Raw genomic sequence first — 72,089 nt, 5'->3', positions numbered from 1 at the left:
ACTGGTGGTCACTGTGTCAGCAAACTGCAAAACTAAAATGCACCACAGGTATAGAATGTAGATGGATAGTATACTTAATGACGACACAGAGGTAGGTACAGCAGTGGCCTTCCGTACTGCTATTATATATAGTATACTGGTGGTCACTGTGTCAGCAAACTGCAAAACTAAAATGCACCACAGGTATAGAATGTAGATGGATAGTATACTTAATGACGACACAGAGGTAGGTACAGCAGTGGCCTTCCGTACTGCTTATATATATAGTATACTGGTGGTCACTGTGTCAGCAAACTGCAAAACTAAAATGCACCTCAGGTATAGAATGTAGATGGATAGTATACTTAATGACGACACAGAGGTAGGTACAGCAGTGGCCTTCCGTACTGCTATTATATATAGTATACTGGTGGTCACTGTGTCAGCAAACTGCAAAACTAAAATGCACCACAGGTATAGAATGTAGATGGATAGTATACTTAATGACGACACAGAGGTAGGTACAGCAGTGGCCTTCCGTACTGCTATATATAGTATACTGGTGGTCACTGTGTCAGCAAACTGCAAAACTAAAATGCACCACAGGTATAGAATGTAGAAGGATAGTATTCTTAATGACGACACAGAGGTAGGTACAGCAGTGGCCTTCTGTACTGCTATTATATATAGTATACTGGTGGTCACTGTGTCAGCAAACTGCAAAACTAAAATGCACCACAGGTATAGAATGTAGATGGATAGTATACTTAATGACGACACAGAGGTAGGTACAGCAGTGGCCTTCCGTACTGCTATTATATATAGTATACTGGTGGTCACTGTGTCAGCAAACTGCAAAACTAAAATGCACCACAGGTATAGAATGTAGATGGATAGTATACTTAATGACGACACAGAGGTAGGTACAGCAGTGGCCTACTGTACCGTAATGCTATATATTATATACTGGTGGTCACTGGTCAGCAAAACTCTGCACTGTACTCCTCCTATATAATATTATACTGGTGGTCCCCAGTCCCCACAATAAAGCAGCACACTGAGCACAGATATGGAGTGTTTTTCAGGCAGACAACGTATACTGGTGGTCACTGTCAGCAAAACTCTGCACTGTACTCCTGCTATATAATACAGCTGCTCCCCAGTCCCCACAATTAAGCAGTGTGAGCACAGATATATGCAGCACACAGCACAGATATGGAGCATTTTTTTCAGGCAGAGAACGGATAACTGGTGGTCACTGATCAGCAAAACTCTGCACTGTACTCCTCCTATATACAGCTGCTCCCCAGTCCTCCCCACAATTAAGCAATAGTGCACAGCACAATCAAGTTCAACAATAACGGAGAGGACGCCAGCCACGTCCTCTCCCTAACATTTCCAATGCACGAGTGAAAATGGTGGCGACGCGCGGCTGCTTATATAGAATCCGAATCTCGCGAGAATCCGACAGCGGGATGATGACGTTCGGGCGCGCTCGGGTTACCCGAGCCATACGGGAGAATCCGAGTATGGCTCGGACCCGTGTAAAAAGGGTGAAGTTCGGGGGGGGGTTGGTTTCCGAGAAACCGAACCTGCTCATCACTAGGACCAAGTATGGTCACCAAAATACAGTGATCTGATTTCAAGAGATTCAAGACCCTTGGATCCTGGCAAAGCAAATGAAGGGCTTGATCTACAAGTTCAACATGCTTAGCAGAATTGCTTTGTTTCAGTTTCTCCAGCTGCTTTTCGTAGTCTAATAAGGGGAATTACTTGACTCAAGCTTGCAGTGTATGACCTAACTTCACGTGGCAACTACAAAGGGTTTGAGAACCCCGCACAATACAGAATGTATTCTCCACTGTGCTTGAGTAAGGTATATTTCCCCTTTTTCCATATGTTATAGATCATTAAGTAGCCTTTGATTGCCTTTTGCTGCTCCTCCTTCTGCTGAAGCATATACAGGGTTGAATTCGACCCGGTTATTACCTCTTGTTTCAGCTTATGGCAGGGCAAATTCCGCAGTACTTGCAGGTGCTGCAATCTTGACATGCACTTGCTGAATGTCAAAAATGTCCCAACATTTGTTAGGCCATAGAGAGCATCTCCTGCATGCCCCTGTCATTTTTTTTTAAGATTTTGCACAATCAAGTAAATTGTGGGAGCAAAAGAGGGGACATGTTGCAATTCGCCCAGCTATATTGCTCTCACAATATTTGTGGCATTGTTAGAAATCACAAATCTCATGGAGAGACCAAGCAGGGTAAGCTATTTTGTATTGTTTTCCCTGAGTTTTTCTAAGATGCTGTCAGCGATATACCTCTTAGTGAAACCGGTGATACACGGAGTAGCCTGCCTCTGAATGAGCTGGCATTTGTTAGCTGCTACTGTTGGTGCTGCCGAAGGAAATACACATACCCAGTGGGCTGTCATAGTAATGTAGTCTTTAGTCTGCTGCCCTGTTCCGCTTCTCCACATATCTGTGGTTAAGTGGACAGTGGACAATGGTATTTCAAAGGACACTAATTACTTTTTTTTCAATGTCTTTGAACATACTAGGAATTGCTATTCTAGTGAAGTGGAGTCTAGATGGGATTTGGTAGCGGGGACACAGGACCTCATAACTGTTTAAAACCCACTGCATTAATGGTGGATACTGAATGCACATCAAATCCAGGCACAGCTGTTATGGCATCAATAATCCGCTGTCACCCAGACTGCTGTCATACTTGCTCCCCTTTGAATAGGATTAACATTCAATTATTTTGTTAAATTACTACAAGAAGTCTTCCTTGTCCCCTTCTGGGATGAAGATCCACTCACAGCATTAGAAGGCGTAGCGCTGAAGTATCCTCCTGAGGATTCCCGTTTAGAAGAGGAGTCAGTCACACTTATGAAATTGGATGCAGGACTACTTCTGATAATGATTGAGGATGTTGACAATAAAGGTGTTGGTGGTGGAGATTGTAGGTTCTCAGATCTAACAGAGAGAAGGGAGCTAGTTGATGCTGGACTGGTTGTTGCCATGTTTTTAGCCAAAGTATCTGAATTGGCCAAAAACTTTTGATGAATGCACTGCAAGTGACGTAACAGGGAGGAGGTTCCTAGATGGATAAGGTCCCTACCTGTATTTAGTATGACTTTACAAAGGGTATAGCTGGCTTCTCAGTTGTTGTCCAGATTTCGGTAGAAATAATTCCACACATAAGAGGTGTATATTTTCAGTCTTTTGTCTAGGCATTACAATGGAATTTTTCATATCATGGGCAACAACTGTTTCAACTGGTGCCTAATTTACACAAACAGCATCCTCATCAACATCTTCTCATTATCAACATCCTTATAAGTGCCAGCTACACACATATACAGTACTTCTCATCCTGGTGCATTTCCACAGAAGCATCCTCAATTTTTATGTCAGCATGTTGACTTGTGCTGCTTATTCCCACATTTGCAAAGGGCGCACAAATGATGGAAGGAGCCTCCTCTTTGAATACAGTATTGGAAAGGTCAGGCTCACACATGGCACCCACGGACACACTTAGACACTTCTCAGGGACTTGTGTCTCTGAGCTCACAGTTGGTTCCTGCGCCTTAATGAGTTTAATATTTTTGACACTTCTACAGTGAGAAGGGCTTACATCAGCATAAAAGTTAGAACCACCAGCTATAAATAAAGGCCAAGGCCTTAGCCTTCCCTTGCCACTTCATGTGGTGAATGGCATATTGGCAATTTTATGTTTTTCTGAAGCTAGCTGTATTTTGATGATTTTTTTCTTTACTACAGTAAAATTATATTGCTTTTTTGATTTTACATGCCCTGACTTAAGACCTCTATACCCTTGGGCATCAGCCTTAGAAGATAATGTTGACAGACTTATATCATCATGATTGGTGGAAGCATGTGCTTCCTGCTCTCCTCTCAATTATTCATCCTCCATATCTACCAACAAATATGAATGAAGTGGGGTACAGCATATACGACAATTTGTACAAAAATGTATCACCTATAGTGTCACAATACGTGTATGAGTCAGAAATAATATTACACGTGGTTCACTTCCACCTACAGTGTCACACAACACGTAATACGTGTATGAGTCAGAAAGAATATAACACTTTGGTTTCACCTACAGTGTCACACAATAGATCTATGAGTCAGAATATATATTACACTGCAGTTACTTCCCCCTACAGTGTTACAAAATATTTGTAGGAGTCAGAAATAATAATATTACACTGCGGTTCACTTTTACCTACAGTGTCACACAATGTGTGTATGAGAGATAATATTACACTGCAGTCTGACTTATGAAAATAAATAAATATTGTATAGTACACTGGGGTACCCCTGGATGGACACAGCAGCCCCTTGGTAGACAACACAGCACCCCCTTATTTACAACAAATCACCCTTGGGGACGGACACAACACCTCTGGGGATGGGCTACATACAGTTGGGGTACCACCTACAGTGTCACATTTTGTGTATGATTCACTGCAGTCTGACTGGCAGTGTCACAGAAAAATAATAGTATAGTACACTGGGTATAGCACAATTGCTTATTTTTTTTTATTTTTTTAGCTTTTATTTTTTTTACACTGTGGCAGAGCACCCCTAGATTGTTGTGTCCCTGGATAGACAAAACAGCCCATTGTTGGATACAGCAGCCTCTTGATGGACTGAAAGAGCACCCCTGGACAAACACAGCAGCACCTTGTTGGACATACAGTTGCAGCCCATTTATGGGTGGACAGAAGAGCTCTGGAAGACAAATCAGCCCCTTTATGGATGAACAGAGAAACCCTTGAGGACACAGCAGCCCCTTAATGGACAGAAAGAGCACCCCTGGATGGACATAGCACCCCATTGTCAGAAACAGCAGCCCCTTGATGGACGGACAGTGCCCCTAAAGGACATGGCAACCTCCTTATGAATGGATAGAGCACCCCTGGATGGAAGCAGCAGCCCCTTGATTGGCAACACAGCACAACACTCCTGGATGTACAACACAGAACCCTTGATGTACATTGCATGGACATATCTGCTCAATACAAGCTGCACAGCCAGTTTAGTGAAGATGGCGTGATCACAGGTGACCTTCATAGAATACAAAACCTGCGAGAATCAGATAGTGGGAGGATGATGTTTTGCCTCATTTTGGGATACAAGTCATGTGGGAAAAATCTAGCTGGACTTGGATCCCAGCTCAGAATATTATTTTCGGGTGAGTCTGGTTCCTGGAGAACTGGATCCACTCATCTCTAATAATTATTATAGTTATTAATCTAGAAAAAGAACACATCTGAAACAGCAGGTTTGCTTTTCTTGCAGTTTTGTGCAGCTTTTCTGGTCATTTTGTAACCTGACAATTTACTAAACACCAAAACTCCTCAAAACTGTAGCGAAACAGCACTCTACAATAGAACAGAAAACAGAGCTGGTTCTAGACCTTGTGGCGCCCAGGACAAAAGTTTCCTTTGCCCCCCCTCCCCCCGAGGCGGCGAAATAGGGTTAGTGCGTGCCTAAGGCGTGGCTTCATAGGAAAGGGGCATGGTCAGTTTTGCTCCCTGTAGTTTTGCCCCCTGTAGCGTTGTGCACCCTGTACAGCTTTGCCCACAGTAGCTGTTGTGCCCCCTGCAGCTGTGCCCCCAGTAGCTGTTATGCCCCTTGCAGCTGTTGTGCCCCCAGTAGCTGTTATGCCCCCTGCAGCTGTGCCCCTAGTAGCTGTTATGCCCTCTGCAGCTGTGCCCCCATTAGTTGTGGCCCCAGTAGTTGTGCCTCCCTTAGTGTGACCCCTGCAGCTGTGCCCCCATTAGTTGTGGCCCCTGCAGCTGTGCCCCCATTAGTTGTGCCCCCTGCAGCTGTGCCCCCATTAGTTGTGGCCCCAGTAGTTGTGCCCCCCTTAGTGTGCCCTCTGCAGCTGTGCCCCCATTAGTTGCGCCCCCTGCAGCTGTGCCCCCATTAGTTGTGCCCCCTGCAGCTGTGCCCCCATTAGTTGTGGCCCAGTAGTTGTGCCCCCCTTAGTGTGCCCTCTGCAGCTGTGCCCCTATTAGTTGTGGCCCCTGCAGCTGTGCCCCCTGCAGCTGTGCCCACAAGTAGCTGTGCACCTAGTAAAAAGAAATAAAAAATACTTACCAGCCCCGTTCCTGTTCCCAACCACTGCACTCTGTCTCCGGCGCCGGCGCCGCTCCTCTGATCTATGGGAGAGACGTTATGACGTCTCTCCCATAGCGCTGCACAGAAAGGTCCTCTCCGCGAAGGGAAACTAGACGCTACCATCACTGTGCGTCTAGTTTCCCTTCGCGGAGAGGACCTTTTCAAAACCACCGCCGCCAGCCTAGTTAGTAGCGGCTCTTGCCACGGCGGCAGCGTCCCCGGGACAGCGGCGCCCCGGGCAAAAGTCCTGCTTGCCCGTGGCAAGAGCTGCTACTGACAGAAATATCAATACACGATCAATGTTTTGGGATATGCAAGGAATAGAATATAATAAAATTCCCTGATTTATTGAGAAATGCTTTTAGAAACTACCATAAAAGGGCCAGCAGAACCCACCCCAAAAAATTGACTATGCTCATAAAGATGCGACTACAGAAACACCAGGCAAATTAATTGATTTTGACAGGCAAGATTGATTGACATGAATATCAACCAATTTGGTTATGGAGGATTATGATTTCTCTCACCAGACATGATTGGACTTTAACAAATATACTGTACACAAACAGAGAAAAATATAAAACACTAAAAAATAAAACAAAACAAAACACAATCACACCACAGTCACACAAAAAGCAAACACTGGATGTACTGTATTAAAAAATACAGCAAAACAGATTTTATGGACAATACACATCAAATATACAATATAAAGACTAAGAAACAAGAAAACTAACAAAATACACCACAGTCAGAAACCACTTTAACTTTATTCTACTACTTTACCATACCTCTTAAACTCCTCAGAAACCCACAAAGTGAAAGAGAGTGTAAACAGCTGTCTATTGGGGAATAGATACCATATTCTGGCTGTTGGGATGCAGGCGGTCATAAGACCAACCATGGCATCCTGTCATTGAAGAGCCCGACATTGGAGGGGGGTAAGAATTTTTACCCTGTCCCCCATTCCCCTGCCCTAACCCTCCTGGAGTGGCGACTAGGACTTATCCTCTGGGGTGTCAACTATGGCTAACACTCAGGGGGTGGCGGCTAGGGCAACCTCCCCTAGTGCCTAACCCTAACCCCCCAACACAGGCCCCAAACCCCTCCCTGATACTCACCTTTGAGATTTTGGCTGTCGGCGATCCGGTGCCAGTCATCTGAGTGGTGTTCTGATTACGGCATTGGTCACTAAACACATCCTGTCTAATCGTTTGAAAGTCAAGTCAATTCAATATAGATTTCATTAACAAATAAAAAAAACACCATTAAATGAATATGGATTGACTATCTTCTACAAACTCCCCATGGCTGATGACATCCTTCATCAACCCTTTCCACAAGCAGCAGCAGCAGCTTACATATCACAATAACTTATCTAAAAATAATCAGACCAGATATGTATTGGTGGGGCATAAAGGTTACAATTTAAATTTAAATGTATGGTAGTGAAGAAAGAACAGTCAATTAAAAACCTCACCTGCCTGGGTATTTAACCAAAATTTGAGATGATAATAGGAGCCTTCTAGCAGCCCATCAGCTCAAATTGTGAGCCTCCTGCCAGTCCATTGGCCTCCTGTCAGCCCATTTTGACCTCAAATCTAGCTATCCATATTCCATTCTATTGATCATCATTAGAGCCACATCCATACAGGGTTCTGGGATAAATGGTCGTCCACTGTTGATCGATATTAACATAGTAGACACAGGAAAATGATCGACGTGAACATGGTCGACATGGGACAGGTCAACATATGAAAAGGTTAACATGGGTTTTTAACTGTTTTTGGTGTGGTTTTCTTGCGTGTCATGACCAGGAAGCCCAATTAGTGTACTGCCCCCCCTTGCAAGGTGCCTCTCTCTACTACCACTGCGCTCAGCACAGGTTACTATTGCCAATTGTAGTCCACATGGATGGTAAAGTATAAAAAAGTTAAGAATCTATTTTTAATTTAAAAAAAGCCATGTCGACTTTTCGCGCGTCGACATGTCTGATGGCGACCATGTTAATGTGTCGACAATTTTACTATGTTGGCCATGTCTGTGTCAACCAATAGTGGTCGACCTATTGACTGCTGCCTAAGTAGTGTCGACTTACCATCCAGATACCCCGTACATATGGTGCAGCTGATCCCAGTAGGGTTCAAATCAGCTTAAACATAAAACCAGAATGGACAGCCCTCTAGATCTAATAGAGCCATATTACTAAGCACTGTTCTTTCTTGTCCCTATGCTGACATGGAATGACAGGGAGCGAGGGAGTGATTTCCAGAAGAAAGAGGCTGATTGATACTGTACCTTCTGTTGTTGTCAAGGGTAACCAAAGCCCACCCCCTTATAGGGGGTTTAATTGTTTTTCAGGCATGTGAAATACCTCCTGACATAAATCCAAGCAGATTGAATAGAAACACTGGGTTTTCTAGTCCTATTGGGATCGATGGCATATTATATTTAGACGTCAAAACTGACGTCATTCCGCCATCAACAGTAAATGGTAGACAAATAGACATGTATAAAATAGAAATGCTAGACAAATAGCAAATAACCATAGTCAATCCACAATGGTTTCTGGCAGTTTCTACCCCATACACAACCTGTAGCCTAGTAAATTTAGTAAGAATGTTTGGTAAAGGAATATGTGAGTGTGTTATATTTACATGTAACATTTATGGGGAAAGGGATGGAATGAAAAGTAGATAGGGATCGTTGAGGATCAAGGTTGTCTTAAGGAACCTGGCAGTCCATGGTCAAACTCTAATTGCAAGTAATGAACTGCCAATGATAGGTATCTAATTTTAGTTAATTGATTAATATAAAAAGATTTTAAAAGTGGGTTTGAAAATCTGAAGGCATATTTTGTAAAGTTATTATAATGTTATAAACTCCAGACCTATGTAAGTGGAACTTTTCTCCATTGTCAAGTCTCAAATTTTGTTGTGAACTTGATTTAATGAAGGAGGGTTTTTATTTACAGTGATCATTTATTAAACATCAAGCCACATTGAATCAGATATGAAATAAATGTTGAGAAGAATGACTGCTACAACATGCAGATCTGTGGAGGTGGTGGGGGGGGGGAATGATTTTTTTAATTTATATTTTATGGTTCACTTCCTTTCCTGAATTAGTAAACGTTGAGCTACCGTACATATAATAGTTTTAAACATTTATAGCTCCATTTAACATCAATACTGGTGTCAAATTACAAATAGTAACACTGCATCTCACTGATATTTAACATGACCTGCCCAATGAGGTTCAATGGTGTCCCACTGTGTTGGGGACAGCCTAGTACTGCCAGCAATGTGCTACTGAAAATGCATATGTCCATGGCTATCTGCATATACTGCATCAAGCCAGAAGGGATTCAACAAATAAAAAGGAAAGATGATTGAATATAAATGCAAATATTTCTTAAAATATAAATAAATCAAACAAAATTAAGTCTGAACATCAAACTATAATAATGGCAATTTTTTGTATATAAAAAAATAATATACGTTGTAGAGATTACTGTATGGGTATATTAGAACATATTGCGAGTTATGTTTTCTTTGGATGTTAAGATATGTCTACCCCATACAGATCAATAGAATGTTAATGCCACTTAAGATAATAGGTTTGGTGTAGTCAATGAAAATATATATCTCTAAGAACATCCTGTGACCAGGAAATCAAATTAAATGAAAAGGGATTCATAGACAAGTCCTATTGTTTGTGGCTACATGTTGATTACTTGGACAGTATGAATCTGTCATTGGAAACATCAGGGGTATGCAGGAATAAACAGCAGTCTACCAAAAGTTGCCTTCAAACTGCAGAGTGTCATAATTATGATTTTGACATAAAATTATTATTTCCAAAATAGCTATGAGCTTCCAAAATCATAGAAAAATATATTACGTTTTTACGCAGTTTAGGTGTATTTTGGAAACCACTAGGATTTTTAGCTTCAGAGAAATGGGGTATCTAACCAATCCCACATTACACTGCAGTCATTTTTGAACTCATATTATAGCTTAAATAAAGGATAGGAGTTTGTAGGTCAATACCTTCGACCTTCAAAGATTGACCTTGGGCTGTATTGATCGTCATTGCAAATGAGAGCTGGATTGAAAATTGCAGTCTCTTGAAATCAAATGGCATGTTTGCTGGTATGAGAAGGATGCAGGGAATGAAGACATTCTCGCTCCTTTACCACATACTGTCAAGGTAGTGCCATCAATTGGCTTTGAGAGTTTTTATGCAAAGTCTTATACCATTGCAAGGCTTTGGAGCATCCAGGTCTCTAAGCAACGTGTTTGGCGCACCAACTTTCAAATCAATTTGTGCAGTCATCCCTGTTGATACCTGGCAGTTCAGAAACTCAGTTAGAAAATGCATAACTTTGGTCTATGTCAGTAACAGTGTCAATTGATCTATAATTGACCATGCAGTTTTTGCAATATTGTGTCATTGATTTTGTTTACTAGTTCATCCTTTGGTACAAGAACTGCATGCTCATATATCTTATCACTGCATGCATGCAATGCCTGGACGTGTTCCTAATATTTACCTTAGGATGAATCTCATACTAGATATTTTCATAATAGTGAAATGCAGCATGTTTAAAGACTTGCTATGGTTTTAATATGAGCACTACTGTTCTTGCAACAATGGCAGATTTTCAAATTTGTGTTGCTGCTGGAGATTCCATGGCTCATGAGGCTGCATTTTGTACAGCATGGCTTACTGTCATGTTTGTCTTAACTGGGGACTCCATGGCCCTGGATGTAGCAGTTTGTGCAGCCTTGATTGACTGATATGTTTGTCTTGCAGCTCCTGACTCCATGTCCCTTAAGGGTGCATATCTAGCAGCATCAGCTGACTGACATGCTTGTCTTGCCCTGGATGCTGCATGCCTCGCAGCATCAACAGATTGGCAAGCTAGCCTTGCATTGAGTGGCTGCTTGTCTCTCTAGTTGAGCTGCCAAGCATACTTGTGCTTAGTGGTGCAAGTGAAAAATATTCTTAGTGGTACTGTTTGTTCGCCACGTGCCATAAGGGGCATGGCCATGGAAAATGGGGGTGTGGTAACATCTACAGTAGTGCCCGTTATTCACATTACACCGCACAGCAGAGCCCCTTATACACATTACGCCTGACAGCAGAGCCCCTTATACACTTTACGCCAGACAGCAGAGACCCTTATACACTTTATGCCAGTCAGTAGAGTCCCTTATACTCTTTATGCCAGATATCAGAGCCCATTATACACATTATATCAGACAGTAGAGCCCCTTATACATGTTATGCCAGACATCAGAGCTCTTTAAATGCGTTACGCCAGACAAAAAAGACCCTTATTCACGTTACGCCAGACAACAGAGCCCCTTATACATGTTACACCAGACAGCAGAGCCCCTTAAACATGTTATGCCAGATAACAGAGCCCCTTATAGTAACATCGCAACCAAATCAGTCACTTGACTGATACCCAGAGCAACGTGAGAGCCTGGACCTGGAAGCTGCTGTGTTACCAGGGCACCGGCCAATAGACAATGCTGCAGGAGTCCATGGCAAACAACAGCCTCCAGGGAGCTTGAGGTACCGCAAGTGAGCCATGCAACCATGAAAAACATGCCTTAATCCAATCTTTATCACAGTTCTTGTCAATAAAGTAACCTTTCCAGGGCCAAACATAAAATATACAATAATCTAAAAATAAATTGCATCTTGTATCATTCCTAAATATAGATTACATTAATAAGTCCACTTACCATGAAAATATGTGAGATTTTATTTTTAATTAATGAATCCCTTTAGCTGGTTTGCATATGTGAGAGCTACAATGCTCAGGGATGTTAAAGATATAAATATAAACAAAGAACTGTTAGTGTGGATACTCCACGAAAACCTGAACACCAGCTGGCAAGATCTGGACAAGAATCGATCAGTCAAAGTCTCCAGGTCACAGCACAAGACAGGCAGGATCTCCAATGAGCTGACAGGTTCACACAGAAGTAAGAATTATCACCAGCATCTTTGGAGTGACCAGGAAGAGAATATAAATGGTGCTGCACCAATCACAGAAGAAACTCCTTAATTGCAAATATCGTGCAACTGTCCTGCTGCACATCCTTGTACACAGTTGGGTACTTAGTTACCCAGCAACGAGGAACGCCGTCTGCTTCCGACGTCCCTGTTGCTAGGGATCTGGCAGCTCACAGCGCCCGGCATCTGCCTGTTCCTAGGTGCCGGGCAGGGAACTGGAGACTTTGTGCCCAGCATCTGCCTGTTGGTAGGCGCTGGGCGGGGATCAGAAAACCTTGAGCCCGGCGTCCGCCTGTTGCTAGGCGCCAGGCGGGGGTCAGCGGAAGGTGCGGTGTCCCGGCTCCGTGGCAATGGCCGGGACACACACCTCCCGGCGCTAACAGTCTAATGCTGATGTCGGCCATTGTGTTTTATTCCTCTTTTTTAAATAACTATAGTGCGTTACTACGCACCATAACCCTGAATATCATTATCCATTAAGAATTTATCTAACCCATTCTTAAAGGTGTTGACTGAGTCCGCCATTACTACTCTCTCAGGCAGGGAATTCCAAACATGTATTGTCCTTACTGTGAAAAAACCTTTTTGCCGCTTTGTGTGGAATCTCCTCTCCCCTAGCCTAAGTGAGTGTCCACGTGTCCTTTGTGCTGATCTTACCAAAAACAGGTCCCGCGCAAGCTCTGTGTATTGTTTCCTTATATATTTGTAAATGTTGATCATGTCCCCTCTTAGTCTACTCTTTTCCAGTGTAAACATGCCTAGCCTTGCAAGCCTTTCCTCGTATTCCAGCGTCTCCATGCCCTTAATTAGTATGGTCACCCGCCTCTGAACCTTTTCTAGTTCCAAGATATCCTTTTTGTAGTATGGTGCCCAAAATTGTGCACAGTATTCAAGATGTGGCCTCATTAGTGATTTATATAATTAATAATAACACTCTTATCCCTTGCATCAATTTCCCATGTTATGCATGCTAATATCTTATTAGCCTTCTTTGCTGCAATCCTACTTTGGGTACTACTGCATAGTTTGCTATCTATTTGAACACCTAAGTCTTTTTCTAGTACAGAATCCCCTAATATTACCCGATTTAGTGTGTAGGTGTTATTTTTGGTCTTGCTTCCACAGGGCATTACCTTACACTTGTCTGTATTGAAGCTCATTCTCCAATTTGCTGCCCGTGCTTTTAGTTTGACTAAGTCATTCTGAAGAGACTCAGCATCCCCCTCCGTATTTATAACCTTGCACAATTTGGTATCGTCAGCAAAAATTGACACCATGCTCTGTAGACCTACTGTTAGGTCATTAATGAAAATGTTGAACAATAGCGGTCCAAGTACAGACCCTTGTGGCACACCACTTAGCACTTCAGTCCAATTTGAAAAGGTTCCATTAACCACAATGCACTGCTCCCTATTAGCTAACCAATTTCTGACCCAAGTGCATATTGTGCTCCCTAGCCCTATTTCTTGAAGCTTATAGATAAGTTGCATGTGTGGTACTTTGTCAAAAGCTTTGGCAAAGTCTAAAAAGATTACATCCACCTCCTTACCCTGATCAAGGTTCGCACTGTTTCATAAAAGCCAAATAAGTTTGTTTGACTTGATCTGTCCTTCATAAATCCATGTTGATTCCTATTAATGACCTTATTGGCTACAAGGAACTTCTGAATACTATCCCTTAGAATATCTTCCAATACTTTCCCCACTATAGATGTAAGACTAACTGGTCTATAATTACCTGGTTCAGTTTTACTTCCCTTTTTGAATATCGGTACTACTTCCGCTATACGCCAGTCTTTGGGTACCATACCTGATATAACTGAATCATTGAAGATCAAAAATAGCGGTCTTGTTAGTTCAGAGTGAAGATCCATGAGAACCCTTGGGTGAATTCCATCGGGACCAGGTGACTTATTAATCTTTAAATTTTTGAATCGATCACAGACTACCTCTCACTTAAATAAGCACTTAGCAGTGGGACATTATCTTTGTTGAGATTGTGTGTTAGTCCCTGCATTTGGTTCTCTCTTGTAAATACCGTTGAAAAAAACTCATTTAGTTTGTCGGCTATGTCATTATCATTTTTGATTAAGACTCCCAACTTGTCTTTTAAAGGGCCTATACTCTCCTTCTTTAATCTCTTGCTGTTGATGTATTTAAAAAAAAATTGGGATTTGCTTTGCTTTCCTTTGCTACTTTGTTTTCAGTTTCTACTTTAGCCGCTCTTATTTCTTTTTTGCTTATTTTGTTACAATCCTTATAGTTCTGAAATGACTCTGGCCCTCATTCCGAGTTGATCGGTCGCAAGGCGAATTTAGCAGAGTTACACACGCTAAGCCGCCGCCTACTGGGAGTGAATCTTAGCTTCTTAAAATTGCGACCGATGTATTCGCAATATTGCGATTACTAACTACTTAGCAGTTTCAGAGTAGCTCCAGACTTACTCTGCCTGTGCGATCAGTTCAGTGCTTGTCGTTCCTGGTTGACGTCACAAACACACCCAGCGTTCGCCCAGGCACTCCCACCGTTTCTCCGGCCACTCCTGCGTTTTTTCCGGAAACGGTAGCGTTTTCAGCCACACGCCCCTGAAACGCCGTGTTTCCGCCCAGTAACACCCATTTCCTGTCAATCACATTACGATCGCCGGAGCGAAGAAAAAGCCGTGAGTAAAAATACTTTCTTCATAGTAAAGTTACTTGGCGCAGTCGCAGTGCGAACATTGCGCATGCGTACTAAGCGGATTTTCACTGCGATGCGATGAAAAATACCGAGCGAACAACTCGGAATGAGGGCCTCTGTATTCCCCTCAGAACTGTATTTTTTGAATGCTTGCCTTTTTTTTTTGTCCATTAGTTCCTTTATCTTTTTGGTAAGCCACATTGGTATGGGATTTGTATTCCTTTTTTTGCTGCTCGTGGGAATAAATTTGTGAGTATTGTTAACTAGCAGTGATTTTAATACATCCCATTTCTCTGTAGTATTTTGTTCTTGAAACAAAATTTCCCATTCAGTGACCCTTAAGGCTTCCCTCATCATGTCATAGTTGGCTTTGGTAAAGTTTAGAGTCCTAGTTGAGCCAGTATAGGACTGCTTATGAAAACTGATATTGAATGTGACCATATTGTGGTTGCTGTTTCCCATGGGCTCCCCTACTATAATATTTGATATCAGTTCCCCATTGTTAGTTAATACCAGGTCTAAGATTGTATTGTACCTAGTTGGTTCCCCGATTAGTTGAACTAATTATTTATCATTTAGTGTGTTTAGAAACATATTACCCCTAGTAGTATCACAGGAATAGTTTTTCCAATTTATCTCTGGATAGTTAAAATCTCCCATCACTACTATGTCTCCTAATCCTGCTGCTTTTTCAATTTGCGTCAGTAACAATTCCTCATCAGACACATTAATACCAAGTGGCCTGTAGCATAATCCCAATACTATCTTTTTTATTCCCATACCCCTGCATGCAATTTCTACCCGTAACGTATCAACAGTATTTACAGTCCCCTCTTGAATATCTTCCCGTATATCAGGTTTTAAAAACGACTTTACGTAAAGACACACCCCTCCACCTCGTTTATTTAATCTGTCTCTCCCGAATAGCTTATAACCCTCTAGATTGATTGTCCAATCATGAGATTCATCCCACGAAGTTTCAGTAATGCCTATAATATCATACTGTTTGCTTGCTGCAAGGATTTCTAGTTCCCCCTTTTTACCGGTAAGGATTCTAGCATTTACATACATACAATTAAGATAAGTTTTTCCCCTTAACTTACTCTTGCCCTGTGTCATGGCTGGTGCATGCTCTGCAATGTACTGTATGACTCCTCAGACAGCTGCATTAGCAAGTCAGCTCAACAAAAGAGATTGTACCCAGACTGTGACGTCAAGAACAGGTAACGGCTAGTGATGCATTCTGCTCTATGTGCCTGACTCATAGTTGTGTGGAATGCCGATATTTACGGAGTTGAGCTATTATCAGTAAACTGCTCATGCATCTAAGGGGTCTAATTACTACCCCTTGGATGGAGATAAAGTCACAGGAGATAAAATACGAGCCAATCGGCTCCTAACTGTAATTTTTCAAACACAGCCTGCGGCATAGTAGTTAGGAGCCGATTGGCTGGTACTTTATCTTCAGCCAAGGCTTAGTAAATAGACCCCCAAGTCACAATGCACATGCGCCAAGGTACCTTAGCAATGTTGCTTGCAGTGAGAATTTATTTGCAAAGTGGTTGACAGTGATAAAGCGTTTGTGGAGTTAATGGGAAGTAATGGCAAAAATGCAGGTTTGTGAAGACCATTTTAGGGGCGTGTCTCAGTCTACATATGTGATCCTGTATGCAGTAACAGAGGCTCTGGTGTCTCATTCCTGTGGCCATGCTGCACATCTATGGGGGTACTCAGATGATCAAGTATCAATTATCGAAGCATCTGAAGTGATTCTGTTGCACACTTCTGTCAAGTTAGGGCCTGATTCAGAGTTGCAGCAAATTCTGTCTGCATATGGCATGCGTCAAGTTCTGCATAAGCAACTTAAAGCAATTATAGGTGATACAGATGGGGGAATTTTACTAAGGGCGATTTCTGGTAAAAAAAATATTTTGATGATTTTCCGTTTTTGCAAATTGGAGATTTGTTAAAGTCTAAACCGATGGAGAAAAACAACTTTAGAATAAGTTAGAGGATCAGACCAACAATCAATACATTTTCATAGATGACTGTTAACCAGAGATTTGCTAATTATCGGTTTGTAAATCAACCAAAAACCGAACAGCACAACCAAATAATACATATGCCTGAGGCGAATTTAGGGGAAGCACTGCACAGATCACTAAAACAAAGAAATCAAATAATAAAAAATAAACATAAAAAGTGTGTAGTATGACCCCCCCCCCCCCCACCCACCCCCACCCCGACTTCTTCAAAATCAGTAACCAACCACAGACTTTAATGGGCTAAGAGGCCCAGGGCTAGTTGCTGATTTGGAAGGGAGGCTCCACACATTTTTTTTGTTTATTTTTGACTATTTCATCACTTTTAGACAATCACTTATTAGCAACTTCTCATATAAGTAGACTTTTTAAATGATGCACCAAAAGTACAGACCTACATTTAAAACAGCGTACAAAATAACTAGAGATCAGCGGGTTCGGTTTTACTCAGTTTTGCTCAGATTTACTCGGTTCTCAAAACAGCTTCTTATTGGTTCACGGATATCACATGTTTTGGATAACCAATAGAAAAAATCTGTATAAAACCGAACTGGTGTTAATTCTGGCGTTACATCTTAACCTCTAAAAATAACATGTACTCAGTGACTAAACAGTGAAGTTGTCACATGTAGAAGTTACATATTTATATAGTATTACATGCTTAGATTTTTTACAAAAACTCACCAGGCTGAGGATGAGGCTATGGTTATGGGGACTCATGGCCTATATGTCACAGTGCAGTGTCACAGCACATTCCACCCACAGACAAGTTCTTCTACCAAAATTCGGTGGATAGGTTCTTCATATTTAAGAAAATTCACATGAAGGGGGGTACCACTGCCATTGTGTAGTGAGTCCCTCTGTTTTTAAACCATTTTAACCTTGACTTTTGGTTTAACCATTTCCAGTACTGCCTTCTGTTCTTTTGATTGGCCTGTAGAATTTACTGTCAAAACTGCATCACCCCACACTTGTTGTTTTTGTCTAGAGGAGGTGCATGCAGCTAGGTGTCCAAATGTTCATAGCTAGAACGGACATTCCATCCTGTTTGGTCTTCCCTGTCTACACCAACACTTGACTACTCACAAACATTCTCCAGGCACACACACAGAAAGACTGACAAGAAAAAAAAAGACAACCGATGAAGAAGGTAACAAACTTGTTTTTAACACTAGACTACACAAAAACTCACAATTCCACTTTTAACAATCACAAAAACTAACCTAAATCACTAAACCCCTCTCTCCTGCTACAAACTACAGTATGGTTTGGTGTGTACCGGTGTTTCTTTACAGGCTTGGGGATGTTTTACATAGCATGTGGTCTGTTTAGGCCAAAATAAAATCAGTAGGAAGTGGAGTCGATTTTTTTTTGCCCAGTTTTTGGTTGGCTTGAGATTGGATTTAGGTAAAAGCCGATGAGGTTTAGAACATCAAAATCAATCAACAATAACGTCTGTTTACACATGACGTTCAGAGCCAATGGATAATAAATACGCGATTTTGGCACACAAATCAACTTTGGTTTTCAAATCAACCAAAAACTGAACTTTAATAAATTTACCCAGAGTCTTACTGATCCCTGTCATATATTCAACTACAGCTGAGGCGGTGTAACTGGGTTGCAACTGGGCATTCCCATATAGGTTAAGTTTTCCCTTGGCATGCCATGTATCTGTAGACGCAATTGCATGCTATTCAGAATTGAGTGTATGCCGAGATCTGTCCAACTTTTGATGGATTTCTTGCACCAAGGTTCATCCAACCTGTAGAGTGAAATGGTTGTGTTACTTCATTCAAGTTGAGTTTTGCAATGTAACAGACCAGGGAATATATTTACTAAAGGTCGATTTTGTTTGTTTTGTTCGATGTTAGATCGATGTTAAATTGATTCTAGTCGATGTTGGGCTTCCAGGGTTAAAACACACATTTACTAACATTTAAAAATGAATATAAAAAATTATGTGCTAGTAAATGTGTGTTTTAACCCTGGAAGCCCAACATCATTTAAAATCAATTTAAAATCAATTTAACATTGAACAAAAATGAACAAAATCGACCTTTAGTAAATATACCCCCAGTTTGCAGAGGTGCAAAGCCCCTGTAGTAATCTTTTGCTTTGTCATTCCATAGAATGTCATGAAACTGGATTTGTAAATTTGCATTTGTTAGCATTTTAAGTTTATGACTAGGGCTCTGGTGATGAAGGCTAATACACTCTGCTGTGTGGTGTGGTTCAACTGGGGTGTTCCCAAATTATGCTGGCAAAATATACAAAATGTTTTGGCAAAATGCAGACTGAGGCAAATATTTGATGTTATAGCGTTGAAAATTCATTCATTTCTAGTCACAAATAAAAAAGTGCTATTATTAATATGGTTATTATTAGAAATAGGAGTATAAGAGTCTGTGATGCCATCTGCCCAAAAATATTTATTACCCATCATTTATATAGCACACACATATTTCATTGCACTTTACACAGAATATTTAGTCATTCACATAAGTCCCTTAACCATTGGAGTTTACAGTCTTTAGCTCCTATATCATTTATACAAATACTAGAGGTTATTTTTTCTCAGAACCCCATTAACCTACTTCCATGCTTTTTGGAATGTGAGAGGAAACCTATGCAAACACGGGGAGAACATACCAACTCCAAACAGAAAAGATCTAGGTGGGAATTCAGTGGCGCACGCAGGGGGGGGTTTCTGAGTACCCAGAACCCCCCGATGGATCAGATTATTTTTTCCAGAGACGGAGACAGCTATGAGCTTTGACCGGCAAACAAAATGTCATGGACAGGAGAGCTGAGGAGTTGCTGCACATGCTCATCCCACAGCTGCTCCTTCGTCTTCACAATCTGAAATGCAGGGGCCGCCAGGTAATTATGTTTGTGTATGTGGTATGCTATGTATGTGTTTTCAATGTGTATTATGTGTGTGGTGTATTATGTATGTGTGTGCAATGTGTGTGTGGTGTGCTGTGTATATGTGTGTATGTACAGTATGTGTTTGTATGGTATGCTATGTATGTGTGTGCAATGTGTGCTATGTATATGTGTGTGTGTGGTGTCCTATGGATACAGTGTGTGTGTATAATATGTGTGTGGTGTGTTATGTATTGTGTGCAATGTGTGTGTGGTGTGCCATATAATGTATATGTGTGTGTGCTATTTATTTGTATGTATGCAATGTGTGTGATGAGCTACAGTATGTATGTATGGTGTGCTATATACACAGTATGTGTGTGTGCAATGTGTATGTGTGTTTGCGGTGTGCTACAGTATGCATGTGTATGCAATGCAAATGTGTGTGTGTGGTGTGGTGTGCTATGTATATGTGTGCAATACGGAAATCCCCCTCAGTAAATCCTGCGTTTGCCTCTGGAATTGAACCCAAGACTTCATTGCTGTGAAGAAGCATACTAACCATTGCATATTCAAAATACTGTGTTCCAAGTTAACTACAGCAACAAAAAAGTAAAACTGTGAAGCAGATCTAAAACTGTATAACTTTATATTTGTGCACATTTTAAAAGGCAAGCCACAGGAATAACCCTAAAAGCAAAAACTTCTTTGTGTTTTACATATGTTCCCAGCAGATGGGGCTGCACAGCTACAGTATCCAACAATGCATATGCTGAGGGCAAAATCTTTTAGCTTGCCAGAGTTATGAAATTCTGTTTGTTATCTGTGTTGAGTAAAGAAGAGCCTCCAGCAGATTACTGTACAGTCATTTTATGTCTATTATCAGATATTCTGTAATTGTTATTTTAAAAAGGGAATTCAGTTTTGACCTTCATAAAATAACAATTGCATAATTAAAGGCAGGTAGGCTGATGTCTTTTCCCCCTCTTTTTCATAAGTGACACACATAACAAAAACTCTTTGTTTGAATTATTACTTATTTAATCATAATGATTATACATTCCATCAGTAATTAAAATAGAATATTGTATACTTGCAACTTTCCTGCCGCAGGCATAAAATACCAGGCATTTTTGTGCCTACCTGCTGGTCTGTATCTGCCTCATTTGCGTGAACGCGTCCTTACAGATGTTTGCCTATATGGAAACATACTTTCCCATTCCGTTTCCACGTTTCTGGTATAAGGTTTCCATAGGTCAGTGATGTGCGGTTAGGTGAGGCAGAGCCTTTCCTGTCATACTCCAATATATGCCAGAGTTTTGACTATATAAAGTATATGAAAAATACAAAGAATATATTATAGCTATCTTTTTTGTTTTATTCTAATCATTTTTATAGTCAAAACTCTGGAGTAAAATTATATGACAGGTGAGGCTTTGCCTCCCCTGCCTATCTCTTCCGCACATCTCTGATCAAATCTCATGAAGTTTCCAGCAATTTAATCTGTTGTACCTGTATATAATGCCCACTTCACCCCTTGGGCTCATATATTGTGTGTAAATCTTGCTCTGGTACTAGCCAGTGCCTCATCAGCCATTTACCTCACCGCATGTCACGGCCATAGACGTATATGTATATTTTCATTTTCTGAGCATAAACAGCATGAATCAACAAAAGATACCATACACAAACTTTCATACTACTCACTATGCATCAGCCACATTATAGTTATCTTCACACATTATAGTTATCTTCACATGTCTAATTAGAGGTATACACAAGCCATTTACCTTTCATAATTAATACACTTTTGCTCCCCAATTACTATAACTATAGAACATATAAAAATCCATCTTAAAAATGATAGACCTGTAGAAAGAAGACCATTGCACAGCAAGTGGAATATTGGTATCTGGTTGTCCACTTCCTGTATCTGGTCATTCCTTGATCTGCCTTGTGAGGCCATTATAATAACCCGGACATTTTTTTTTTTTTTCACTTTGACACTGAGACCAATGACTGACCTAAACCGAGTCACTCAAGACTGAGAATGACATTTCCGTATATATTTTCCATATCCTATCTATGCCAGTGTCCACTGTCCGTACATGCATTGTTTCATTTCTCTTCTGTTCAGGGGCGTCAGAACGTTTTTAGGTTTGGGCAAGATATCTCATTTCGGTGCCCCTAAATTGCTGAATCGCTAAATGTCACCCCCTCAAACCAGCAGCAGCTCTCCCAGTAGCCACACTGCTGCTGGTGGGGGAGATTGGAGATGAGCAGAAATGTCCCCAAAGAGCAGCACCAACAGGGACAGTTTTATTCTTTTCATTAGGTGGAGCTGACAATTTACATCACCCACTGTAATGGGCCCTACACACTGGCAGATCCGCTGCCGAACTGCCCGACGGCGGATACGTCCGACGGTCGACCCAGCGGCGGGAGGGCAGTGACGGGGGGAGTGAAGTTTCTTCACTCCCCCCCCCCCCCCCCCGTCACCCGGCTCCATAGTACTGCATTCTAATATGGACAATCTCGTCCACAACGATTAACGTGTGCGGGGCTGCGCATCATTAATCTTTGGTGCCTACACACTACACGATATGAACGAGTTCTCGTTCATTAATGAACGAGAACGATCATATCGTGCATTTTATCTGCCAGTGTGTAGGGCCCATTAGAGGTTTGTGTTGCAGGTTTAGAGAGAGAAGGAAATCAAAGGGGAACAACAACAAAGGGGAGAGAGAGACTGTGAACAAGTGCAAGGAACAAGATGGGAGCTGGTGGTAGACGTTTATGAAGAGAGAGCAAGATAGGCAGAGAGAGAGGGGAGAGAGCGAGTGTCAGAGAGATGCTGAGAGAGGAGTGCGGCGGGAGAGAGAGAGAAGCAAGATAGGCAGAGAGAGAGAGAGGAGAGAGTGAGTGGCAGAGATGCAGAGAGAGGAGGGGGACCAAAAGACATAAATAGAGAGTAGAGATGAGAGAGAGGCAGAGAGAGAGGAGAGAGCAAGCAGAGATGTAGAGATAGTGGGGGTGGGGGGGGCATAGAGAGATGAGAGAGACATAGAAAAGAGAGAGATATGTGGACAGAGAGGAGAGAGAGATGCAGAAAAGAAGAGAAAGATGCAGAGAGAGGAAATGAGATGAGAGAGAGAGGCACGAAGTGAGAAAGAGGCATAGAAAGCAGAAGGGGGGGGGGGGCAGAGAGGAGATAGAGAAGTACAGAGGAGAGAAAGAGAGAGGCACAGAGTGGAGAGAAGAGAAATGTTAGAGAGGCATAGAAAGGAGAGAAAGAGGGTGCAGAACGGAGAGAACGAGAGAGGCACAGAGAGGAGAGAGAAGCAGAGCGAGGAGATATAGATAGGCACAGAGAGGAGAGAGGGGGGCACAGAGATGAGAGAGAGAGAGGCAAAGAGAGGAGAGAGAGAGAAAGAAAGAAAGAGAGTGTGGGCAGAGAAGGGAAAGAAGGGGAAGGTCAATGAGATTGCATGGAGTCATCATAAAATAAACCTAGCTAAAATGAAATTGTACAGTGTTATTATACACAATACTCAGGCTCTGGAAGGGCGCAGATGCAGAATCCCCCTCAGAGCCAGCTACTGTCCTCCTCCTGTCACTAGCAGCACCCCACACATGCCTCACCTGCCCCGCAGCCCGGCGCTGAGTTTCTGTGCAGAGATGGAGAGATCCGCTGACACAGTGTGCTGCATGGGATGTATGACGTCCCCGTCCCGTGCCACCTTGCTGCTGTCTGCAGGCTCATCCCCGCGCTGCCGGGGCCAGACAGGGAGGGAAGGGGCTGTATCCACAGGCGGGTGCTGGGTGGCCACAGCACGGAACCGATGGGCAATAGCTGAGCGGGAAGCGCAACAAGAATCCTGATTGACTAAGGGCACACGTGACGCTGTGCAGTGTAGCGGACAGGAGCAGTGCATCGCGTAGGGGTGAGGCTGGCAGCCGGGACCAGCAGAGAGTAGGAGGGGCACAACATGCATGATGCTGTTTCTGCTGCGAGTGGAGTATGTAATGTGCGGTCTTTCACCTGACCGCACATCACACCTCTGCTCCTCCTATACATGATTGCATGATCGGCGCCTCTCTGTGTTTGGGGGGGGGGGGGGCGAGCTGCCCCCGTGCCCCCACAGTTCCGATGCCCCTGATTCTGTTGTTAACATAACCCATCAATAGAATATAACATGTCTTAGGTTATTACTCTTTTACACAACTGAATTCAAATGACAATGAAAATAGAGACCTAACACTTAAACTTAAAAAAATAATAATTCTGCAGCGGGCTACACTGGTATTCCACAGGGAATAACATCGGGGTATAGAGTTGGATCTTGATCCGAGGCACCAACAGGCTAAAGCTTTGACTGTTCCCAAGATGCACTGCACCGCTTCCTCTATAGCCCCGCCTCCAGGCACTGGAGCTCAGTTTGTAAGTTGGTGCCTGCAGTGCAGGCAGCTAACAGGATGGGCTGCTCTAAGCAGCCCTAAAAAGAGCTTATCTGAAAAGAAAGAAGACTTCAAGAGCTGCAGTACAGGCACTAGTTGCTATATGTCATGATGACATATCGTGCTGTGGCTCCCTCACCTCCCCCAGCGGCGCTGTATACTCCCGCGCCCTGGTTGCTGAGTACTTAAAGCGGAGGCGTTTCATCAGGCACACACATACCGCTGCTGCTCTCCTGGATCACGTGGCCGCATATCTAGGGAGGAGGTGAGAGGGTCCCCCAGGCGGGACTCGCCGAAATCGCGATCCGGATGCAGTCTCCGGAGATGGACCAATCCGCTGGCATGGACATTGTGGCCATGCAGGGACCCCACTATATCCACCAGGGCAAGGAGCACAGGTCGGATTTACTAAAATCCACTTTACATAGGCTCCATAGTACCCGGTGGAGAAGTCCAGCAGAGGGGATAAGGCTCTGACCTGTAGCCCCTACCCGAGCCCCAGGCGCCATCTACAGCAGATGTTCCCGCTCTGGAGCTGCATCTCTCTCTCTCCCCCACTCTCTGTCAGCGTTTTGGTGCCATTACACAGAGCTGCGCTGATTCTGGGACTGTTGGGCACTGTCTCCTCTGTAAAGCCGCCTGCCTCATCAGCGCTGTGCGTTTACAGGACACTTAAGTATTCTACATGTAGTTTAGACAGTGTTAGTTAAGAACAAGTGCATTACTACAGGAATATTTAGTACAAGTTTTCTGTGATATACAGTACATCCAGTGTTTACTGTGCATTGTTATATCTGTATACATACATAGCTTTAGGTAGTATTGCTAGTCCAGTGCAGTTTTATTGTTGTATGTAATAATTTCTGCATTGTACATGTGACTGTGTGTGCCAATAGCTGCTGTGTGGTTTCCATTCAGTGTATCTCACACGTATTGCTATCTCTATATTCTGTACCCTGAGGGGGGCTAAGTGCGTCAGGGTCATATATATAGTATTTCACAGGATATACTATTTTGTATTTTTCTCTGTGTATTTTCAGTCACCCTATACCACTTAAATCCTCTGTTTTGTGCTCTGCATTTGCAGTCACATTACACAGGGTTTTTTTTGTCCGGTACTGTGTTTGTCTGGCTATATTGTACTACTACACCCTAAGGCTACGTTTCTAAATAATGTCTGCTACACAGGGCAGGAATTCCATGGACGCTCCTGCCTCATGCAGTGCTGACACCACGACTTTACCTGAGGAAAATATTTCAGCTGAGGGTCCAGGTACTGGATGTTCTGCACCCCCTAGTCAGCCTGCAGCACCAGTGGCACACTATGACCCACCTTGGGCTGCTTTCTCTAATATGCTGACTATGCTGGTAACATGACTTGCGCCCCCTGTGGGACCTCCTGTGCCATTACATCCACATATTGTCCCTGTAGTTAACCTGCCAAGGGCGGATACTCTGTCAACTGAGTTACAGCAATTAAATCAGTCCTTGGTTACACAAACACCTAATCCTTGCCCTCCTAGGACCAAAGGGTCATCTAAGTGCGCCATTTCTTCCTCACAATCCACTCATGTTTCGGAATCCGATGAAGATGATATACTGATTCATCAGACACTGATACAGCTGCTTCTGATGGGGAAGCTACAACACAGGTTGATGTCCCTGACCTAGTGGAGGCTATCACACTGATTCTTCAGATTAATGATGAGACTGACCCGCCAGATACGTCTAAGAAACCAGATAAGTTCAAACGTCAGAAGGTTACTAAATTAGTCTTACCACATTCTAACCATTTAATTGACATATGTCAGGAATCCAGGGAGTCTCCAGGAAATAAATTTTCCCTGTCTAAAAAGATGCTAGCTAATTATCCCATCACTGCAGAGTTAAGTACCAAGTGGGAAAGCCCACCACCAGTTGACTCACATGTAGCCCGTCTTGTGGTGTCATCTACTCTGCCTGTCACCATCGTCACCTCTCTGAAGAAACCAATGGATATGCATTTGGAGGGCTGCTTGAAGTCTATTTACACTCTCGGGGCGGGCCTCCCCCTGGGGGACCCCAGGGTAGGATGCTGACTTCTGCAGTTCACCCAGGTATGGTTATAGACCACTTCAGATGCCTGGGTGCGGGTAGTCGTCTCTCAAGGTTACGCCATCTCTCTCAAGACACGTCCCCCTCGCCAATTGTGCTCGACGGTTATTCCTTCGGATCCATTTAAAGCACAAACTCTACATTTGGTTGTACAATCCCTCCTGGACACAGAAGTGATAGTGCTGGTGCCTCAATCTCAGAGAGGCAGGGGGTATTATTCAATGCTGTTCCTGGTTCCAAAAAGCCGAATGGATCCTCCCGGCCCATTCTCAACCTCAAATCTTTTAACAAATTTGAGAAGGTATCCAAATTCCGCATGGAAACTCTTCGCTCTATTGTTCTAGCTTTGGAGCCCAAGGACTATATGGTATCCCTGGTCATACAGGATACTTACCTATGCATACCTCTTGCCATGTTGTAGCAGCAATATCTGCGGTTTGCTATTGGCAACCTACATTATCAATTCCGGCACTGGTTCTCAGACTTGCAGGATCTCTCGATAGAGTGTCCTCTTCTACTTCCTCATCGCCCAGACCTCCTCGTTCAGGCCCCTTGCGTCTACCAGGATATGGCCCGACTGGCTTTGACCGCGTGGCTCTTGAAGCTTCACTCCTGAGAGCCAAAGGATTTTCTGATGCGGTCATTTAAACTATGTTGAAAGCCTGTAAACCAGCGTCAGATCGGATTTATTATAGGGTCTGGAATTCTTACTTCACCTGGTGTGCGGATAAAAATTATGATGCATACAAGTTTAGTACTGCCAACCGTTTGGCTTTTCTGCAACAGGTCCTGGACTAAGGCCTTCGTTTGTCCTCCCTCAAGCTTCATATTTCAGCCTTGTCGGTGTGGTTTCAGAGAAAAATTGCGTCTCTGCCTGACGTTCATACTTTTACTCAGGGTGTTTTACGGATTCAGCCTCCCTATGTGCCTCCTTGGGATTTATCTGTTGTTCTGAATGCCCTACAAGAGTCTCCATTTGAACCTCTTAAGTCTGTGGACCTTAAATGGCTTACGCTTAAGGTTTTGTTTTTGCTGGCTATTGCCTCTGCTCGATGGGTTTCAGACTTGGGTGCCTTATCCTGTCGGTCACCCTTTCTGACTTTTCACCGTGACGTGTGGTTCTTAGAACTCGCCCTGGTTATCTACCTAAAGTGGTGTCGTCTTTCCACCTTAACCAAGAGATTGTGGTTCCAGCCTTTATCTCTCCTGGTTTGTCCTCCAAAGAGTGGTGTTTGGATGTGGTATGGGCTCTCCGTATCTATGTGAAGTGAACTGCTTCTCTTAGGAGAACTGATTCTCTTTTTGTCCTTTTTGGTTTTCACAAGCATGGCTGGCCTGTTAATAAGCAAACTTTGGCCAAATGGATTACAATGGTGATTGCACAAGCTTATGCGCAGGCTGGACTTCCAGCTCCTGCTGCTATCAAGGCCCATTCTTCTCGGTCTGTTGGACCTTCTTGGGCGGCCTGTTGTGGCGCATCCCTAGAACAATTGTGCAAGGTGGCTACGTGGTCCTCAGTGAACATGTTCATTAGGTTCTATGCCTTCGCTGCTTCAGCCTCCCAGGATGCTTCCTTTGGACGCCGGGTTCTTGTGCCCACTGCAGTGCGTCCCCTCCCATGAGTAACTGCTTTAGGAAATCCCTGATGTTATTCCCTGTGGCATACCAGTGTACCCCGCTGCAGGAAAGGAGATTTATGGTAAGACTTACCATTGTTAAATATCTTTCTGCGAGGTACACTGGATTCCACAGGGCGCCCACTCTGACGCACTTAGCTTCTTTGGGTTTGTATGGAATTAGCCGCTGGTACCTTCTCCTGTCGTGAAAATGTGGTTCTCTGTGACTACTAACTACTATCGTCTCTTTTACCTGCTACTGCATTGGACTGGTTAACGAAACTGAGCTCCAATGCCTGGAGGCGGGGCTATAGCGGATGTGGTGCAGTGCACCTTGGAAACAGTTAAAGCTTTACCTTTTGGTGCTTCAGATCAAGATCACAACTCTACACCCCGATGTTATTCCCAGTGGAATCCAGTGTACCTCGCAGAAAGAGATTTAACAATGGTAACTCTTACCATAAATCTCCTTTTTTATAATTATATGGGTGCCAGCTAAGACGTGTATTTCCCACCTGTCATTTTGGTTATAAAGTGCTGAAATCTGTAGTATAAATGGCAGTCCCTTCCATCATGTCCTGCTAGCAGCATGCAATTCTCACCAACAGCTGGACAAATGTCACTTCATCCTGGTATGAATATTACTGGTACTGTGATGCAGTTTTTTGGGTAGAAATGAACACCACCTTGTAATGACTCTTCTCCGGGCTTGCTATGTCATGGCTTTAGTATTCATAACCTGCAGGGCACATATATATATATACGCGATTGCTTAGCAGATACACAAAGTCCTTTGGGCACAAGGGCACAGCTACCATAGGTGTGTTTGTGAAGGGGGGTGGGGGTGGGGGTGGCACAGATGCTATAGATGCCCACAGCTGAATGGGTCCCTTCTTTCCTATAAAAGTTGTATGTATTACCTGTATATACTTTTTTCATGATTGTGTGGTGCATAAGAGACCATACAAACTATTGCTTATTTGCCTATAAATATGTAGCTATGTCCCTGTCCCACTTTATTAATTGCCCTTTCCTCCAGCACAATAAGCATAATGTTTGTAAGCAAAACTTATTCCAGCACATCCATTTCATTTTCTGTTGATGGTAAAATGTAACACAATCTCTTACTTTACTTGCACGTTACTCGTGAAGGCTACAATAAACACTTTACTCTCACATCTCCAGCACAGCAATCCCATGTTATTCAGTGGGTACAGCTGCTATTGTTATGTGTATGAGTGTTTGTCACAACAAGGTGGCTTCTTATATGGGGCTTTGCCCTCTTCTACACTATGGCATGTGGCTTCCCGACCAAATACTACAAAGCCACAGGACCTTCTGTTTCCCACAACCAGGTTCAAAAGGGAGGAGGGGGGGAGGGGTTCTCTTTGAACAATGTGCGCAATGAAACCTTTAAGTGCTGCTACACCATGTACATGAGAGGAAATCCACAACCACTCAGAATAGACAAAATAGATAGAATAGTACAAAGAAATACAGCGCACTCTAAGGGACCATGTGTCCTTTCACCAAGTAATTACAAAAGGATTCACCCTTTATTTGTCCAATTTTTCAAACTGGCCAATCAATCTGTTCAGACGTCATCAAGAATCCTGATCTGAAAAAACAAGTGTCTCTCTTTGCCGCCCAAGTTTGTTTTTTAAAAACCGGGTCAGAGAAACACAATTTACCATATAGTGTAGTAGTCCTTTTAGAAACATAAAATTAAAAAGCTCATATTGCACTTATAAAACGTAAGAAGGGTATTAGCGTTTGTATCATAAATATCCAAGGCGTTTCTGCTCCCAATCGATAATTCCTTTCTGCTTCTAATATCTACACCAGACCATAAACCTGGAAAAATATGAACCTCTTATCCCTAGATGCTTCCCAGATGGAACCCGAAAGAGGGATGGAGGGGGGGGGGGGGGGCTCTGAAGTCCAGGATTTCAGCCCCAAGGAACAGGTCTCCCAAAGTCCATTTGCCTGGAGTCACAACGTCCCGCTTAACGCGTTTCAGACCTTTTGGTCCTTCTTCGGAAGCAGGTTCGCAGGAATATGGACCCATCTACTCCCATTGTGATGCAGCTAGTCTGCAAAAAAGCAGAGTACAGGGAGGGTGGTTTGTGTAGATGATAATTGGGAGTAAGTATGTACTATATTTCTTACTTAAACCTGGTGTATATGCAATTTCAGTTATCTTGAACTCCCCACTTACACTCACGAGAACAAAATGCTTCTTTGAATGACAGAAGGCTGGAGTCAAGTTGCACCTGAACAGTGCATCTGGAAAGTATTCACAGCGCTTCACTTTTTCCACATTTTTTTATGTTACAGCCTTATTCCAAAGTGGAATAAATTAATTTTTTTCCTCACAATTCTACACACAATACCCCATAATGGCAACATGAAAAAAGTTTTGTAAGATTTTTGCAAATTTATTAAAAATAAAAAACTAAGAAATCACATGTACATAAGTTTTCACAGCCTTTGCTCAAAATTGAGCTCAGGTGTATCCTGTTTCCACTGAGCATTCTTGAGACGTTCCTATAGCTTAATTGGAGTCCACCTGTGGTAAATTCAGTTGATTGGACATGATTTGGAAAGGCACACACCTGTCTTTATAAGGTCCCACACTTGACAGTGCATGTATGAGCACAAACCAAGCATAAAGTTAAACGATTTGTCTGTAGACCTCCGAGACAGGATTGTCTCGAGGCACAAATCTGGGGAAGGGTGAAGAAAAATATCTGCTGCTTTGAAGGTCTGAGTGAGCACAGTGGCCTCGATCATCCTTAAATGGAATTAGTTCAGAACCACCAGGACTCTTCCTACAGCTTGCCGGCTGTCTAAACTAAGCGATCGGGGGAGAAGAGCCCTAGACAGGGAGGTTACCAAGAACCCGATGGTCACTCTGTCAGAGCTACAGTATTCCTCTGTGGAGAGAGGAGAACCTTCCAGAAGGATAACCATCTCAGCAGCAATCCACCAATCAGGCCTATATGGTAGAGTGGTCAGATGGAAGCCACTCCTTAGTGAAAAGCACATGACAGCCTGCATGGAGTTTGCCAAAATGCACCTGAAGGACTCTCAGACCATGAGAATCAAAATTCTCTGGTCTGATGAGACAAAGATTGAACTCTTTGGCATGAATGTCAGGTGTCATGTTTGGAGGAAACAAGGCACTGCTCACCACTAGGCCAATACCATCCCTACAGTGAAGAATGGTGCTGGCCGCATCATGCTGTGGGGATGTTTTTCATCAGCAGGAACTGGGAGACTAGTCAGGTAAAAGGGAAAGATGAATGCAGCAATGTACAGAGACATCCAGGATGAAAACCTGCACCAGAGCGCTCTTGACCTCAGACTGGGGTGACGGTTCATCTTTCAGCAGGAAAACGACCCTAAGCACACAGCCAAGATATCAAAGGAGTGACTTCAGGACAACTCTGTGAATGTCCTTGAGTGGCCCAGCCAGAGCCCAGACTTGAATCCGATTGAACATCTCTGGAGATATCTGAAAATGGCTGTGCACCAACACTTCCCATCCAACCTGATGGAGCTTGAGAGGTGCTGCAAAGAGGAATGGGCAAACCTGCCTAAAAATAGGTGTGCCAAGCTTGTTGCATCATATTAAAAAAGACTTGAGGCTGTAATTGCTGCTAAAGGTGCGTGAACAAAGTATTGATCAAAGGCTGTGAATACTTATGTATATATGATTTCTTAGTTTTTTATTTTTAATAAATTTGCAAAAATCGCAAAAACTATTTTTTCACATTGTCATTATGGGGTATTGTGTGTAGAATTTTGAGGGACAAAATAAATATATTCCATTTTGGAATAAGGCTGTAACATAACAAAATGTGTAAACAGTAAAGCGCTGTGAGTACTTTCCGGATGCACTGTATATAACTCAGCTTTTCATGTGTAATTCTGCACAGCGAGGATAGGTCACAGGTTTTTGGAGAATTTCTTTTTTTTGTATCTTTTAAAATCATATTTTGCTTACCTAGTTGAGCTTTTATATGTATAAAATATTGATTTTATGGTGTATACAATATCAAATCAGTTCATATTGGCCAAATACCTATAGCCCCCTTTCTACTGATAAAAGAATTCAAGGGCCAAATAGGCCTGAAGAATAAATAAGCGTCCTGGTTTTTTAAGGAAGGAAGCCTAGGGCTGGGAATTGGGAAAGGGGGGAGGGGAGGGGGAAGGGGAGTGTAGGTCAGAGAGATAACAGAGCACATCCTACAGGGAAATGGGGAGGAGAGTTACCTGGGAGGTACAAAAGGTCAGGAAAGGCAGGCAGGCTTCCTCTTTCACTCTGGACAAGGATCTAAGAAGGCAAACCCCCTCCCAGCTCCTGGACTCAAGGAAGGAATAAGTACAATTTGCTGTTAATCCTCCTAGCACTCCCCCTCTCCTATACTGCAGGTATAGCCACACTGCAGCCGTGTACCACACCTCACCTTCAGACACCATATAACTTCCGCAGCGGTATTAGTCAGCGCCTCACCCCACACCATGCCCAGGCCTAGGAGACATGCCCCCCCCCCCCCCGGCGACTCATACAGTCAGACGCATCCCTGTCCACGCCAGCGCGCGGCCCAACTCTCCCCTGCGGGCTCCGGCCGCCTGCTTCACCCCTCCACACCTGGCTAGCGCGCGGCGGGCCTGAGGCAGGCTCCGACGCGCGAGTTCCCAGCCCGTCGCAGGACGCGCTCCCCCCCCTGCCGGCGCCGGGCGATCGCGTCACGCTCGGCGCCGGCCAGCAGCAGCAGCAGCCGCATACCCCGGCTCCGGCGGGACAGGCCCCACCGCCGGAGCCCGTGCATCCGCTCCCCACGCCGCCGAGCACGGCGCATCTAAGCCAGGCTTTTCCCCCGCTGCTGGTCCGTAGCAGCCTCTCACCCCACACGCAGGCAGCACAGGCTGCATTCAGCCAGACGCAATACACAGCGGCACAGCAAGTGAGGTGGGGGCAGCAGCACATATGTGATACCCGAGACTGGGGGACTTCATTTAACCCATTAAGAAGGGTAACAATGGACAATAGAAATAATTACACAGAGCTGCCTTCCCCTTAGTACTGTTTATTAGTATAAGTTGGGGGGGAATGGAAGCGTTGGGACCCTGGAGGCGTCAGTGCATAGCAGGACAGAACTCACGCGCGGCTGGCAGGAGAGACCTCACGCGCGGCTGGCGGGACAGATACGGGGACTCTGGAGAAGAGCTTAAGAAGAGGAGAAGGAGAGCTCGAGGCGGCGGTTGGTGTCGTCGTCGCTGAGAGGAGACGGAGTGAGAACGTCACGGCAGGACTCAGAGGGACAAGGCGGCTATCGAGGCACGGATATCGAGGCCAGAGTTCAGCAAGGGACTTACCGGAGTAGCGGCAGATAGTGATAGCCTGGACGGCCAAACAACCCTGCAGGTCATCGGCCAGTGCGACGTCAGGACCGAAGGAGAAGGAAGGAGGCGGCGGCTTCCCCTGCGTGACGGGAGCGGGGACGGCCCGGTGAGACGCGACCAGTCAGAGCAAAGTAGACAGGCGGGGAGACCTAACAGTACCTCCCTTGGCAACCAAGTGTGTTTCACCTGTCAACGAAGGTATTTAACCAATGTACTGTTGCACCGCATCGCAAAACAAACAGGGGGCCACCAGGGCAGCTTAGGACAGCTTCAGTCAGATAGAGAGCCTGTCAGAAAGCCTCTCCTACATCTGAGCCAGAAATACTAAGGTACAGCAGCACTGTTTGACTAATCCCTTACCAGGACTAGCTATCGTATCAACACAGTTAGCCGCCCCTAAAGATACTTTAGAAGCAAGACTGTACAGTAGTCCACCACCTTACTCAGCCGTCACGCGGAACCCTTACAGGATCGTTATCCTAATTGCTAAACCCAGCATAATCTGTGTAAGTCCAGTCCCAGAAGAGGCTCGCCAAATTTAACAGATTAAGAACTGGTTATGTAAGGTAGTTTATTTAGTTACCAACTACCACGGCGAGGTACCCTCAACCCGATCTGATTCTCCCCATATAGACAGCGGATGAGCAACTGACCTTATTCAGGAATAGATAACGGAAAGCTAACACTGGAGTTGGAGTACTAGTACTTGATAGACGCCCCTACAGCGAAAATAACCTTATAACGGATATTTTAAGGAGTACTGATCCTCTCCCAGTTAGAGTCACATAAAAAGAGGAAAGACCTACTAACAGGAATATCTTAATTCATTAATACCTATTACTATAACACCTTGTATGTGCACCAACGTACGAATCTTCAGCTGAACCAAAGGACTGATGAAAAGGGGTTGTACCTACGACTTAAGGGATTTCTGTATACTGTAATTGCCTCAGGGTAGATACTGTTTTTATAGTTAACATTATATGGTATTACATGTACTTGTCAGAAGTTGCTACAAGGTATAATATACTAACCAATATTTATGTTGTGGAAGCGATTGTGTTGACACCCTCTGAATATCCTAGGTTACAGATTAATAAAACCACTTATTGAATGTTATTCAGTCGCCTGTAAATATATTCTTGGTAGATTGTATCCAAGCCGTGTCCTCACTCGTACCGACAGCAGCTGTAGAGACCTGCGGAGAAAACAGAAACGAAAGGTAAATTATACAATACTTTTAACACTTACCTGATACTTATTTCAAGAACTAACCTTAAAAGTTACTAAACTAGAGTATTACAAGAAGGAAATTAATTGGCGTCACGAACAGGATTCACAACCCAAATCGGGGAAGACTATAAAAAAAAAAAAAAAACACCAATTATGTCCAAGGCACCAGCTAAATCAGCAGGAGCTTCAAACGGAGATCAAAGTAGAGAAACCACCACCGAAACTCCTAGTATGACCACCATAAACCCTATCACCCTACCCTATTATTTCGGGGCCCCCTGGCTTCCCACCTATCATGGGGACCGACACCAGGCTGAAGGGAATACCCTTACGGAATTCAAGAACAAGATGAAGTCAATGTTTCGTCTTTACCCATTAAATGAACAACAGAAAGTTGAGATCCTTATTGGACAACTGAAAGGTTCGGCACATCGAGAGGTACTTTCATGGCCCAATGAAGAAAGGAAAAACATTGAACAAATCCTACAAAGACTTGCAACTACGTTCGAACTTCAAACCATTTCTGAATTAAAGATGAAATTTTATGCAAGGAAACAGCGGATGGGGGAAACGTTAAGGGATTATGCCCTTAGTCTACAAGAGGCCTTGAAGGCCATCAGAACAGTGGATGAAAGTGAAATTGAAAATGGAGATGAGGCTTTGGTCGCTCAGTTAATCGAGGGGGCTAGTAGAGAGAGCGTAAAGGCTCAATTAAGACTATTAAGAATGCAGAAGCCAGAACAGTCATTTTTGGATTTTAAAGAGGCTGCAATTAAGGTGGTGGGAAAAGAACCCAGCCACGACATTGAATTCCCAGAAATGCCCGGTTATCAGGAAAGATTGATAGCAAATGAAGAAGGTCATGGCACTACAGTTCGGAGTAAGCGAGCAGTAGACACCATCGGTCAAAGTTTACAGGCTCCCGCAGTGGATCCAATACGAGCACTGAAAAATCAGATGGAGGAGCTAGCAGTAGGAATGGCGGAGATGTGCAAAGAAGTACAGAACTTGTCTAGACAACACGGAACCCGCTCCAATGACCACAGATGGCCGCGGGAACGTAGAAGAGTTAGAAATGATTGGTGGACCCCACCACAGGCCGGTGGAAGAAGGAGCACAGATCAGTTCGACCCCCAAGGCCGCCCAATTTGTCGACGATGTCTACAACCCGGTCATATAGAACGAAATTGCGAGCAGGGGGAGGAGGCTTTAAACTCCAATGCCCCGAGGTTGGGGACCGAGCCTCGGGGGGAGATGCCGCAATAGGCTCGAGGTCTGAGGAGTGGTGGTCTCAATATGTGGGACAATGCCCCCATATTCCTATTTCTATTAATGGAGTGGAAATTATGGCTATGGTTGACACTGGGTCACAGATTACCACCATTCAGCATTCAACATTCGTTCAGCATTGGGGAAAACAACAAATGGTAATGCCCCCTCCTTCCTGGTTACAACTCATCGCTAGTAACGGATCCAGTATCTCCTGCGTAGGATATTGGGAAGCCAATGTCCAAATCGGAGATAAGAAAATGCCTCGTCAAGGGTGTCTGATTACACATACAAGTGACCCCCATGCCATCCCTATGATTCTAGGCATGAATATTCTACGAAATTGCCCGGAAGAACTAATGGCGATACTGAAACGGGTGTTGGATGAAAGACCGGTAAATGAGCGATCCATTCTACAAAAAACTATTAAGACGTTACAGAGTCAACAAGCTTTTGTACATTGTGATGGCTCGGTAGGAAAAGTAAAAATTACCGACAGCAAGCCCATCAAGTTACTTCCCAATACAGAAGTGATCGTTTGGGGCAAGGCTCCCGGTGGACCAGGAGGAAGGAGTTATGAAGCCATGGTGGAACCATGTGAGAAGAATGAGGAGGATGGTATTGTAGTGGCGCACTGTTTAGTACATAGCCAAAATGGAAGGGTTCCAGTGCGAATACTAAACCCACATAACCATATAGTGAGGTTATCCCGCCAAAGACCCATTGCTAACTTAACATGGATTACCTTTCAAGATATAATCCATGCTCAAACAAAAGTTTCATCACCAATGGAAGACGTTAGCAAAGAGGAAGGAGAGAGATCAACAGAATGGTGGCAAGAAATCCACATTGGAGATGAAAATACTCCGACAGAACACAAAGAAGGAGCTTTACAAGTAGTAAAGGAAAATTTCCCGACATTCAGTCAAGGTCCATTAGATTTCGGGACAGTAACTACTGTGAAGCATCGCATTATAACGGGAAATGCGATATCTATTAGGGAGAAACATCGTCCGTTAGCGCCGGCCCTTTACCAACCAGTTCGAAAAATGTTGGAAGAAATGAAAGCGACCGGAGTAATACAGGAAAGTCACAGCCCCTGGGCTGCACCAATGGTGCTAGTCAAAAAGAAGAACGGGCAGTTGCGGTTCTGTGTGGATTACAGAAAATTGAACCAAGTCACCCATCGGGATGCGTACCCACTCCCTAGAATTGAAGAGTCGTTGGCCGCTTTGAAGTCCGCTAAGTATTTTTCCACTCTCGATCTAACCAGTGGTTACTGGCAAATATTGATGGACCCTGAAGATCAAGAAAAGACAGCATTCACTACCCCTATGGGATTACATGAGTTTAGACGAATGCCCTTTGGACTGTGTAATGCTCCCGCCACTTTCCAAAGAATGATGGAACATTGTCTGGGTCATCGAAATTTTGAGATGATCTTACTGTACCTGGACGATATAATAATTTTTTCTAAGTCATATTCAGAACATCTGCAACATCTAAACGAAATTTTACAGCAACTAGCCCGATATGGACTGAAAGTGAATCCCGCTAAATGCCATTTACTAAAACCCCAAGTCAACTACTTAGGCCATCTGGTTAGTGCTGATGGAATAGCTCCGGATCCAGAAAAAATTAGAGTAGTACAAGAATGGCCGGCACCACAGACTGTCAAAGACGTACGAAAATTTTTAGGCTTTGTGGGGTACTATAGACGTTTTGTGAAAATTTTTTTCGAAAATAGCCGCTCCACTTCACGAACTGCTACGGGATGTGCCGCAGGGAACTCAAAGTCGACGACTGCCAATTGTTTGGACTCCCCGACAACAGACAGCGTTTGAATATCTTAGACGAGTTTTAACACAAGCACCCCTCTTGGCATATCCAGATTACAGTAAACCCTTTATTTTACAAACTGATGCGAGTCAACAAGGACTTGGTGCCGTATTGGCGCAATTACAAGACGGCAAAGAGAAAGTGATTGCCTATGCCAGCCGAGGTCTACGGAAAACTGAACGTAACGACACTAATTATAGTGCGTTCAAGTTAGAATTTCTAGCGTTGGTCTGGGCTATTACAGAAAAATTTCGGGATTACCTTGCGGCCACGCCGTTTGTGGCATACACCGATTGCAATCCCCTAGCACATTTGGCTACTGCTAAGATGGGAGCCCTAGAACAGCGGTGGTGTGCTCGCCTATCAAATTATCAGTTTACCATCCAATATCGGCCAGGACACTACAATAACAATGCGGATGCACTGTCACGACTCCATGAAAAAGGGGAGATGGAAGTGGAAGACCAATGGGAGTCCGTAGAATTGCCCCCCTTCCAAAACAACCGACCATCAGTAATCCAACATAACTGTATCTCCAAACAGCAGAGAAAGGAAGTTGAAAGCCCTATAACCGAAAAAGAATGGAGCCACTGGCAAGGGTGGCAAGAAGAGTACCCACCTTTCAGGCAATTAAAGAAACTAATACAACAAAAGAAAAGTCTATCAAGGTCCGAAAGACAGGCAGCTCCACCCGAAGTGGTGAAATTATGGAGACAAAGAGATCGGTTGGAGGTTCGACATAAGGTTCTAGTCCGGAAAAGTATTAACCCAAAAACTCACCTAGACAACATTCAAATATTAGTTCCATCAACCAAAATATCTATTTTGTTAGAGGCATATCATGATCGATCAGGACATTTCGGTAACAAGAAGACTGAGGCAAACTTGAGACAACGATTCTATTGGATCGGGTTAAGACCAACGGTAGAGGAATGGTGCAAAAATTGTTCAGAATGCAATCTCAGAAGAATACCTCTAGCTACCGAAAAAGCTCCGCTACATCCGATCATCAGCCATCAACCATTAGAATTGGTTACGATTGATCACCTAAAACTCGAAAAGAGCCGGTTGGGATACGAATATGCTATTATGATCGTAGACCATTACACTAAATTTGCAGTAGCATTACCAGTAAAAGATCTGACTGCAAAAACAACAGCGGAAATATTTTGGAGAGCCTTTGTACGGCCCTATGGGTTTCCCGATAAGATCTTGACTGATCAAGGACCGGCTTTTATGTCCAAATTGTTTCAGGAATTGTGTCTCTTGTATAAGTGTAAAAAACTAAAAACGACGGCATATCACCCACAATGCAACGGACTTTGTGAGAGAACAAATCAAATGCTCATTCAAATGTTACGGGCCCTTCCTGCACGGCAACGACATGACTGGCCCCTACTATTAACTGAGTTGATGTTTATCTACAATAATACAGTACATAGCTCTACAGGCTTTACGCCATACTATCTACTGTTTGGAAGACAAGGAAAGTTACCAGTGGATGTCCAGTTAGAGGTCGAAATTGTTACTGAGCCATTTCTGGAGACCAACTGGGTGGCGGAACACCAACGTCGCATGAAAGTCGTACACGAACTGGTAGCGCAACAAAGGGAAATAGTCCAAGGACGACAAGAGAAGAATTACAACCTAAAAGCACATGCCGAACCTTTACCCATTGGCTGTAGAGTACTCAAACGGAAGAATCAGCGACAAAGCAAATTAGACTTCCAATGGGAACCTATTCCATATCGAGTAGTGGAGGTGCCAAATCCCGAAATTTCAGTATACCGTATCATACGAGAAGACGGAACTCAGTCGAAACTAGTTCATAGAGATCAACTAAAATTGTGTCTCAGAGGCCCAGAAACCGAGGATGAGATCGCCTCCTATCCGGAGAGAAATTCGATTGAACAAATTCCGAGCACAGAATCCTACACGGATGTCATGATGAACGTATGTTGGCCCACTTGGGGATTATTCTTGGCTCCAGCCACTTCAGAGATAACAGAAATTGCAGAAGAAGAAAATACTAACTCTGAAATTCCGGAAACCCCTTTAGTGAGGCGTTCTGAAAGGAGTACTAGAGGAAAGTTACCCCTTAGATATCAATTTTAAAGCATCTTAGTTAAGTTACGTTGGCCAGAAGTTAAATGTTACATTAAGGTTAAGGATAGAAAATGTAAATGTGAAAATACAATGCTTTTAATAGAAATATAGACATAAAGTGCAAATTGGTAGTGAAATGATTGATTACGAATTCAGTGGGGATAAATGTACTAGCACCTACACCCAGGTTACAGATGCGTAAGGATACGCATCCAATTGCCGGGGAGGTATGTGATACCCGAGACTGGGGGACTTCATTTAACCCATTAAGAAGGGTAACAATGGACAATAGAAATAATTACACAGAGCTGCCTTCCCCTTAGTACTGTTTATTAGTATAAGTTGGGGGGGAATGGAAGCGTTGGGACCCTGGAGGCGTCAGTGCATAGCAGGACAGAACTCACGCGCGGCTGGCAGGAGAGACCTCACGCGCGGCTGGCGGGACAGATACGGGGACTCTGGAGAAGAGCTTAAGAAGAGGAGAAGGAGAGCTCGAGGCGGCGGTTGGTGTCGTCGTCGCTGAGAGGAGACGGAGTGAGAACGTCACGGCAGGACTCAGAGGGACAAGGCGGCTATCGAGGCACGGATATCGAGGCCAGAGTTCAGCAAGGGACTTACCGGAGTAGCGGCAGATAGTGATAGCCTGGACGGCCAAACAACCCTGCAGGTCATCGGCCAGTGCGACGTCAGGACCGAAGGAGAAGGAAGGAGGCGGCGGCTTCCCCTGCGTGACGGGAGCGGGGACGGCCCGGTGAGACGCGACCAGTCAGAGCAAAGTAGACAGGCGGGGAGACCTAACAGTACCTCCCTTGGCAACCAAGTGTGTTTCACCTGTCAACGAAGGTATTTAACCAATGTACTGTTGCACCGCATCGCAAAACAAACAGGGGGCCACCAGGGCAGCTTAGGACAGCTTCAGTCAGATAGAGAGCCTGTCAGAAAGCCTCTCCTACATCTGAGCCAGAAATACTAAGGTACAGCAGCACTGTTTGACTAATCCCTTACCAGGACTAGCTATCGTATCAACACAGTTAGCCGCCCCTAAAGATACTTTAGAAGCAAGACTGTACAGTAGTCCACCACCTTACTCAGCCGTCACGCGGAACCCTTACAGGATCGTTATCCTAATTGCTAAACCCAGCATAATCTGTGTAAGTCCAGTCCCAGAAGAGGCTCGCCAAATTTAACAGATTAAGAACTGGTTATGTAAGGTAGTTTATTTAGTTACCAACTACCACGGCGAGGTACCCTCAACCCGATCTGATTCTCCCCATATAGACAGCGGATGAGCAACTGACCTTATTCAGGAATAGATAACGGAAAGCTAACACTGGAGTTGGAGTACTAGTACTTGATAGACGCCCCTACAGCGAAAATAACCTTATAACGGATATTTTAAGGAGTACTGATCCTCTCCCAGTTAGAGTCACATAAAAAGAGGAAAGACCTACTAACAGGAATATCTTAATTCATTAATACCTATTACTATAACACCTTGTATGTGCACCAACGTACGAATCTTCAGCTGAACCAAAGGACTGATGAAAAGGGGTTGTACCTACGACTTAAGGGATTTCTGTATACTGTAATTGCCTCAGGGTAGATACTGTTTTTATAGTTAACATTATATGGTATTACATGTACTTGTCAGAAGTTGCTACAAGGTATAATATACTAACCAATATTTATGTTGTGGAAGCGATTGTGTTGACACCCTCTGAATATCCTAGGTTACAGATTAATAAAACCACTTATTGAATGTTATTCAGTCGCCTGTAAATATATTCTTGGTAGATTGTATCCAAGCCGTGTCCTCACTCGTACCGACAGCAGCTGTAGAGACCTGCGGAGAAAACAGAAACGAAAGGTAAATTATACAATACTTTTAACACTTACCTGATACTTATTTCAAGAACTAACCTTAAAAGTTACTAAACTAGAGTATTACACATAAGCATGCCCTTTTCCCCGCAGCTTACCCGCAGCAGCCTTTCCCCCCCACACACAGCCAGGACAGGCTGCGGTTACGCAGCATTCATACCCATCAGCACCCCAGGCGGGGTGAGGGCAGCAGCCACAGCGCATCCCCCCCCCCCGGGTGGGAGCCCACAATTTACAAGGTGCAAATTACTGGCCCCCTCTGCGCACCTTCCCCCCGGTACCAGCATACAGGATACATTATTTATTAATTTATTTTCATTTAATTTAATTTCTTTTATTGTATTTGGTTCTCTTCGCCGTTTACAATTTTTCTGTCATGTTACGTTATAATGCTGTACTTTCCCCTTCACTTACTGTATATACTGCAGACGATCAGACTACAGGTCACATTCTCCTTCCGGCTTAGCTTTAGAGGGGCCCACGTGAAACTTTGCAAACTAATGATTCCGTGGGAAGCACACAGAGGGACCACCAAGATAAGTATTATGCATTTACAATCTATGGGGTACATTTACTAACATTCGTAATTCCCGAAAATAGGTCAAAGTTCAATCACGAATGACATCGACAGTGTAAAACTGCAACTTTTTGAATTTATTACGATGGATTTACTAAGCTGTCGTATTCGTGTTTTTCTTTTCTTCCGATGTCGATGTCATTCGTTTTTTTTTACCTAATTTTACGGCAGTGATTAGCAAAACACTGCCGTTTTTTTTTACAATCAATCTCGGCCGGATCTGTGTGATCCGTGCTGGGGTTCTTTTATTTTTTTATTTTTAATTAAACAATGTAAAATCCCCAAAAAAAATGCGTGGGGTCCCCCCTCCTAAGCATAACCAGCCTCGGGCTCTTTGAGCCGATCCTGGTTGCAGAAATATGGGGAAAAAAATGACAGGGGTTCCCCCATATTTAAGCAACCAGCATCGGGCTCTGCGCCTGGTCCTGGTCCCAAAAATACGGGGGACAAAAAGAGTAGGGGTCCCCCGTATTTTTAAAACCAGCACCGGGCTCCACTAGCTGGACAGATAATGCCACAGCCGGGGGTCACTTTTATACAGCGCCCTGCGGCCGTGGCATCAAAAATCCAACTAGTCACCCCTGGCCGGGGTACCCTGGGGGAGTGGGAACCCCTTTGTCACGATCCGGGTATCTGGACGCCATTACTTACCCTTCAGATGCCTCCTAAGGCGGGCTCAGCGTTCCAGGACCAGATTCCGCTGTTCCTGAGTTTCCACATGCAGAGTGTCAGAGTGGTGTTTTCATCAGCCGCGGCCTCCGCTGTGCCCGCGTGGTTAAATGTGCATCTATCAGCCTGGCGTCTCCTGTCTCCGGTGGCCGGCGCCGCCATTACTGTTTCCCAGACCACATGGATTACAAACCAAACTTCCCTCCAAGTGTCTGCATGGGCGCAGCCATCTTGGATTCTGTCATCTGATCATTTCCACCAATCTGCTGTTTGTATTGTTGATTTGCATAATTGCCTAGCCAACCCCTTCCTTGCTGCAGGTATAAGTAAGCTGTGCCTGAGCAAGGAAGACGTCAGTGCTTTGGTTGTCAAACCTAGTTCCTGTTTGTCTCTCTTCTATGATTGTCTTCCAGGTTCCAGCTCCTGTCTCAAGACTTCCACCATAGAGACCCGCACCAGCATTCCACCTGCGGTGTAGCCTGACTCTCCAATCCATTGTGGATTCATCTGTTTCCAGCTACAACACTACCTGCTTCCAGCCTCAGCTTCCAGCAGAATACAGCTTCCCTTAAAGGGCCGGTGTCCTTTCTACACTTTACCACTCTCCACCGGAATTATTATTTCTCCGCTCTCAAGTTCTACATTTCAGTTCACATTTCATCGCTCCCAAAGTTCATTTATTATTTAACTGGTTCCAGCCAGTATCCACTCCGTGCTAACAACAGTCTGGTTCCAGCCAGTATCCACAGCAGCTGTTTTACCTTCAGCAACCCAGCTCTTCCTGGAACACCAGCTGGTACAATCCTGGGTTATCTCCATTGCTACAGCCGGGCCTGGTAAGGACTTTCCATCTAGAAGATCATAAGAACTATCTCACACTACCAGTGCCCTGTGGCTCCTGCCATGCTGTAGTACTCAGGAACTGTATTTATTCTTTGCTGACTTTTACGTTTTCCTTTATTGCTGCTGTGATGCGGAGTTGTCATAATAAACATCATTGACTTTTATCTAAGTTGTCGTGGTCACGCCTTCGGGCAGTTATTATTCATGTTACTTACATGTCCAGGGGTCTGATACAACCTCCCAGGTTCCGGTACATCTCAGCCCCTACAACTGAGGCTGCCTCCCGTCAGCTCAGGCCCTCAGTTGTGACAGTAAGCACTGACCTAATGAATCCAGCCGGAGACCAGGATCAAGCGGCCAGGCCGATGCAAGAACTGGCAGCCCGACTAGAACATCAGGAGGCTGCACAGGGCCACATCATCCGCTGTCTCCAGGATCTCTCTACTCGGCTGGATGGGATTCAGACCACTCTCCGTGGATCAGGCGCGTCTGGTGCGTCAACCACAGTGACTCCAGCTATAACCCCACCCACCTTACCCATTCCTGCTCCACGTCTTCATCTTCCAACGCCAGCAAAATTTGACGGATCTCCAAGATTCTGCAGGGGATTTCTCAACCAGTGTGAGATTCAGTTTGAGCTACAACCTGGCAATTTCCCCAGTGACCGTACAAAAATTGCCTACATTATTTCTCTTCTCAGTGGCTCAGCCCTCGATTGGGCATCACCGTTATGGGAGAGGTCCGACACCCTGCTATCTTCTTACACTGCATTCGTGTCAACATTCAGGCGCATCTTCGACGAGCCAGGCCGGGTAACTTCAGCTTCGTCTGAGATTCTCCGTTTACGCCAGGGATCACGTACTGTAGGACAATATCTTATACAGTTCCAGATCCTGGCATCCGAACTGGCATGGAACGACGAGGCCCTGTATGCTGCATTCTGGCATGGTTTATCCGAGCGTATTAAAGATGAGTTAGCTACCAGAGACTTACCCTCCAAGTTAGATGAGTTAATCTCACTTTGTACGAAAGTTGACTTACGTTTCAGAGAGAGAGCAACTGAGCGTGGAAGATCATCTGCTCCAAAATCTTCTGCTCCTCCTCCTCGCCAACTGTCACCAACTAAAGATGAACCCATGCAAATTGGCCGTTCCCGTTTAACTCCTGCTGAGCGCCGAAGACGTCTCTCCGAGTTTCTCTGTTTGTACTGTGCAGCTCCGTCTCACACCATTAATGCCTGTCCCAAACGTCCGGGAAACTCCAAATCCTAGCTCGCCAAGGAGAGGGCCGGCTAGGAGTAATGATCTCCTCTCCATCTCCTCAAGATTGTAACCTCCCAGTCTCGCTTCAAGTTGCTCAACGTTATCAGAACGTCATTGCCCTCCTGGATTCCGGAGCAGCTGGGAACTTTATTACCGAAGCCTATGTTAAACGGTGGTCCCTACCCACCGAGAGACTTCCTTCGTCCTTTTCCTTAACTGCTGTGGATGGCAGTAAAATTTTTGATACAGTTATTTCTCTAAGGACTCTACCAGTTCGTCTGAGAGTGGGAGTTCTTCATTCCGAACTTATTTCACTTTTAGTGATTCCAAGAGCCACACATCCTGTGGTCCTGGGCCTTCCATGGCTCCGTCTTCACAATCCTACAATTGATTGGACGACTACGCAAATCCTGGCATGGGGTTCCTCCTGTACTAAGACATGTTTGTTTAAAGTGTTGCCTGTCTGTTCCTCCTCCCCCAGGTCGTCTGATGTTCCACCTCCTCCATATCAAGATTTCACGGATGTGTTCAGTAAAGCTTCTGCTGATATCCTTCCCCCTCATAGAGAATGGGACTGCCCGATTGATCTCGTTCCAGGGAAGGTTCCACCTCGAGGCCGAACTTATCCGTTGTCTCTCCCCGAGACGCATTCTATGGAGGAATACATAAAAGAGAACCTAGCAAAGGGGTTCATTCGACCTTCTTCTTCTCCAGCCGGCGCAGGCTTCTTTTTTGTAAAGAAGAAAGATGGTGGTCTGCGGCCGTGCATCGACTACAGAGGTTTGAACGACATTACCATCAAGAACCGCTATCCTTTACCCCTGATTACTGAGCTCTTTGACAGAGTTAGCGGAGCTACCATCTTTACAAAGCTGGACCTGAGAGGTGCATACAATCTCATCCGGATCCGTGAGGGTGACGAGTGGAAGACCGCATTTAACACCCGTGACGGACATTATGAGTACCTCGTCATGCCCTTCGGATTGAGCAATGCTCCAGCTGTCTTCCAGCATTTCGTCAATGAGATCTTCAGAGACATTCTATACCGTCATGTCGTGGTCTATCTAGATGATATCCTCATTTTTGCCAACAATTTAGAGGAACATCGTTTTTGGGTAAAGGAGGTTCTGTCCCGTCTCCGTGTCAATCATCTCTACTGCAAATTAGAGAAATGCGTCTTTGAAGTCAAGTCCATTCCGTTTCTAGGGTACATTGTGTCCGGTTCCGGACTAGAGATGGATCCTGAGAAACTACAAGCAATCCAGAATTGGCCAGTACCCTTAACCCTCAAAGGGGTCCAGAGGTTCTTAGGGTTCGCCAATTATTACCGAAAGTTTATACGAGACTTTTCCACCATTGTGGCGCCTATTACTGCTTTCACCAAGAAGGGTGCTAACCCGTCCAAGTGGTCTGAAGAAGCCATGCAAGCTTTTCATCTTTTAAAACAGAGGTTCATCTCTGCACCTGTCCTGAAACAGCCTGACGTCGACTCTCCTTTCATCTTAGAGGTGGATGCCTCCTCCGTTGGAGTAGGAGCGGTGTTATCTCAGAGGGCTAAAGATGGTCATTTACATCCTTGCAGTTTCTTCTCACGGAAGTTCTCCCCAGCGGAGCGCAACTATGCCATTGGCGACCAGGAGTTGCTAGCCATCAAGCTCGCTCTAGAGGAGTGGAGATATCTGTTGGAGGGAGCTTCTCATTCAATCACCATCCTTACAGACCACAAGAACCTTCTATATCTAAAAGGCGCACAATGTCTCAACCCTCGTCAGGCCAGATGGGCACTTTTCTTTTCCAGGTTCGACTTTAAACTCCAGTTCTGTCCGGGCTCTCAGAATCGCAAGGCCGATGCCCTTTCCCGCTCATGGGAGCAAGAAAATGAGTCAGAGTCTTCAGACAAGCATCCTATTATAAATCCGTTGGCATTCTCCACGGTAGGGATGGACTCTACGCCCCCATCAGGGAAAAGTTTTGTGAAGCCGACACTAAGGAAGAAGCTCATGCATTGGGCCCATGCTTCCCGTTTTGCCGGACATACAGGTATCCAAAAAACCCTGGAGTTTATCTCTAGGTCCTATTGGTGGCCAACTCTGAAAAAGGACGTTTTGGAGTTTATTGCATCTTGCCCAAAGTGTGCTCAACATAAAGTATCCCGCCAGTCGCCTGCGGGGCAACTGGTTCCACTATCTGTTCCCCGTCGACCATGGACCCATTTGTCGATGGATTTTATTACAGATTTGCCCATGTGCAACAAGTTCAATACCATCTGGGTGGTAGTTGACCGGTTCACCAAGATGGCACACTTCATTCCTCTCACCGGTCTTCCGTCAGCTTCCAAGTTGGCTCAAGTATTCATACAAGAGATCTTCCGACTCCACGGTCTTCCAGAAGAAATTATCTCAGATCGAGGAGTTCAATTCACAGCCAAATTCTGGCGAAGTTTATGTCAAGTCCTCCAAGTCAAGTTAAAGTTTTCCACGGCTTACCATCCTCAGACCAATGGTCAAACTGAGAGGGTGAATCAGGACTTGGAGGCCTTCCTCCGCATCTATGTGTCCTCCTCTCAAGATGACTGGGTTCAATTACTTCCCTGGGCCGAGTTCTGTCATAACAACCAGTATCATTCTTCATCTTCTTCAACACCATTCTTCACTAACTTTGGATTCCACCCTAAAGTCCCTGAGTTCCAACCGCTTCCAGCAACTTCTGTTCCCGCAGTGGATATCACCTTGCATCAGTTTGCCAATATCTGGAAGAGCGTACGATCAGCTCTGCTCAAGGCATCGTTCAGGTACAAGAAGTTTGCGGATAAGAAGCGTCGAGCAGTTCCTGCTCTCAAGGTGGGTGATCGGGTATGGTTATCCACGAAGAATTTGAGGTTAAGAGTTCCCAGTATGAAGTTTGCACCTCGCTACATCGGTCCTTTTAAAATTGATCAAGTCATCAATCCTGTTGCTTACAGACTCCAGTTACCTCCCTTCTTAAAAATACCCAGGACATTCCATGTTTCCCTATTGAAACCACTAATCTTGAATCGGTTTCATTCCTCACTTCCACCAACTCCGAAAGTCCAAACTCAACGAGGCGTTGAGTATGAAGTGGCCAAGATCCTGGACTCACGTCACCGTTACGGTCAACTTCAGTATCTCATTGACTGGAAGGGCTATGGTCCTGAAGAACGCTCTTGGACCAATGCCTCTGACGTCCATGCTCCTGCCTTGGTCCGAAATTTCCACGCAAAGTTTCCTTTAAAGCCTAAGAAGTGTCCTGGGGCCACTCCTAAAGGGGGGGGTGCTGTCACGATCCGGGTATCTGGACGCCATTACTTACCCTTCAGATGCCTCCTAAGGCGGGCTCAGCGTTCCAGGACCAGATTCCGCTGTTCCTGAGTTTCCACATGCAGAGTGTCAGAGTGGTGTTTTCATCAGCCGCGGCCTCCGCTGTGCCCGCGTGGTTAAATGTGCATCTATCAGCCTGGCGTCTCCTGTCTCCGGTGGCCGGCGCCGCCATTACTGTTTCCCAGACCACATGGATTACAAACCAAACTTCCCTCCAAGTGTCTGCATGGGCGCAGCCATCTTGGATTCTGTCATCTGATCATTTCCACCAATCTGCTGTTTGTATTGTTGATTTGCATAATTGCCTAGCCAACCCCTTCCTTGCTGCAGGTATAAGTAAGCTGTGCCTGAGCAAGGAAGACGTCAGTGCTTTGGTTGTCAAACCTAGTTCCTGTTTGTCTCTCTTCTATGATTGTCTTCCAGGTTCCAGCTCCTGTCTCAAGACTTCCACCATAGAGACCCGCACCAGCATTCCACCTGCGGTGTAGCCTGACTCTCCAATCCATTGTGGATTCATCTGTTTCCAGCTACAACACTACCTGCTTCCAGCCTCAGCTTCCAGCAGAATACAGCTTCCCTTAAAGGGCCGGTGTCCTTTCTACACTTTACCACTCTCCACCGGAATTATTATTTCTCCGCTCTCAAGTTCTACATTTCAGTTCACATTTCATCGCTCCCAAAGTTCATTTATTATTTAACTGGTTCCAGCCAGTATCCACTCCGTGCTAACAACAGTCTGGTTCCAGCCAGTATCCACAGCAGCTGTTTTACCTTCAGCAACCCAGCTCTTCCTGGAACACCAGCTGGTACAATCCTGGGTTATCTCCATTGCTACAGCCGGGCCTGGTAAGGACTTTCCATCTAGAAGATCATAAGAACTATCTCACACTACCAGTGCCCTGTGGCTCCTGCCATGCTGTAGTACTCAGGAACTGTATTTATTCTTTGCTGACTTTTACGTTTTCCTTTATTGCTGCTGTGATGCGGAGTTGTCATAATAAACATCATTGACTTTTATCTAAGTTGTCGTGGTCACGCCTTCGGGCAGTTATTATTCATGTTACTTACATGTCCAGGGGTCTGATACAACCTCCCAGGTTCCGGTACATCTCAGCCCCTACAACTGAGGCTGCCTCCCGTCAGCTCAGGCCCTCAGTTGTGACACCCTTCAATCAAGGGGTCCCCCCCCCCCAGCCACCCAAGGGCCAGGGGTGAAGCCCGAGGCTGTCCCCCCCCATCCAATGGGCTGCGGATGGGAGGGCTGATAGCCTTTGTTGTAAAATAAAAGATATTGTTTTTAGTAGCAGTACTACAAGTCCCAGCAAGCCTCCCCCGCATGCTGGTACTTGGAGAACCACAAGTACCAGCATGCGGCGGAAAAACGGGCCCGCTGGTACCTGTAGTACTACCACTAAAAAAATACCAAAAAAAACACAAGACACACACACCGTGAAAGTATAATTTTATTACATACATACACACATACATACATACTTACCTTATGTTCCCACGCAGGTCGGTCCTCTTCTCCAGTAGAATCCAAGGGGTACCTGTTGAATAAATTCTACTCACGAGATCCAGGGGTCCAGGCTCCTCGGCAAATCCAGGGATAATCCACGTACTTGAATAAAACAAAAAAACGGTTGCCCGACCACGAACTGAAAGGTGACCCATGTTTGCACATGGGTCACCTTCCCACGAATGCCAGAAACCCACTTTGCCTTCTGGCTAAGTGGGTTTCTTCAGCCAATCAGGGAGTGCCACGTTGTAGCACTCTCCTGATCAGCTGTGTGCTGCTGTCCTCACTGACAGGCGGCACACGGCAGTGTTACAATGTAGCGCCTATGCGCTACATTGTAACCAATGATGGGAACTTTCTGCTCAGCGGTGACGTCACTTTAGGTCAACCGCAGGGCAGAAAGTTCCCATCATTGGTTACAATGTAGCGCATAGGCGCTACATTGTAACACTGCCGTGTGCCGCCTGTCAGTGAGGACAGGAGCACACAGCTGATCAGGAGAGTGCTACAACGTGGCACTCCCTGATTGGCTGAAGAAACCCACTTAGCCAGAAGGCAAAGTGGGTTTCTGGCATTCGTGGGAAGGTGACCCATGTGCAAACATGGGTCACCTTTCAGTTCGTGGTCGGGCAACCGTTTTTTTGTTTTATTCAAGTACGTGGATTATCCCTGGATTTGCCGAGGAGCCTGGACCCCTGGATCTCGTGAGTAGAATTTATTCAACAGGTACCCCTTGGATTCTACTGGAGAAGAGGACCGACCTGCGTGGGAACATAAGGTAAGTATGTATGTATGTGTGTATGTATGTAATAAAATTATACTTTCACGGTGTGTGTGTCTTGTGTTTTTTTTGGTATTTTTTTAGTGGTAGTACTACAGGTACCAGCGGGCCCGTTTTTCCGCCGCATGCTGGTACTTGTGGTTCTCCAAGTACCAGCATGCGGGGGAGGCTTGCTGGGACTTGTAGTACTGCTACTAAAAACAATATCTTTTATTTTACAACAAAGGCTATCAGCCCTCCCATCCGCAGCCCATTGGATGGGGGGGGACAGCCTCGGGCTTCACCCCTGGCCCTTGGGTGGCTGGGGGGGGGGACCCCTTGATTGAAGGGGTTCCCACTCCCCCAGGGTACCCCGGCCAGGGGTGACTAGTTGGATTTTTGATGCCACGGCCGCAGGGCGCTGTATAAAAGTGACCCCCGGCTGTGGCATTATCTGTCCAGCTAGTGGAGCCCGGTGCTGGTTTTAAAAATACGGGGGACCCCTACTCTTTTTGTCCCCCGTATTTTTGGGACCAGGACCAGGCGCAGAGCCCGATGCTGGTTGCTTAAATATGGGGGAACCCCTGTCATTTTTTTCACCATATTTCTGCAACCAGGATCGGCTCAAAGAGCCCGAGGCTGGTTATGCTTAGGAGGGGGGACCCCACGCAATTTTTTAAAAAAAAATAAGCACTTTCCCACCCCTTCCCACTGATATACATGCACGGATCTCATGGATCCGTGCATGCCTATCCAATCACGAATTAAAAAAAAAGTTCTGTTTTTTTTTAGCACTTTTTTACGAGTTGAAATTTTTCACGGCAGTGTTTGTTCTTTTTTGGCTTTGCACTTCTTAGTAAATGACCGAGATTCATACTTAAACAGCCGCGTTTTGACCGATGGTGTATTCATTCGTAATTTTTTACCTGAACTTGCAAAAAATTACGAATGCCCTCATCACTGCCGTGATTAGTGTTTAGTAAATGACCGAGATTAACCGAGATGACACTTTGAAGAAAAAACGGCATCTCGGTCAAAATCGGGAGCTTAGTAAATATACCCCTATGTGTCTTGCCTCTGCAATCATTCATCACTCCATCATTGCCCGTTTCTTATGTTCCTTTCACTCTATCCTTTGCTTGCTTCAATTTCCCCCTAGCGACTAAGGGACAGATCATACAACCCCCTCCTCAGTGTTTTCTGATAACGGGCACAATAAGTGAAAAGTCCGGCACGGTCCAATGGTATAGTTGTGACGTTATTGCAGAACTTTACTATATGCTCTCCAGTAACCTGCAAATAAAATATATGTGGAAGCCTAAGATAATCACTCCAGCCTTGGAGTTTGTTTAAAAGACAAACACATGGGAAGCAGGTCATATAATAGCAGGACAGGACAATCAGCTGCTGCAGGGAGAGCAAACCCCACATCTAAGCAGCCCTCCCCTTCCCTGTTGCTTCCCTCATAAAATCTCTGCTCTCACAGTAATACACTAGCTTCCCCCCTTCTTAATTACTGATAGCATGTCCAGCAGACGCTCCCTGGCTGGGGGTTATCTCCCCTCCTCCAACAATGTTGGTGGTTCCCTTTCATCTTCTCCCCTGCACATAACCCCTCCCAGCAGTGTAACCAGTGTACTGTATACGGGGAGGGGGGGAATAAAAATAAATAAATAAAATAAAAGGCCATGGGGAGCTGGGTAGAGTTACAGGATTGTGGGTGTTATTGCAGCGCATAGTGTGTAATAGTGTCATAGTAGACAGCATAACATGCCTCAGTGGTTACATTGCTGAGTCAGTATTAAATTACAGCGTACAAGGTATGATAGGGTTATAGTATGCATTTGATGCAGACCAAGGTATATATTGCAGGGGTAGAATAGGTACTAGTAATATAATATCCAATATAATACAAAGCAGTGATGGCATTGCGGCGTGGGTATATTACAGTGTATGGGACATACTAGTTATACAGCGTAATGATTACTGGAGGCATTGCTGCAGGAGCATATTTCAGCATTATAGGTATACTAGCGGGCTAATATAAAGTATAATACCAGATTGATGGCCGGGGATATATCGCAGATTATAGAGGGGAATACCGATAAATTATTCAATATCTGGCAGAACAGTCATCACATTGCTGTGACCATGTATTATTGCAATCGTAGTAGGTATATAACGAACAGTATAATACAGATCAGTGTTTTCAGTGCTGGCCGAAAAATAGGCTGCAGTCTAGGAGGTATGTTAGCAATATGTATTAATAAAGGAGCATGGTGACAGTGACGCACCATAACTTTCATATTAGCCATTTTTTTCTGTATTACCCGTGGCCTTAGCAGGATTATTATTGTATTGCATTTAGTGGGAAGGCGTCACAAGCGATTTGCAATGCCTTGCACAGTGCATACATTAGAAAAATGCTGGGTACACAGAGCATAACGATGCAGTAACAAAAGCTAAAAAAGAATACAGTTAACAATAAGCACCACGATTCGCATAGCACGGTACAGCCCAGCAATACACAGTACAACTTCCACTGTGCTAAACGCATGGTTTAATCCCCTGGCATTGCATTATGCTGTATATAGTTATACTGATAATAACCGCTTAGAACAAATTAACTTGTTCTATAACCTTAGGGTCATACAAAATGTAGGCCTGGGAGGCAAAGCAAGTAGCGATAGCGCTCACAGTATAAAAACCATCAAAGCTGCTTTAGGGAATGTGCAATATTATGTTCACTTAGGTAGCATAACAGCATAGACGCACCATTTATGGTGCAATGGTTAGCATTACGGCCTCACAGCACTGAGGTCATGGGTTCAATCCCAGTTCTTAATTCATATTACAGTTACTAGCTATGTCTTTAAGCGCCGAATAAGTTTGTTCTATAACCAGACTGTCATACAAAATGCAAGGCAAAGCAAGTAGCGGTAGCGATCACAGTAAAAAACCATCAAAGCTACTTTAGTGAACGTGCAATATGAGGGTCACTTATGGTATCATAATAAGGTAGACAGGACAGAAGGAGAAGGAAAACTAAAGGTCCAGGCGCAAAGCGAGGTATTTAAGGGCTGAATAGTACCTTGTCTCTGCATAAAGTAGGGGTCAAGGCTGCATGTGCCTTAGCGGTATACGGGATAACGTAGGACAACTATAGTCTGGCGCAAGGCGTGAATGACAATTCAGCGTAAACGCACCAGTTATGGAGCAATGGTTAGCATTACGGCCTCACAGCGCTAAGATCAGGGGTTCAATTACAGTAAGAGCATTATTTGTGGAGTTTGTATGCTCTCTCGGGTGTCGTAATTAATATGACAGTTGCTAGGTATAGATCATAGTGCGCTATATGGTGAGTATACTTAACCGGATTGAACCATACCATAAATACATAGTGTAACATCTCTTTACCGATATGCCGTGAGTAACGGTTTCGGATAAGGGGGGGTTAACCCATTGGGGAATAGGGAAGGATACTCCAGTGGGAGACTCAAAATGGTATTAGCAAGCCAACGTTATATGCATTTAAAATTAGTTTTAAATGAAGACAACTTCTCTGGTTCGCAAGGTTGCAGGTAACTCAAAGTTGCAGGGGTCGACAGCAGGCCAGAAATATGCCAGGAATGCCCGCGGTTGTCCAGGCAATCGACAGGCGCCTGGGAATTAACAATGTTATGAGTTTGGGAAAAAGCCCAAGCATGTTCTGGTAGGCGCTGAGCAATATATATATATATGGTCAAGTGCAAGTAAATTAATCTTCACGAATGAAAACCAGTCAGAGCAGCAGCCCTGTCCCAGGATGAGAGGGTATGGCTCGCAGTAAGGGTATGAGCATGGCTGCAGGGCACCGTAGGTAGCTGCGGCCAGGCAATGATCCAGAGGATACTTAAAAAGCGTTCGTATAAGCACCTACACAGCGCAAAATAACATTGATTTTCTACTTCACAGGGTAATCTCTATCAGCAGATTTCCACTTGACATCCAAGATCCTCATGGAGCTAAAGAGTTTGTCAGGATTGCCCAAGGAGGAGTCAGGAAAGCTTTTCGGCAACAGGCTGGGAGTTTTTAAGTACCAGGGATAAAAAGTCAATTAAACAGTCCCACACTGGGGCGGAATTGCAAGAGAGATTATGCGCAGGGAGCCTACATTCACCCGAGTCTCATTGCGACACCTTTACTGGTGAAGTAAGCTCCCTGAGTGTCTTTTGGGAAACCCAAGGCATTATGCTGCCCGCCGATTTGGGGTAATGAAGGACTTTCCAATTTTGCCCTCAAAGAGGTTTTGTGGTTTTCACCTTCATATGGGTCACCCAAAAGCACTGTCCATGCTAGGCCACACGGGCGCGGTTGGCAGGTCACTCCGATAGCTAGCGGGCAGCAGGCATAGGGCAGCTGGTAAACATCTGGGCAGGCATGGGAGACAGAAGCAGTGGCCCCTAGGGGCCCTCAGTTTATCAAGCAGTCCTCCTCAGTGCAATAGGATTGTTTTAATTTTGGAGAAACTTAGTGGGCAAAAGGCTCTATTTGCCTTAGTCTGAAGGAGACGGGCAGCAGGGGTAATAGATGGTCGCAGCGGGTGGCGGGCCTTGGTTCTAGGAACCAGGCTTTGGCGGCAAGCAGTGCTCCTCGGCGGTCTGTAGTAGCGCAACATCGGTTGGCCGGCACTTCCCCCAGATACTCGGCGAGTTTGTCGTGGCCTCAAGGGCCGACACGGTCGTCATCTTAAGGGTGGACCGGTGCTATTCCAATGGTGGGAAGTGGTACCGCTCAGCTAAGTTGCGCAAGGGCGGGACTTCGGTTCCGCCCCATTGTTTAATTGAGTAGAAACTTAATATTGAGACTGGAGCCGGGGGTACGCACTGCTTTCTCGCCACCCACTTATAGAGTACCAATTCTAATTCGATCAATAAATTTGGCTGTGACCTTTTAAATCGCAATTCAGTTGTCCGAGTGATTATTGGGGGAAAAGGTGGTAGGTGGTAAGGGACAAGTGTATGAATAAAACCAATGGACGGCTTAAAGAATTCAAGGGCCAAATAGGCCTGAAGAATAAATAAGCGTCCTGGTTTTTTAAGGAAGGAAGCCTAGGGCTGGGAATTGGGAAAGGGGGGAGGGGAGGGGGAAGGGGAGTGTAGGTCAGAGAGATAACAGAGCACATCCTACAGGGAAATGGGGAGGAGAGTTACCTGGGAGGTACAAAAGGTCAGGAAAGGCAGGCAGGCTTCCTCTTTCACTCTGGACAAGGATCTAAGAAGGCACCCACCCTCCCGCCCAGGTGGTATGGCATTTTTTGGCACGAATCGTAATATTCACCTGATAAGGCATAGCAGTATTGCCACGTAGGCAGGGCAAAGTTGGATAACTGGAATGTAGAAAAAAATGTCTTTTCGGTGAAGGCACCGTCGGGATGTAGAATTTTTTTTATTTTCGGTGGAGGCACCGTCAGGCCATTTCGAAGTGTAATTATCAACTGACAAGACATGGCAGTATTGGCACGTAAGCAGTGCAAAAGTTGGATAACTGGAATGTAGAATTTTTTTATTTTCGGTGGAGGCACCGTCAGGATGTAGAATTTTTTTATTTTCGGTGGAGGCACCGTTAGGATGTAGAAATTTTTTATTTTCGGTGGAGACACCGTCAGGATGTAAACATTTTTTATTTTCGGTGGAGGCACCGTCAGGCCATTTGAAAGTGTAGTTATCAACTGACAAGACATGGCAGTATTGGCACGTAAGCAGTGCAAAAGTTGGATAACTGGAATGTTTGAATGTTTTATTTTTGATGGAGGCACCGTCAGGCCATTTCGAGGTGTAATTATCACCTGACAAGAGAGGTCCAGCAGGCGCGGCAAGCAGTGCTCCTCGGCGGTCTGTAGTAGCGCATCATCGGTTGGCCGGCACTTCCCCCAGATACTCGGCGAGTTTGTCGTGGCCTCAAGGGCCGACACGGTCGTCATCTTAAGGGTGGACCGGTGCTATGCCAATGGTGGGAAGTGGTACCGCTCAGCTAAGTTGCGCAAGGGCGGGACTTCGGTTCCGCCCTATTGTTTAATTGAGTAGAAACTTAATATTGAGACTGGAGCCGGGGGCACGCACTGCTTTCTCGCCACCCACTTATAGAGTACCAATTCTAATTCGATCAATAAATTTGGCTGTGACCTTTTAAATCGCAATTCAGTTGTCCGAGTGATTATTGGGGGAAAAGGTGGTAGGTGGTAAGGGACAAGTGTATGAATAAAACCAATGGACGGCTTAAAGAATTCAAGGGCCAAATAGGCCTGAAGAATAAATAAGCGTTCTGGTTTTTTAAGGAAGGAAGCCTAGGGCTGGGAATTGGGAAAGGGGGGAGGGGAGGGGGAAGGGGAGTGTAGGTCAGAGAGATAACAGAGCACATCCTACAGGGAAATGGGGAGGAGAGTTACCTGGGAGGTACAAAAGGTCAGGAAAGGCAGGCAGGCTTCCTCTTTCACTCTGGACAAGGATCTAAGAAGGCACCCACCCTCCCGCCCAGGTGGTATGGCATTTTTTGGCACGAAGCGTAATATTCACCTGATAAGGCATAGCAGTATTGCCACGTAGGCAGGGCAAAGTTGGATAACTGGAATGTAGAAAAAAATGTCTTTTCGGTGAAGGCACCGTCGGGATGTAGAAATTTTTTTATTTTCGGTGGAGGCACCGTCAGGCCATTTCGAAGTGTAATTATCAACTGACAAGACATGGCAGTATTGGCACGTAAGCAGTGCAAAAGTTGGATAACTGGAATGTAGAATTTTTTTATTTTCGGTGGAGGCACCGTCAGGATGTAGAATTTTTTTATTTTCGGTGGAGGCACCGTTAGGATGTAGAAATTTTTTATTTTCGGTGGAGACACCGTCAGGATGTAAACATTTTTTATTTTCGGTGGAGGCACCGTCAGGCCATTTGAAAGTGTAGTTATCAACTGACAAGACATGGCAGTATTGGCACGTAAGCAGTGCAAAAGTTGGATAACTGGAATGTTTGAATGTTTTATTTTTGATGGAGGCACCGTCAGGCCATTTCGAGGTGTAATTATCACCTGACAAGAGAGGTCCAGCAGGCGCGGCAAGCAGTGCTCCTCGGCGGTCTGTAGTAGCGCATCATCGGTTGGCCGGCACTTCCCCCAGATACTCGGCGAGTTTGTCGTGGCCTCAAGGGCCGACACGGTCGTCATCTTAAGGGTGGACCGGTGCTATGCCAATGGTGGGAAGTGGTACCGCTCAGCTAAGTTGCGCAAGGGCGGGACTTCGGTTCCGCCCTATTGTTTAATTGAGTAGAAACTTAATATTGAGACTGGAGCCGGGGGCACGCACTGCTTTCTCGCCACCCACTTATAGAGTACCAATTCTAATTCGATCAATAAATTTGGCTGTGACCTTTTAAATCGCAATTCAGTTGTCCGAGTGATTATTGGGGGAAAAGGTGGTAGGTGGTAAGGGGCAAGTGTATGAATAAAACCAATGGACGGCTTATGAAATATTGATATGCCTAAGGAAATAAGTGCTATTATTTCACTTGTAACTGAGGGGCAGGTAATATGTCCATGCATGTGGATAATATCTGTGGTCTCATGATATTGGGGGTAATTCTGAGTTTATCGCAGCAGCAAGTTTGTTAGCAATTGGGCAAAACCATGTGCACTGCAGGGGGGCAGATATAAAATGTGCAGAGAGAGTTACATTTGGGTGAGTTATTTTGTTTCTGTGCAGGGTAAATACTGGCTGCTTTATTTTTACATGGCAATTTAGATTTCAGTTTGAATACACCCCACCCAAATCTAACTCTCTCTGCACATGTTATATCTGTCCCCCCCTGCATTGCACATGGTTTTGCCCAACTGCTAACAAATATGCTGCTGCGATCAACTCAGAATTAGGCCCATTGTCTTATGCCACTGAGGCAACTCACTGGGCCCCAAAGCTGCAACAAATAAATGATTATGATCAGCCATTAACAGATCAAATTTTGCTTTGTTGTGGAAGAACAATTAATTGCAGCCACCTGTCCTGGCTAAGCATAGAGACTTTAAGGTGTCATTAGGAAAATTGCCTTTGGCATCTCTACTTCATGTGCATGTCTCATTCTAGACAACAGCACTTGATTAATCCTGCATTTTTCTTTAATCTGCATCATGTCTGCTCTAAGTGTTTACTGGGAAATGTGGTACAAACAGATCTGGATGATGTTTGTCTGTTACTAATGTGATCTGCTTCTAAATTTAACACAGGGGCAAAATAAGCAAATCAGGATTCATTACAGTAAATAATGATTTACTTGTACCATGATTTGTTAAAACGTTATTGCAAAACATCAATGGAGGCAGTAGGTAATTCATATTTTTCTGGACAACATGTTGATTGTTAATGTTATAAAATAAATATTAAACAGACACCACATTTATACATTAATATTCAACCGAACAACAATTTTTTGTCAAAAGATTCTCTTGGATATAAAACTACAGGAGCAATTAAACAGGAGGACTCACATGATAATTTTTGTCACTTCAGTTCTAATAAACTGTCATTCTATGTCATTTCAGTTCTGTTAAACTATAATTCTATGTCATTATAGTTCTAATAAACTGTAGTTATATGTCTTGTGTGCTACAATTACAAGGAAATCAGGATTAAGATTGTTGCATACAAAGGATTTGACCATACAAAAATTGACAAAAAAGTTTTAAGATTCCAAATTCTGATCTGAATTTTAGGTTACAGTATGTGCAACTTTACAGATATATTGGGTAATTTTTTTTGTTGGCAGATGCCTACAATATGGTAGTTGCGAAGCAGATGTGAGCAAGAAGGTTAGTCCACTTGTTGAGTCCAAGTTAGAGTAGGTTTTATTGAATATAAAATGATACACATGATAAAAGACAAACAGCAGTCAAAATTATAAGGTATCAAACTGTCTTGGGTTAAGTACTGTACAGCTGTGCAGCACTGTGGCACTCCAATAACACATTGTAAGACTTGTGCACATGCAGATACTTTTATAAAGGCATGTAAACAAGTCGTGCATCTGGAGTCTAGACAGTCTTACCTTTTAAGTTTGATGAGTAATATTTACTCAGACATGTTATGATCTTTGTACAGATGAGTCATGTATAATTACCCATTTAACTACATATTAACATCTCGCTTTGAGATGTCTCGCTGTGAGTTCTAAGTATTTTAAACTTTCTTGAAATCTACCTGTAAAACATAATAAAAGCATCAGGTAATAATAATAACAAACATAATTAAAGATCACATTTCAGATCATATTTGTCACAAAATGCAGTCAGAGCTTGTGATGCAAGTCCCTTAGTGAGTATAGCAACAATATTTTTCTCACTCATAACTTAACTCATGGTAATTAACTTATTTTGATGACCTACATGTTCTCTACTAAAATTATGTTTGATAGAGAGGTGCTTTGATATGCCATGGTGCTTTGCACTAATAGATAAGTCTATAACACCTTTATTGTCATAGGATATTAAAAATAAGATTTTAAACCTACCGGTAAATCTATTTCTCCTAGTCCGTAGAGGATGCTGGGGACTCCGTAAGGACCATGGGGTATAAACGGGCTCCGCAGGAGATAGGGCACCTAAAAAGAACTTTGACTATGGGTGTGCACTGGCTCCTCCCTCTATGCCACTCCTCCAGACCTCAGTTAGAGAACTGTGCCCAGAGGAGATGGACAATACAAGGCAGGATTAAGCAATCCAAGGGCAAGATTCATACCAGCCCACACCAATCATACCATGTAACCTTGAACATACATAACCAGTTAACAGTATGAACAAACGACAGTAACAGTCAACTGTAACATAACCCTTATGTAAGCAACAACTATATACAAGTCTTGCAGAGTTTCCGCACTGGGACGGGCGCCCAGCATCCTCTACGGACTAGGAGATGCTGGGGACTCCGTAAGGACCATGGGGTTTATACCAAAGCATCCAATCGGGCGGTAGAGTGCGGATGACTCTGTAGCACCGACTGAGCAAACGCTAGGTCCTCATCAGCCAGGGTATCAAACTTGTAGAATTTAGCAAAAGTGTTTGATCCCGACCACGTCGCCGCTCGGCAAAGTTGTAAAGCCGAGACGCCTCGGGCAGCCGCCCAAGAAGAGCCCACCTACCTAGTGGAATGGGCCTTAACAGAATTTGGTACCGGCAATCCAGCCGTAGAGTGAGCCTGCTGAATCGTATTACAGATCCAGCGAGCAATAGTCTGCTTTGAAGCAGGAGCGCCAATCTTATTGGCCGCATACAGGACAAACAGAGCCTCTGTTTTCCTAATTTTAGCCGTCCTGGCTACATAAATTTTTAAGGCCCTGACTACGTCCAGGGATCTGGAATCCTACAGGTCACCAGTAGCCACAGGCACCACAATAGGTTGATTCATATGGAACGACGAAACCACTTTAGGCAAAAATTGCGGACGTGTCCTCAATTCAGCTCGATCCACATGAAAAATCAAGTAGGGGCTCTTGTGAGATAGAGCCGCCAATTCTGACACTCGCCTTGCTGATGCTAAGGCCAACAACATTACCACCTTCCAGGTTAGAAATTTAAATTCAACCTTGTTAAGCGGTTCAAACCAGTGTGATTTTAGGAACTGCAACACCACGTTCAGGTCCCATGGTGCCACTGCAGGCACAAAAGGGGGCTGGATGTGCAGCCCTCCCATTACAAACGTCTGGACTTCTGGAAGAGAAGCCAATTCCTTCTGAAAGAAAATCGAGAGGGCCGAAATCTGCACCTTAACCGAGCCTAATTTCAGGCCCATATCCACTCCTGTCTGTAGGAAGTGGAGAAGACGACCCAAATGAAAATCTTCCGTAGGTGCATTCTTGGTCTCACACCAAGACACATACTTTCGCCAGATACGGTGATAATGTTTTATCGTCACCTCCTTCCTAGCCTTTATTAAAGTAGGGATGACCTCTTCCGGAATCCTCTTTTTTGCTAGGATTCGGCGTTCAACCGCCATGCCGTCAAACGTAACCGCGGTAAGTCTTGAAATACACAGGGCCCCTGCTGCAACAGGTCTTCCCTCAGGGGAAAAGGCCAGGGGTCTCCTGTGAGCATCTCTTGTAGATCCGAGTACCAAGCCCTTCGAGGCCAGTCTGGGACCACGAGTATCGTCTGTACTCTTCTTCGTCTTATGATCCTCAACACTTTCGTGATGAGAGGAAGAGGAGGGAACACGTAGACCGACTCGAACACCCACGGTGTTACCAGTGCGTCTACTGCTACTGCCTGTGGGTCACGAGACCTGGCGCAATACCTCCGAAGTTTTTTGTTGAGGTGTGACGCCATCATGTCAATTTGAGGAGTTCCCCAAAGACGTGTTACGTCTGCAAAGACTTCTTGATGAAGTCCCCACTCTCCTGGATGGAGATCGTGTCTGCTTAGGAAGTCTGCTTCCCAGTTGTCCACTCCCGGAATGAAGACAGCCGACAGAGCGCTTACATGATTTTCCGCCCAGCGAAGGATCCTTGTGGCTTCCGCCATTGCGACTTTGCTTCTTGTCCCGCCTTGGCGGTTCACATGAGCCACTGCTGTGACATTGTCTGATTGAATCAGAACCGGAAGGTTTCGAAGAAAACTCTCCGCTTGTCGAAGGCCGTTGTAAATGGCCCTGAGTTCCAACACATTGATGTGTAGACAGGACTTCTGGTCTGACCAAAGACCCTGAAAAGTCTTTCCCTGTGTGACCGCTCCCCATCCTCGGAGGCTTGCGTCCGTGGTAACCAGGATCCAGTCCTGAATCCCAAACCGGCGACCCTCCAGCAGGTGAGCACTCTGCAACCACCACAGGAGGGACACTCTGGTTCCTGGGGACAGAGTTATTTTCCGATGTAAATGCAGATGGGACCCGGACCACTTGTCCAGAAGGTCCCATTGAAAAGTCATTGCATGGAACCTTCCAAAGGGAATGGCCTCGTAGGCCGCCACCATTTTCCCCAGAACTCGAGTGCATTGGTGAACTGACACCCTTTTCGGTTTTAGCAGGTCTCTGACCATGTTCTGGATGTCTTGGGCTTTCTCTATTGGGAGGAAGACCTTCATTTGTTCCGTATCCAGTATCATACCTAGGAACGGTAGACGAGTTGTCGGAATCAACTGTGACTTCGGTAGATTTAGAATCCAACCGTGTTGCTGGAGCACTCTCAGAGAGAGCGCCACACTGCTCAGTAATTTCTCTCTTGATCTCGCTTTTATCAGGAGATCGTCCAAGTATGGGATAATTGTGACTCCATGCTTGCGCAGGACCACCATCATTTCCACCATTATCTTGGTGAAAATCCTCGGGGCCGTGGAAAGTCCAAACGGCAACGTCTGAAATTGGTAATGACAATCCTGTACAGCGAATCTCAGGTATTCCTGATGGGGGGCATATATGGGGACATGAAGGTACGCATCCTTTATGTCCAGAGACACCATAAACTCCCCCTCCTCCATGTTGGCTATTATCGCTCTGAGTGATTCCATTTTGAATTTGAATCTTTTTTTGTACAGGTTTAGGGATTTCAGTTTAAAAATCGGTCTGACCGAACCGTCCGGTTTCGGGACCACAAATAGGGTTGAGTAGTAACCTCTTCCCTGCTGGTGCAGGGGAACCTTGATTATCACTTGCTGTATACACTGCGTTTGAATTGCAGCTAACGCTACATCCCTTTCCGATGTGGAAGCTGGTAGGGCCGACTTGAAAAATCGGCGCGGGGGCACCTCCTCGAATTCCAGTTTGTAACCCTGTGAAACTATTTCCAACACCCAGGGATTCAGGTCCGATCTGACCCAGGCCTGCCTGAAAAGTCGAAGACGTGCCCCCACTGGTGCGGACTCCCTCAGGGGAGCCCCAGCGTCATGCTGTGGGTTTTAGAGCAGCCGGGGAGGACTTTTGTTCCTGGGCACCTGCCGAAGCAGGTGCTCTCTTGCCTCTGCCCTTACCTCTGGCGAGGAAAGAGGATCCCCGACCTCTTTTGGATTTGTGCGACCGAAAGGACTGCATCTGATAAGGTGTTGCTTTCTTTTGCTGTTGGGGAATATATGGTAAAAAATTTGATTTACCTGCTGTAGCTGTGGAAACCAGGTCCTTCAGCCCATCCCCAAACAATACATCACCCTTATAGGGTAGTACTTCCATATGTTTTTTGGAATCCGCATCACCCGTCCATTGGCGAGTCCATAAGGATCTTCTCGCGGAGATAGACATGGCATTGGCCCTAGAAGCTAGCAATCCAATGTCCCTTTGAGCATCCCTCATAAATAAGACTGCATCTTTTATATGGGCTAGAGTTAGGAATATAGTATCCTTATCCATAGTATCAAATTGATCTGTCAGCTCATCTGTCCAAGCTGCAATTGCGCTACACACCCATGCCGACGCAATCGTCGGTCTTAGCACAGCACCCGTATGAGAATAAATACCCTTTAAGGTAGTTTCTTGCCTGCGATCTGCAGGGTCCTTAAGGGCCGCTGTGTCAGGAGACAGTAGCGCCACTTTCTTGGACAAGCGCGTCAGGGCCTTGTCCACAGTGGGGGGTAATACCCAAATCTCCCTGTCCTGCTTAGGGAAAGGGTATGCCATAAAAATTCTTTTGGGGATCTGCGGTCTCTTATCCGGAGTCTCCCAAGCTTTTCCAAAGAACTCATTTAAATCATGAGATGTGGGAAAATTAATAATCTGTTTCTTTTCCTTAAACATGTGTACCCTTGTGTCGGGGACCGAGGGTTCATCCACAATATGCAACACATCCCTTATTGCCACAATCATACACTGAATAGTTTTAGTCACCCTAGGGTGCAATTTTACTTCGTCATAGTCGACACTGGAATCAGAATCCGTGTCGGTAGTAGTGTCTTGTGTTAAGGGACGCTTTTGAGACCCAGACGGGCCCTGTGAGTCGGTCCAATCTGAGGATTGACCGCCTGATGTCCCCCCTAAACCAGCCTTATCAAGCCTTTTATGTAAAGATGCCACACTTGCATGCAACGTATGTCACATGTCCATCCAATCTGGAGTCGGCACAACCGACGTGGACACACCACTCATTTGCTCCACCTCCTCCTTGGAGAAGCCTTCCGCCTCAGACATGTCGACACACACGTACCGACACCCCCCACACACAGGGAGTTACCTATAAGGGGACAGAACCCCAACCAGGCCCTTAGGAGAGACAGAGAGATAGAGTATGCCAGCACACACCCAGCGCTTAAAAACACTGGAATATATGACCAGATAGCGCTGTTATATGTTTATAATTGTAATCTCCACTCACTGCGTCGCCAAAGTGCCCCCCTCCTCCTTTTTCCAACCTGTGAAGCTCAGCAGGGGAGAGAACAGGGAGCCAGCATTTTCTCATGCAGCCTCTGTGGAGAAAATGGCGCTGGTTAGTGCTGAGGTTCAAGCCCCGCCCATCCGACGGCGGGCTTCGGTCCCATCATCATATACTAATAAAATGGCGGGGGTCCGCGGATTTACTGTCCCACAGCCTAATCCATCGTATTTATGGCCAAATTGAGGTTTATTGCTGCCCAGGGCGCCCCCCCCCCTGCGCCCTGCACCCTTCAGTGCCTGCTTGTGTGTGTGTGACTGGGAGCAATGGCGCGCAGCTTACCGCTGCGCACTTACCTCATGAAGATCTGATGTCTTCTGCCGCCTGAAGTCTTTTCCTCAATACTCACCCGGCTTCTATCTTCAGCATCTGTGAGGAGGACGGCGGCGCGGCTCCGGGACGAACCCCAGGTGAGACCTGTGTTCCGACTCCCTCTGGAGCTAATGGTGTCCAGTAGCCTAGAAGCAGTGCCCAACTTTACAAGCCAGCTCTGCTTCTCTCTCCTCGGTCCACGATGCAGGGAGCCTGTTGCCAACAGGACTCCCTGAAAATAAAAAACCTAACAAAATTCTTTTTCCACAGAAAACTCTGGAGAGCTCTCTGCAGTACACCCATTCTCCTCTGGGCACAAGATCTAACCGAGGTCTGGAGGAGGGGCATAGAGGGAGGAGCCAGTGCACACCCATAGTCAAAGTTCTTTTTAGGTGCCCTATCTCCTGCGGAGCCCGTCTATACCCCCATGGTCCTTACGGAGTCCCCAGCATCCTCTAGGACGTAAGAGAAAAGTTCTTTAGGGTTTAACAATTTTTAGTTCACTTACCGTGCTTTTTATCTAAAGTACCTCTTCTGCTGTTTAAGTAAAAGCCATACTCTATATACTGCTTCTGTTGAAGATAAAACATCTGTTGGTTGTTTCATACTTGACCACCTAATCGCTGCGCCTTGTAATTCAACTATGTATACAGTAAAAGTATATCAAGTTTTAAAGTTTTATTATAGTGCTCTTGTGGCTCCACAGAATTTTTTTCATCATTAAGAGATAGCAAGAAAAAAAGAATACCAAAAAATGGATGATCAGGCGCTAGTAGGTTCTGTGGCTCTATTGCTGCTGCTATACCGTTTGGGATAGTCACACCCAAGCCATACGTTACAAAAAAGAAACAACAACAATAGCAGCGCTAAAGTGATAATGAGTCAGTAAATTATAGTAAGAAGGATTGAGTGATAAAATTCTTCACATTTAATAGGGTATAAGATTAAACCACATTAAAACCACATATAAAAATTCATAACAATAGAAACACAAATATAAAAATGAGGGTCAAAACTATAGCTACCTGTATCAGTGTGATATGTTCCTATTATAAATAAACTGGATTGCAGATGGGTGGGACAAATGGAGACAGACTGACGGCGCAGTCTCACCAAAGAAACTTTACCAAAGCCGCTAGAGGTGTAGTCCCTTTAGAGTGTCTATTGAGTTTACTCAAAACCAGCCAGGTTTGGGATCCTCATTAAATCGTGGTGTCCTCCTTTTATGTGAAGGGTTGGTGATGCTCCAGATATAATTAGTCGCCTCGCTTTTTCTGTAGATATCAAAGTCCAGTATTGGTCTGGATACGGTTCGGCAGTAGAATTTGAGTAGATATTGACCCAGGTAGCCTCCTGACGCATTTCGCTGCAGGCACTGCAGCTTTATCAAAGGCTGCAATCCAGTTTATTTTTAATAGGAACATATCACACTGATACAGGCAGATATAGTTTTGACCCTCATTTTTATATTTGTGTTTCTATTGTTATGGATTTTTATATGTGGTTTTAATGTGGTTTAATCTTATACCCTATTAAATGTGAAGAATTTTATCACTCAATCCTTCTTACTATAATTTACTAACTCATTATCACCTTAGCCCTGCCATCATTAAGAGATGCAGAATCATAATCTGGTTGATATAATAGCAAGTTATAGTGCAGATATAGCAAATATAAAATGTAGGGTACTGTACCTTGTGACACGGAAGAACATGTGGGATGCGTTTATGTGACCGGCGGTAGGGATCCCGACATCTCAAAAACCTGCCGGTCGGCATGCTGACCAACAGGGACTGCAGAAAATCAATTTGTTTTTAATTGTTTGCCAGTGGGTTAGTCTATTCACAATAGTCCTAGTCCTATTTTTACCTAAAAATGTAATTTCCTTATTTACAGCAGACTTCCATTTGGACCACTCATTACTTGATTTTGCTTCTTCTAAAGTTTGCGGCTCTGAGATTACAATATTGTCAGTTCCTCACTATACCTTTCTGGGGGTTTTCTTTTGTGTAAATCCATGTTTGCTTTTGGTTTTCAAGGTTTTATGGTCCTCATTCCGAGTTGTTTGCTCGCTAGCTGCTTTTAGCAGCATTGCACACGCTAGGCCGCCGCCCTCTGGGAGTGTATCTTAGCATAGCAGAATTGCGAACGAAAGATTAGCAGAACTGCTAATAAATAATTCTTTGCAGTTTCTGAGTAGCTCCAGACCTACTAACAGATTGCGATCAGCTCAGTCCGTCTAGTTGCTGGCGTGACGTCACAACACGCCCTGCGTTCGGCCAGCCACTCCCCCATTTCTCCAGACACTCCCGCATTTTTCCCTGGCACGCCTGCGTTTTTTAGCACACTCCCGGAAAACGCTCAGTTACCACCCAGAAACGCCCCTTTCCTGTCAATCACTCACCGATCAGCAGAGCAACTGAAAAGCGCCGCAGAATCCACAGCAAATCTACTAAGTTTTTAGTTAAATAACTAAGCGCATGCGCCCTGCGTGCTTTGTGCATGCGCATTTTGCAACAAATCGCAGCATAGCGAAAATCGGCAATGAGCGAACAAATCGGAATGACCCGCCATGTCTCTTGGTTAGAAGTACTGGTGTTCACAGGTAGTTCAAGCATTATACATTTCTTAGACATTTCACAGTTAGATTCATAAAATATATGACATTTTGGGATTTAACAAGTTTTTTTTTTTTTAGCAGTGATCTCAAGAGAATGTTCAAGACAAATATAGTCATGTGATTTGTAGTCCAACTTTCTTTTGGAATAAATGCATAAGCTTTGCAACCAAATACTCTTAAGTGACTTATTGTATGTCAGGTTTCCTTATGGCCCATGATTCAATCGGTTTTATCCCATTCACTGCAACAATGGGTGCATTGTCCTTTAGATAAACTGCAGTTTTATCTGCCTCAGCCAAATATTTCTTTCTAAAGGCCCATATAGACGGGAGAGATGTGTGCTGAGAGAACCGCTCAGCACACATCTCTCCCGCCCGCTCAGTACAGCACGATGTGTGCTGAGCGATGCAGGGGAGGACCGGGGGGCCGCTCATTTTACCCAGCGGGTGAAATGAGCGACGTGCTAGATTGGCCTGCATGCAGGCCAATCTAGCACCGGCGATAGCGATGTGCAGGGCCGCACATCGCTATCGCTGAGGGGGGTTCACACGAGTGATCTGTGCTTAAAATCTAAGCAGTCTAGTCAGGTTGCTTAGATTCTAGGCTGGAATCGCTCCGTGAGTACCCCCCTTAAGACCAGCATCATTCAGCATTGCAGGGGCTCAGTGTGAGTTCTTTTCCTATACATAAGAACACTGTTTTGTTTTGGCGTATATGATTAGCTGATGTTTGATCCCATATTTTCTCGTGCAGTTCCAAAACTTTTGTTTTGGTACTCTCCTCTATTGTCAGATCTTATAGTCTAGTTTGTAACCCATTTGAGTTTCTACTAAATTCTATTAGTACACAAATTTGTGTATCACTTCATTTTTTACTCTTAGAAACAGCAGCGTTTGTAGAGAGGAGGGGACCCGTGTGCAGACTCCGTGTGTGGGCCCCTTCCTCTCCTGTAGCTGCCACCGCCGCTGCTAGCGCTCTCAGCGCTGAGACTCTGGCACAGTGCCAGAATCTACAGCGCATTCGCAGGACTCCGAAAAATGGCCGCCGCAACATTTTTCCAGAGTCCTGTGCATGCACTATTGACTCTGGCACTGTGCCAGAGTCTCTAGCGCTCAGTGCCCTAGCAGCGGTGGTGACGGCTACAGGAGAGGAGGGAGCCCACACACAATAGCCAATGGATGCCGGAAAGGTAAGTATAGTAGAAATGGGTGCAGTGTTTGTGGTGTGGGCCCCCTCTGGACCCAGGGGCCCACGTGCACCGCACACACTGCACCCATTATAGATACACCAGTGCTTAGAAAGTTAACATAGGTCATCCTTGTAAAAGCATCTATTAGTGTCATGAAATGATTCATGTTCCATAGGACCAAACATATGTGTGCACCAAAGATAATTGTGACTCAGCTCTAGTTGTTGATTTTGGATAAAGACATTGGGTTTGCCTACTCTTGTTGCAACTATCACATATCGGATGGTCAGGATTGCTTGTAGCCATTTCTGTCACCATCCCTTCTTGAAGTTTCTCTACATTCTCAAACCCAAATGTCCCAGTCGTCTATGCCACAGTTCCATAGTCTGACTAAAGAAGCAGCAGTCATAGCATATTACTTTTCATTATCTATTCTAAGCTGATGGCAGTAGCTATTATTGTCCCTTTCTAATTGTGCATGGTACACTTGCCTTATGCAAAGTTGATTTTGAAGTTTTTCTTCTCAAAGATACTGATGCCAATTAAATTAGTTCCAAGGTCTGGTACAAACAGAACTTCTTCAATATCTATGACTATAGTCTTGCTTTTGATTTTTAGGTTTACTGTAATTGTCCCAACTTTAGATGATGTGAGGACTTTATCCCTGATTACTCTAACTGTGATGGGTTCACATTCGCTCAATGGGTTCTACGGAATTATCCAAGAAGAGGACTAGTTGCTGTTGCAGCAGAGTGTAAACAATGGAAACCGAGGCACAATTCACCCTCATGGGGCTGCAAACAAAATCCTCAAGGGGTATGACCTCCAAACAGGATATTACTTTGGCACAAAATTTGAATCTCTTCCCTATAAAAGGGAGTCTCTGAGCACTGACAAGGGTAAGAGTATAGGCTCCCAAACCATACTCCAGCATCTAAGAAACTGTGTGTATACTTGGTGAATTTGCGATTCCTGATTCCTATCACTCCTTTGTCCTGTTCCCTGCATGTTCCCTGTACCCATGTTTTCCCATCCGATCACAACCCAGTCTGATGACTACGTACTGCAATCCTCACAGCATATAATCATTTTCACCTCCAGTGTATACCTGCCCCACACTTAGGAACCCAGACAGAGGGCCATGATCTGCGTGTTGGGAGCAGCAAATTCCAAAACTCCTTGCAAGGGTCCCTGGTTAAAACCACAAGCACATTAGACTCTGTGCCTCTGTTCAATTCAGCATCCGATATCCATCGGTGCATCAACGTTTCTTAAAAGTATTAAATGTTTATATATATATATATATATATAGAGAGAGAGAGAGAGAGAGAGAGAGAGAGAGAATTCTGGGGTAATTAGCTGGTAGAGTGATGCAATGTCTTGGTGCTTAATCAGGGTCTACACACAGCTTTGCATGCAAATAAAGTAAATAATATTTTCTTTTTACTGGTAGCATAAATAAAAATAAACATAACCTAGCCTCCATTCAGGGCACTAACTTACTTCTTTGCCCCTCACTATATTGTGCAGCTAGCCTGTATCATACAGTCTTACTTCAAAGTCTCGGCCCTGTCTCTCACTGGTACAGTAAAGGTGCATACACAAGGTGCAATCTTTGCTTACGATTGTGACTATACAGTATAGTCAAAATCATAAGACAAGTTAGCACATATTGCACCGTGTGTACACAGCTTGCATTGCCGATGCGCTTTCCTGTGGGGTCGTTATCACAAGAAAATATAGACTGTGCAGGCAAGGCAATTTTGATTATATTGTGTACAATCTAGTTTCTAGTAAAGTCGAAATTGTATATAGTCAATCGCACATAGTGAAAATCACACTGTGTGTATAGTCAATATTGTTAGTTCTGGGCTCCGGGGAGTTCAAGATAAATTGCTTAGTCAAAATCTGCACTTAGTCAATATCTCACAATGTGTATGCACCTTAACCACTTGCCTGGCATGGTTGCATCAGATGCGACCATGCCTGCAAGTGCTCTATCTGACCTGGTAGCACAGGATGCGACCAGTCAGATAGAAGGTGTTAGCAGTGGCGGGGAAGGGAAGCTTCCCTCCGCTGCTGCTGACAGAGGGACCGGAAAGTCCCCCTGCCTCCCTGCACTCTCCCCTACTGATTGCCGTGCTGCTGATCACTGCTGATCAGTCAGCATGGCAGGACCCCCTCCTCCAGCAGCTGCAGACAATGGCAGCCGCTGGGGAGTGTAAATTAACCCTCCCAAGCCACCCCCAGACCCCACCTGTATACCTGTAGACTGAACCGGCTTTCAAAATGAAAGCCGCAATGTTCCCAATGTTCCGATGGTCGTGATGTTCCCGATCGATGTTTTGATGGGATTTTTTTTGGGGAGTCGGGGGGGGGGGGGGGGACAATAAAAAAATAAAAATAAAAAAATATATATATTTTTCTTTTTTTTAACTAAAATCATTTGGGATAGGGTTAAATTCATGTTCTTCACCTGATTAACTCATAAAAAAAACACGACAATTTCGGAGCGGTTTTTGGAGAAATAAATTGTCAGTTAAGTGGTTAAAGGTGCATACACACGATGAGATTCAGGCTAACCCTAATTCTCACTGTGCAATAGGGACTAGGTCAGTATCGCAAGCACATAATGACTGTGCTTGCAATACTGACTATGTGCAATTTTTTTTCTATGAGACAGTCAAAATTGACTTGCCTGCACAGTCTATCTAGGTTTGCAATCCCGACCAGATGGGACCGCGCATCAGGATCGCATCGGGATCGCATTGGGATCGCAAGGTGACTTTCACCTTGCGATCTGCACTAACTTTTCTTACGATTTTGACTATATAGTCAAAATCGTAAGAAAATATCTCACTGTGTGTACACACAGGGGTGTATCTTCCTATTGGCCAGGATGGCACTTGCCAGGGGCGCCGGCCAAGGTGGGGTGGGCACTGCCCGGCAGTGTCACACGCGCCAGCGGG

General features: G+C 44.8%; 1 long non-coding RNA gene across 1 annotated transcript; it reads right to left on the bottom strand.

The window, feature by feature from the left end:
• Nucleotides 1–34,384: 34,384 nt before the first annotated feature.
• On the bottom strand, nucleotides 34,385–59,827 carry LOC135051139 (uncharacterized). The gene is made up of 3 exons (XR_010242062.1): nucleotides 59,777–59,827; nucleotides 41,467–41,630; nucleotides 34,385–34,538 (listed from the first exon to the last, which is right to left on the bottom strand). It is a non-coding gene; the product is annotated as an uncharacterized LOC135051139 (long non-coding RNA).
• Between the last annotated feature and the right edge of the window lie 12,262 nt (nucleotides 59,828–72,089).

This window comes from Pseudophryne corroboree, chromosome 2, assembly GCF_028390025.1.
Source record: "Pseudophryne corroboree isolate aPseCor3 chromosome 2, aPseCor3.hap2, whole genome shotgun sequence".
Classification (NCBI taxonomy): domain Eukaryota; kingdom Metazoa; phylum Chordata; class Amphibia; order Anura; family Myobatrachidae; genus Pseudophryne; species Pseudophryne corroboree.
This window is presented reverse-complemented; position numbering and strand designations above follow the sequence as displayed.